At 39.8% G+C, this 72,089-nt stretch overlaps 1 protein-coding gene and 1 long non-coding RNA gene across 4 annotated transcripts; one reads left to right on the top strand and one right to left on the bottom strand.

The window, feature by feature from the left end:
- Positions 1–15,648: 15,648 nt before the first annotated feature.
- On the bottom strand, positions 15,649–29,910 carry LOC142382759 (uncharacterized). 2 transcript variants are annotated; one of them, XR_012769955.1, is made up of 3 exons: positions 29,565–29,910; positions 29,322–29,410; positions 15,649–18,185 (listed from the first exon to the last, which is right to left on the bottom strand). It is a non-coding gene; the product is annotated as an uncharacterized LOC142382759 (long non-coding RNA). The 2 variants fall into 2 exon arrangements; XR_012769956.1 differs by having other exon boundaries at positions 29,328–29,410.
- Positions 29,044–69,287, top strand: tshz3b (teashirt zinc finger homeobox 3b). Of its 2 annotated transcripts, XM_075468741.1 has the most exons (3): positions 29,044–30,334; positions 30,756–31,232; positions 63,995–69,287. In XM_075468741.1, exons 2-3 carry the CDS (start codon positions 31,193–31,195, stop codon positions 67,648–67,650), a joined length of 3,696 nt encoding a protein of 1,231 aa, XP_075324856.1. In that variant the 5' UTR covers positions 29,044–30,334; positions 30,756–31,192; the 3' UTR covers positions 67,651–69,287. The 2 variants fall into 2 exon arrangements, with proteins under 2 accessions (XP_075324856.1, XP_075324931.1); XM_075468816.1 differs by lacking the exon at positions 29,044–30,334 and having other exon boundaries at positions 30,664–31,232.
- Positions 69,288–72,089: the final 2,802 nt, after the last annotated feature.

Here is a 72,089-nt window from a genome sequence, read left to right as displayed (position 1 = left end):
ACAAAGGAGAGCAGAGCCTGGAACCGGTCCTGTGTGCTAGGTACCCCAAGCAGAAGGATTCCGAAAATGGTAACGGTACGGTATGGATCGGTACGCTTTCGTGGTAATGGAAACACTGAAATAAGCGAACTGTTCCGACCCGATCCGTACCGGACGGCATAGTGGAAACACGCCATAAAGGATGCAGTGGGGTGTGATGGACAATATCAAAGGTAAAACTCCTAAAAGAAATAAAAACCGAGCGGTCTCCTCTGTCTGTACTCAGCTGTAGGTCATAGGTCACCTTAACAAGAGCTGCCTCTGTTCATAAAAAACTCTAAAACCAGACTGAATGATGTTAAAAAAAACGTAAAAATCAATTGTTTGCAGATTACTTATAAACAAAAGACTGGTCTGAAGTACATTTAAAGATAAGGGATGAGCCTGTGAATGAACAACAGTATGTTTAAAACTGTATGGAAAAGAACCAGAACCCAACAACATTAAGCGTTTTCATGTTTACACGGCTGACTGTGGGGAATACTTCTTAAAGTAACCTGGTGTGAACCATATCTACAATGTATTCTTTGGTTTCGAGAATGTGGTGGCAAAGTAAATAACCATTTGATATGAACATGATACAGTGAAAAAATTGGTGTATTTGCTTTGATTTTTTTAATTATTTTTTAGTTGAAGTGCTATTCCTCTTCTTATCAGCAGTTAGTTTAGTTCACTAATCCCTAATAAGTACCTCTAGAAAGTAGCCAGTTTTTTCTGCTCATTTAGGTTTCACAAGAGTTAGCATAGAATTCAGTGCATATTGACCAAGAGAAATTAATTGTAGTGGTGCGTAGTGTGTTCATGAGTGTCAGTGAGGGACAAAGAGACCATCTGAGAGAGAAAGAGAGTGTGATAGATTAAAGCCTGATTCTTACTCGGCGCAAACGCGCAACTGTTCTGGCTCGAGAACCATTAATGACGTCATCGAAAGCGCCAGCCCCTTCACAGTTCCTTCAGCTCATAAGCGCAGTTTGCGCCGAGTATGCGTCACATTTGCAGTTCTCTCCAGACCAGCGGGCGTCACTGTTGAGGAAACAAGCTGAAAAGCATACGAAGAAAGCATACACAATGCCACCTGTGGTGTCACGTCAGCAGAGGCTGGCACATCTGATGCGGAATGAATTTACTCTGGGTGTAGAACTGTATATGTATCTCAGAGCTAAGCGGCTGTGGCAAAAACAGAAGAGAAGGTGGAATGTTCGTCCTTTGCAACAAGACGAACTTTGTCAAACGTTGTCCCAGTGTAACTTCATAGACGTGTCGTACAGATGTTTGTAGAGGCGCACCCGCTCGGTCACCGCGGTCTCTGCAGTGTTCATTTTTTCTTTTTCTTGGTCAGCTGTTTCCGGTTGAGCGCGCGCGAAGTCAGAAAAAAAGTTGTGTGCGCGCCCTTGCGACGCGCGAAGATTTTTTAGCTTGCGACGGGGGGCGTGGCGGAATTTTGGGTCACGTGACCGTTTGCGCCATTTGCGACCAGCTAGTAAGAGCGAGGTTGCGCCGAGTAAGAATCAGCCTTAAGGGTAAAAAGTGAAGGAAAGTAACAATAAACGTAATCATTTAGATTACTCCTAAAAGGAAAGGTTTAGAGAACTAAAATACACACACTTTAAAGTAGTACTACATAATCTACCAGAAAAACTGAGTGGGACTTCAAAAATTAATTGAGCGATCTGAGAAATAAGTTGATTAAAAAAAAAAGACAAAATCTGAACCTAATGCTACACTATTCTCCCCTTTAAAATGAAAATCAAATTAAATCAACTTTAATCAGGGAGACCTATAGTTTGAATATGGTGACCCATGTTTTGTTCTTCACTTGCTTTCCTTTGTATACAAGATATATACAAGATCAATGACTCTATGGACAACACAGATACAACTGATCTAATTTTTTCTTTGAACATTTTTCGATTAAAAAAGGCAACAATGTGGCACAAAGTTTTGCTAGAAAAAGCAAATAAGAATCTGTTTTTTACTTTGTGGTTTATGCTGCACTTACAGCTTGTATTAAAGTGTTGACTCTGACCAACAGTGATACTGCATGTATAAGAGAACTTTTGCATAGCTACATAACTCACTTATAATGGCTGCTTGAATAGCTGGTCACTTTATGCTGGTGAGGCTGTAGTCTAGTTATATAGCTTTGGTAACACTGGCCCCGCAGAGTGCTGCAGCACTAGCAGCTGATTTGTAGCTCAGGGAGACTAATGAAGTGGTCGCTCTGCCATCCTGCTTCTTTTGCAAGATCAATTCAGCGTCAGAGTGCGTACGGCGACCGTGCTTTATGAATGATGGAAATCTCCTTAGGCCATCCATATACCTGAATTCCCTGCATCACTATGCACCCCCTTACCTCCCCCCTCAGCCCCAATGCTCCAGGAGGCAGGGATTCAGCAATCTTTCTTGTTTGGAGAAAAATACATTACCATCAGCTTCCTCAGCTCTCCAGTGTTTGCCAAGCACACAGGCACACATATAATGTGGTTGCACTCTTATGGTTTGACTTTGTGGCTGTTAAAAAAAACAAAGGTTAACAGCAGTATATGCAATGTTTGCAGATGTTCACACACACATCCCCCCTTTTTTTGTGTGTCTCACCTTTTTACTAGATCCTGTGCCAGAGCTGTCATCCTTAGTGCAGATGATTTGATCGAATTGATGCGAGGCTTTCTGCTATGCTTCGGCCACGATGACATTATTTTTTTTACAGAAAAGGTGTTTAAGAGGTTGGGGAAAAAAAGAAGCTTTTAAATTGTTAATGCATAATGCGATAGATGTTTTAGTCAGCGGATGATAATGAAAATGAGCTAAAGCGGTGAGCAAGGGAGCCAGTCGTTCTCTCCCTCACTGGCCTTTGATCCCATCCAGTCTGGCTTTTAAAGCATCTGCTTCCGTAATGAGAAAGAGTTTACCATAGCGGATGCAGATTCAGGAAATGAATTCAAAAGTTAATGGCGTATTTGTCTCGATGATTAAGAGCTGTGCTCCGTTCTTTATGACATTGCTGATCCTCGCCATAAAACAGGGTGGAAAAAAAGTATTTATCATAAGTTACAACAATTATCCTAAAATAACCATGGATAATTATTCCTTTTTTAGGTTCAGATATATTCACTCTAGGTGCTTTCAGTGCGGCAGTGAAGAAAAATCTGTCAAAGTAATGTTCACATTCCACGATTAAAGTGCAGAGCATCTGTGGCATTTTGAGAACAGTTTGTCATCAATAAAGACATCATTTGCCGAGGCCTCCAGCTGAGAAGATGAAGAACAGGTGACAATGAACACCTGCCAGAATTTCCTGAAAGATATGGAATTTCAAGGCTTCTTCTTTCATTTTCCTTCTCACTTTGATTAGAAAATTAAGATAAAAAGGCAGAGATACAAGGAAGAAAACTAGACACCGTAGTAAGAGTAGTCCTTTGATGCATGTCCAGCGTGTACTCTGCCTCTCGCCCAGTGAAACCGGGAATAGGTTTCAGCCCCCCGCAATCCTGAGTTGGATTAAGCGGGTATAGAAAATGGGTGCATGGATAGTAAGAGTAAAACTCAAAGGAAGCAGGAACAAGTCTGTCAAGGAAAAGTGAGAAGCAGCTTGACGTCTTTAATGTTAATCAGAACTTTCGAGATTGATTAGTTCAAGTTCCCTGTAAATCAGCATCTATGTGGCCATTGTTCTCTTTTATAATGATGTTGGTGTCAGAGGTAAAAGAGGAAGAACAAAATTGGTTGCAGTGAAGGAAGGCAGAGTATAGTAATCCAATTGAATGTGATAGCCCCACACCCATCTTCTATGGGCATCTTTCAACTCCCCTACATTCTTCTTATCCTGGCTGAGAGGAGAAGATGAGCAGGAAGAGTGTTTAATGATTCTTCTGATGCTACAACAGAATGAAGTGGGCCCCCAGGAGGTGTATTAAAAAATGAGCTATACACAGATGACACTGCAGTCCTATACAGGAGCAAAATCTTTTGTTGGGGAAAAAAAAAATCAAAGGTACTTCTATACATGTGAAAAGCACACATAGAACTATTTTCTTTCAAATCTGATGAAAGATTAACTTTGTATTTAGTGTCACAACTAACAAATATTTACATTATCGATTATTTTGGCTATTTTTCTAATTACTGGGAATCCATTTTGTCTTCATTTTTATCTATTTACAGAAGAATTATGAATGTGGGAGAATTATTTGTGGCATAATAGTGGCTGACACAATCTTAAATGGTTTTGGCATACATGGTATATGTGTGTGGAGCGAGATGTATCTTCTTTAAGTCCATGGGAGAGAGCAGTAGGCTTTGCAGCATTTTGTTGGGGCAGCAATATCATAGCCAGGGACTCAAAGAAATTAAACAACTGATCAGAAAGGCTGGCCCTTTGCTGGAGACTTCCATGGAGCCCTTGGAGGTGATTGTGCACAGAAGTATGTTGCAAAAGCTGCTCAAAATAATGAACAACACTGCAAACCCTCTACATAATATAGTGTTCACACAAAGTCATAGGTTTCTTCTGCTCAGCTGCAACAAAGAATGATCTTTGAGGTCATTCCTGCACACAACAATTATAGGTGATGATATTTTTAAAAAAAATCTAATGATTAACAGCTTTTTTGATTGAAGTTTTATTCAGTTCAATTCAGGGGGTGGATGGTGCCGTTATGAGCAAAACTTTTAACCACTCCTTCATGTAGATCAGGGATGAGACCAACAAACAACTGTTCTTTCACTTCTGAATTATGTTATGTATGTTATGGCAATTCAGTTTGTTCCAAGAGGGGGAGAAAGTTAAAAAGACAATAAGGAGGCAAGGCAGCTTAGAGGATGCTTGTGATTGGGAGATGCAGGTAGATATAAGCTTGTTGTTCCCCACGAAATAGCATCTACAAATCTAAGGCATGATATAGTCAGGCGTGGAGTTGGGGGCAGAAGCAGAGCAGCGAGGATGGAAAGTTAGGATATGTCCAGTGGAAGACAGAGTGTGAGGAAAATAGTGAAGGAAGTTTAAGATGAGGCAGTAAAGTCCAGTAAGTGGATTTGGATTAGAAGAAGCAATAGTAGCTGGGGGCCCAGCAGGGGGAGTACTTAAGGAAAACACTCTTGGAAGAGATGAGGAAGAAATCCAGGATATTCAAATGAAGGGTGTGGCCCATGTGAGCCTTTTGAAACCAGACGGCCATTTTTAGTGATTGTGGGACTGTTTCAAATCAAATCAAATTAAACTTTATTTATATAGCACTTTTCATACTAAAAATCAGCACAAAGTGCTTTACATTATAAAATCAATAATCAAATCAATTCACACACAACATCACACTGCACACATACTCCCCCTACATGAGCAACATCAATATCAGCAACAATCAACATTAACATCTGGCTTGACGCTGAAGTGAGGAAACGATATCTTGGGGATCTGTCCACACCGAGAGCCAGCCCACCAATGACCACAGAGGCCGCCACCACGGGGAACCACTTAGATCAGGGCAGGCTGGCATCCACACCACAGCCAGAGCTGCAGTGCAGGATCCCCCAGCCACCCCAAACCAGGGCGATCCCCACGGCAATGACCCCACAGACTGAGTAGGCATAGTCCCTGGTGTGGAAGATCCCCATGAAGAAAAACACTCGATAAATAAGAAGTATATAATAAAATAATTAAAAGATAAATATTTAAAATAATGGATGAATAGATAAATGTAAACTAAACCAAAACAAACAAACAGAAATGTATATAATAAATTAATTAAATAAAATTCAGCTGTAAGCTAAACTAAAAAGATAGGTCTTGAGCCTCTTTTTAAAAACATCAACATTCTCTGCAGCCCTGAGGTTCTCTGGCAGGCTGTACCACAAATGAGGTCCATAATAGTGGAACGACGTCTCACCATAAGTTTTTGTTCCAACTTTAGGAACAACTAAAAGGCCGGTACTAGAGGACCTCAGGGTCCGCGAGGGCTCATAATTTAAAAGCAGATCAGATGAATAAGAAAGCCCAAGACCATTAACACATTTATAAACAACTAAAAGAACCTTAAATACAATCCTGAAATATACGGGGAGCCACTGCAACGATTTTAAAACTGGTGTAATGTGTTCCCGCTCTCTGGCCTTTGTCAGCACACGTGCAGCTGAATTCTGTAATAATTGCAGGTAAGAAATACTTTTTTTGGAAAGACCAGAGAGCAGGGCATTACAATAATCTATTCTACTAGAAATAAAATCATGCATCGGCACCTCCGTGCTGGCAAGAGAGAGAAATGGGCGGACTCTGGCAATATTTTTAAAATGATAAAATCCTGTCTTTGTTACATTTCTAATATGTGGGATAAAATCCAGCTCAGAGTCAAAAAGAACACCCAGATTTTTCACATGTTGAGAAGATTTAAAGTTTTGTAGTTTTGGTAAAATGATCTCTCTCCTGTCTTCAGGAACGATAATTAAAACTTCAGTCTTGCCCTGGTTGAGCTGTAAGAAATTCTCTTCTATCCATGACTTTATATAAAAAAATACAGTTTAAAAGAACGTTAACTGGTTCTAGGTCATCAGGAGACACGGCGATGTAAAGCTGTGTATCATCAGCATAGCAGTGAAAACCAATGCCATGTCTCCTAATGACATCCCCAAGTGGCAATATGTACAGATTAAAAAGCAATGGGACTAAAATTGATCCCTGGGGATCCCCACACTTGATTTTATGAATTCTCGAGGAGCATGTATCCATACTTATGAAAAACTCTCTGTGAGATAGAAGTAAAACCATTTAAGAACAGTGCCGAGACTCCCACCAGGCTTTTACGTCTGTTTAATAAAATTTACTGTATCAAAAGCTGCACTAAAGCCTCGTTTCCACTATGCAGTCCGGTACGGGTCGGTTCGGAACGTTTCGCTTATTTCAGTGTTTCCATTACCACGAAAGCGTACCGGTCCCATGGAACCCGTTACCATTTTTGTAACCCTTCTGCTTGGGGTACCTAGCACACAGGACCGGTTCCAGGCTCTGCTCTCCTTTGTTGGTGAGGAGGCTGTGCAGCGGGAGCTCGATGGTGCTGTGCGAAATGAAAAAGTTTTCCAGCTGATTGCCGCATAAATGGCAGAGAGTGGTTTCAACCGGACCGCGAACCAGTGTCGCATTAAGCTGAAGAAGCTTGGTGGTGGTTCGAAATTATGGATGTTATTTGTTATTTGCTGTTATTTGCTATTTACGCTTCGGCACGCACTCCGCCCACCCCTGAGGGTCCCCTTTGTACAGTGGGAACGCAAGCTGACCCCAAAGCGACCCGACCCGTACCGTTCCAAACCAACCGGACTGTATAGTGGAAACGAGGCTTAAGATCCAGCAACACCAGGACTGAAAGCTTCTGTGAGTACATGTTTAGGTGAGTTTGTCTGCTGAATCTGCTTGTTTGTCTTGTCATGCCTCCACCTCTGGCACCCTCTATGCTTTCATTACCCCCCACCTGAACCAGGGTTTCAATCCCATTCCTACTTATCTTTACCTCTTCTATTTCTACCCCCTAACCGAACCAGGGTTTGTATCCCCATCCCACTATGACTGATTTGCAGTTGGTGACAGGCTGGGATAGCTTGTGGTTGTGGAAAAAAAAAAGATGGTTGTTGTGGTGTGAGGAGCAGTGTTGGCTGGCATTAGGGGAGTGACTCTGGGACGCCAGTGATCACTGTCTAGCCTCCTGGAGGTGTCGTGGGCCCAACTCGAAGAAACACTGATGAAAGGAGGTTCCCATCTGATGACTCCAATGACATGTTGGTCAGCACTGCTCACTGATCTATATAGGGATTATAGGGAATTATTCACTGAGTCTGGTCCATTTTTTTCTTTAGCACACCTTTGTCAGTTCCTGGTTGAGTTTAGAGAATAACATTACTTGGGAAGGGTAAGGAAAAGCTCATGGTTAAGGCATGTTCTCTTACAACTTGAGCTTCATGGGCACTCTTTTGCTGCTTATCTTGGTTGAATATGAATACATATTACGATGAAACATTTTACACTTTTTGCTTGGTTTTACTGAATATAATCACTTCGTTTGGGTCAGAATGATCATGGTTAAAAAATGCTGTTTTACTTGCATGCCACTTCACAATGCAGTTTCTCTAAAGACCACTAGAGGTTGCATATTCTACGAACGTAATTAATTCAAGGTTGTATTTGCCTGTATTGACATGCATCACATGGGCACATTTTGGGGAGGTTGTCCTGAGTGATGGATCACTGAACAAGTCCTTCCACAAATTTAATAACAATGCGTAGACATATATGATGTTTTTCACCATTTTTTCTAAGGGTATATTCAAGCATCTGTCGTTTAAGTTTTCTTTGTGAGGCTCATCATATTCTATTCAGAAAAAATATGAGAAACATTACCAAACAACAGTGACTATACACAAGGTTGACTTGATATCTTCAATGATATCCACACAAATAACAAATTGCTGTTTTTCATTGGCAATTTGAATTTTCAAATTCATTTAATTTGATGCACAAGTCAATTAAGGGATTTTTTGCAAATTACTCAGAGAGGAGAAAGACCAGAAAGGCTCTTGTCTTTATCGTAGACTCCAGTGGCTATTGTAGCCTGTAGACAACACATAAAAGAATATAAGAGTAGGCAGTGGAACTTCATTTCTTGAAGTTCTTTGAGACATTTAACCTCTCATCCAAAAGGCTTCTTCAGAACTTCTTCTAGGGTTATCATGACATGGAATACTGAGAATTTACCCCAACACAACACATGACAGCTGTTTTGGGTCATGTAAGGTGTCAAAATCTATGGAGGCTGTCTTCATTGTAAGTTTGGGGTCCTGAAGAGGTATTACCTCCAAACTGGAGATATTGAATGCAATACACAAAATGTTAGACACAATTTAAGATTAATTTTAACTAATGCAACAGTAATCAGAATTTAATGATGAGACAATATTTTTTAGAATTAATATTTCACTGGTTTATTTGCAGTTTGGCAATTTAAATAAACTTTTTTGTTGAGTTAACATGGTTTGTTGTATCACAAGGACACTTTTCCAGAGAGTCACATCAGTTTTCCAATTTTCTCTTTTTTTCTAAGCAATTTTTGCACTTTACGACTGATGATATTTTACAATGCTCAGCATCGATTGTATCTTAAAATGAATTGCATCAACTGAATCACAAGAGTCTGGGCCTGGGCTCACAGATCATCACATATTAAGCTTTTAATGACCAAGCTCCATTGTAACCTAAATACCTTTAAGACGCTTGTGGTTCCTAGAGTTTCCAGGAGTAAGAATGGGAGACAAAGCCTTCAGTTATTAGAAGGTTCCTCCCAAAATGTGCCTTTCCTTACACGTTTTCCTTACAGCCTGAGGTGCTGTACTTGATGAATACTAAAACAGTGAGGCTAAAAACAGTAAAACACTAATAATTGTTACACTTACATAAAAACAAAAACAATGTGCTTGAAGACAAAAAAAATTGATAACAGCAAAACTAGAGTTGGGTTTGTTCCAGACACTGTTTACAATGTACACGGTTAAGTATTTTAATCTATAAATTACTAAACCTTAAGTTTTTATTTGCCTTGCTTGCATATTGTAGTTAACTATTTTGGCATAAAAAAAATATGTATGACAAATTCACACCATTTAAAACAAAAGTTGTCTTATTTTTCCTTATATTTGCATTTTTTCCAATTATCATTTGCTTTAAAGTTTGCATTTGCAGTCGGCAAGTTTTCAAAATTAAGAGTCTAAAGTCGGAAAATTCGAACTGACACAACTTTCAGGTCCCTCCCCCAACCTCTAACAAGCTCCGAATCGCCCCCCAAACCCCTCCCCCTCTGTGGACGAGGTTGTTCACGTGAGTTCACACCAGTGTGAGCACACACAAGCTGGGCCTGACTCACGCTCAGCAGCGTGTGCACAAGCTGTGATTGACAGGTAGGATTCCTCCACCCTAACTTGATTGGTTAAAAACAGCCGGGAGCGCTCGGTTTTTGTAAGCATGATTACAGGCTTCAGAGGGAGCTACAGATTTCGTTATTTTTCCTTAAAGCTGCAGTCTGCAACTCTTTTTCAAGCATAATGCCTGGAACTGTCCGGGGATTCTGAAAGTAGTACATTAAATACCCCAATACAAAAAAAAATGAGTTCTCTAGGTCCCCTATATGTCCCGCTAGGTCCCTCCAAAGCCAGCAGGTTTGTTTACAAAATTGCAGACCGGACCGGTAAAAGGTAACCAATCAGGTTTACGAGCTGGGCTCTGTTGCCTGTCAATCACCGATTGTGCACGCGCGATACAAGGTAGGCTCGTCCCCACGCTTATTTATCTGGACTATTGAACTTCATTACGGGCTAGTCTACTTACTGTGTCTTCCATGATCGCAAATGACAGGTGAGTTGATGAATGAGGAGTCGTGTAGGCGCATCTGGCGTGCACGTCTACGTGCACGAGTTCTCATGTGTTTTGATGGGGCGGGACAGGAAGTTGAATAACTTTTTATTTTTCGGTTAAAAAATAAGCATTTCTTGCATTTTGCGACTACGGAGGTCACCGTTTTCAACTTCAAGCGTTCTGATAGATCATGTAAACTCTTAAAATGCCAAAAATTAGGACTTTACGTATGACAACAACAAATCTTGCAGACTGCAGCTTTAACAGCCTATTTAATATTCTACTTCCAGAATCCCATGACAGTTCAAGCTAATATGACTAAAAAAAAAGTTGCAGACTGCCGCTTTAATGATAAAGATAAAGAAAACAATGTTAAAATGAATTATTTATCCATTTTTGTCCAGTGAATCCAAATCTCCAATCCATTCTTATTTTAGTGACACACCCTATTTATGTATGGCAGTGGTTTTAGTCTTTAGTCAAAATTTTACACAAATACACCAATTCTACAATATTATACACACACACACACACATATATTGCATTAGGAAAACTGAGCAATACTGTAATGAGTCAACCACATAAATCTTTACTTCCTTTTGCTAAGACAGAAACACATGGCAATACAAACATAGAACAACTCAAAATGTATTGTACAACCAATATAAAATACCTGTACATGTTCCTCCAGAGTAATTAGAATAAGATTGACTGAGAGATACAGTATCTCTGCAGAAGTTGCAGCTGCGGAAACGGCACCGAAGTGCTCTCCTTGTTTCCCCTGAGTGTTCTACATTTATTTTTTCTCTATACATTATTCAAGTTCAAGTAATTAATTCAGGATATCAAATCAAGATGTAGGAAATCAATCAAGAGCCTTTTTCAATCTGTGTTTCATTACACAGAACCCCCGGTCCTGGCTGAGCCTGTAGCAGAGCTGGCCTGGAGTTCTATAAAGACAGACTGAAACACTTACGTGGCATCCCGTCTGCTGGAGAAGATGACTGCTTTGCTTTGCATGGCCATGTTGAAGTACTTAGGCTGCATCCGATTGGGTGGTTGGAATTATTTTTGTTTAGCGCTGATATAAAAATGAACCACATGGCAGGATCTAACAGTTCAGTCTTATAATGACAATACTCACCACTTCTACATTCTTCTTTTTCTTTTTTTAGGGTTTTTACATCTGAGTGTCAGTCAAAATCTGCTACAACAGATGATTAAGTGTGACAAGTATTAATGGACGATCCTTCATTGGATGCCATCTACCTTTGATTTCACTCAAAACTTTATTACACAGCCAGGGAAAAAATAAATCCAGGACATCCAGCCCATCCAGCCCATCCTCTTCTTATACACTAACCAAAGATTATTTGAAGCATTTGTGCAACTTGGAGGAGGTCATCGTCTGTGCAGAGATTAAGAAAGAACATGTTTGATTGGAAATTTGAATGTATTATTGTTGCCCTTTCCTCTTCCTCTGTCTGTGGCCGCTGACTTCTACCCTCTTACCGCTCAACTCTGAGAATCAAGCACTCTGCTCAAATGATTCAAAGATCATTCAAGATCAGGGCTAGATTTCGTCTCATCCCCTTTTAAGCAGATGCTCCACATCTTTAGGCAGACGCAATAATGTTGTGGTAAAAATGCCAGTCAAAGAGCCGTGAATGTGACAGAGAGGACGGCAGTGGACAGGTAATGAGCTGAGTGTGGAGGGCACATATGTGTGTGTATGTGGTTGGTGGTTGGAGGGGGTAATTTATTGAAGGAAATGTATCTATATTCTCATAGAGCCAGTGCGAAGCCGAGATCTCCATCGCGGTGATAATTTGCGGTTGTTAAAGTGACACACTGTTGGTAGGCTGTTCGAGGCGAGGAATGTAAGGGCCAGACCTGACAATTAGAGCTCTGTATATCACACTGACTCTCAAAGGAGGGGTGGCAGAGAGAGGGCCAGTAGAGGTCAGGACATGCACAGGCACATATACACACTCAGCAACACACACTTACAAAGGCAGGCATGCAAGGTGGTGGACATACTGTAAATACAATTCTTTATCGTATGAGGTCAGACCATACTGTGCTGCACTTAGAAACAAAACAGACACCAATCAGATAACATGTGGCTCTCCTCTTAAGAAACAGGGAAAAACAGAGCAGCAAATACTTCACAGGTAAGCACAAATTTGGATTTAATTTGATTTCCTCCCTGGGATAGCCTTAAAGTTGTGGCAAAATGTGACTGACAGCAAAGAGGCTTGAGGTGCACATTTGTGCCAGGATGGTGTGCACAACATTTTACATCAATAACCATCACTTTCTCAGGTTCATAGGGATAAGATGTAATTGGACAACAGAGGGACAAATGCATTGTGCAGTACACAATAAATGGCAAAAAATTCCATTGTAGCTAAAAATGTTTTTATATTCCCTGTGATATCACTAAAAAACACACATACAAAATGCACTTGCTTTATTTTCCTTTTGAGCTTTTTAAGCGCTTCATCGGACAACTCATATAGACGCCAAAAGGAAAAACAAAAAGGGTCGACATGTGTCTGTGATATGGAGTTGAATAATTGTTGTAATTAATGACCTGTGGGTATTAACTAGAATCATCTGGTGGACCTCTGAGGCTAATTTTGCCACTGAGTCTATCTGCTACTGAAACCATCCTTCACATTCTCAAAACATCACATTAAAAGATCCTGTAGTTTCCGTTGCCGCAGTTTTAATGCACAATATGTATCTATGTGTGTATCCACTCACGCCTGGCCCCTGCTCCTCTGTGAAACACACACCAGCCTGTCCAATGAGTCTGGACTTATACCGTGTAAGATAGCTGAAGCCATTAGCTTCATGTGACCTTTACCACTTTTTCTCTGCGATCATATTCAAATTCTGCACTGTGTGAGTGTGCGTATGTGTGAAAATGGGTGTGAAATTGTGTGTTTGACTGTAAAGAAGAAGAAAAAATTCAAATCCTTGCACAAACTAGTCCTTGTGCCTGAAACACAACCGCTACTACACGATGATGCATGTAGGTATCTGTTTTTATGTGAAAAGGTGGTTAAACACAAACACACATGCAGGTATGCATATACAATTAGTTTTCATTTTCTCTTATTTGCCATAATTGGAAAATAATTCAGGAAATGTCAGGAAGAATCAATAAAGAATGAATGAAAAGAGAGGAGTCATTAAAGGCAATAAAAAAATGAGAGGTTATGATGAAGATGGCATCATGGAGAGACACAAAGGAGACATGCACTGCTGCTACTGAAAGAGAAAAAGAGAGCGCATAGGTAGAATATGCCAGAATATCTGGCAGTATTTTAGTGTGTTGCTGTAAAAAGTTATATAACCTAATTGAAACAATGAAACAAATTGCCAATGTTCTTTCCTAAAAATTCTGCGACAAAGTGTTTGTAAAGCGCAGAAAAGAACTACAGGAATTACAATTTTGATTTGAATATTTTTTAAAGTTTGACTTGACAGTAGGATATTAGCCTCTGTAATTTCCAATTTTCACATGATTTCTGCATCTTTATATCAATAAAATTTACATAAGAAAGTATCATATTTTTTTAAATAAAAGACCATCCTACTACAGTAAGAACAATATGGTCAGTGTCACTGTCAATCATTTATCAGGATAATTCTGTCACAACACTAAGCTAAAATACCTACAGTCCATTAATAGGATCTAAGCTATCAAGATCCAACCTTTAAGCTTCTTCCCAGCCCTACCACTCATCTGAGTGCCATAAAGCTGCCAGAGGAAACAATACTGCCTCTCGCCTCACCGCTGAGGTTAATGGCAAATGGGGCTGTGGCTGCCGGTGATATTGTTGGATAAATGATTATTGATTAGCTAAAGGTTGAGCTAATCATTAGGCTTCATCCATTTTACGGTCTCACTCTGTGACCTTTCTGTATGGCCCTGTTGGATCACCAGGATTTCTCCATAGGATGATTTGATCGCAGATGAGCACAGGGGAGGAGAGAAAAAAAAGTGGGGGTGGTGAAGGCGAAAGAAATGAAAAGAAAAGACAGCGGTAAGAAGGGAGCTGTGAGGGCAGTGGAGGAGATGAGGACATGAGTGTTCTAAACATGCACATGTGCTGTTATGAGGCTGATATGGATGAGGTCAGGCTTAAATACTCCACCCTCCACCAAGTGTACTGCATTTTTACATTTTCAGATTAGATACATATTGTTTTCATTTACAACACAGAGACTTCTTCTCTCCATTTTAATTTGAGAGAGGTTGTTTGGGAGCCGAGATGAAAAAAAAGTTTGAAATCAGAAACATACATGAAAACAAATCTCTGTATTTCAGTTATATTTCTTTACATTACTTAACATGTGAAAATCACCTTTCAAAAACCCTGACCATTCAAACTTACTAATACAGAGTTTGCTAAGACAAAATCTTTATTGGTCCCAGAGCGGGGGAAAATCACGAAGCACTAACTAGACCAACGGAGGAGTGAAAACACTACATGTGAAATATCTGCTCTGAAACCTTGACATGGTGACAAGGAAATGCCTTGCTCCTAACAGCTCTATTTATTGAATTGTAGCAAATATTCCTGGCAGCGGGACTTTAACCAAACCCAGACTGGAGCTCACATCTGCACACAATCATTGGAGAAAATCCCTCTGTTCCTTCTCCATTTCATTTATTCACAAAGCCGAGCAGTGGGAAACAGAATGTTTATTTGAAGTAATACTTTTCTCTGAACTACTGGATGGCAATTCAAGCATTTTTATGGCTGCATGCTCAATCTGTTTTGGAGAATAATGAAGACCACGTTCCCACATCTTTCTTTCTCTACCTTTACTAAAATAACCAGACTGTTGATATGCTTGTAAAACATACATATATATACTGCCTCTTTTTTTTTTATCTAACTCCCTTTTTTATGAACTCCCTATCAAACCTGCCAGGCCCTGATTAATTTATTCTTTTATTTTTAGTGTGAAATGCAAGCAGGTCCAACATATTTGTTCAATTTTTGCCCTTTATTTCAGTCAAATTTCATCAATTTGGAATTATTTTAGAGTAAAAATGGGATTTCCTGAAACAATCTTTCTGCACATAACAGAATAAAGTATGTTGTATAGCAATTAATTTTCCATACCCGCTTTATCCTATTCAGGGTTTGCAGGGTATGTTATACAATAGCGTATAAATTACAAACAACATCAGACACTTCATATGAAATCCTAATTTTTATTGACTTTTTGCTCTTCAAATAATAGAAGGCACAGTAAAGTTTTACTGTTATGATGTGTCTTCTTTTTCACATATATTACTGAGGTTACTGTTCAAGCTTACAAATACCTCCACTTGTTTATCTGATAGGCCTGATATCTTTGTAATAAAAGAAAAGTGCAAATCAAAAACACATATAATGATATGCAGTGCAATTGTGTACATACAGAAAAGATGTGAAGGCTTACATACACAGTGGTATACACACCCAGATGCACACACACCTGAAATACACAAGTGCAGCTTGCTAAAATAATTATTTGCGTTCACACAGCAAATGTAAACAGTTTGATTAAGTACACACATTATAGACACATGCGAACTGCAGTCTTATTGTATCTTTTGTCTTGCGTAAAATATGATAGTCTCTGACTCTCTGATTTCTCTCTGTTTATCAGAGTTCTCAAGAAAATGCTCTTTTTTACAGTATGTTCCTATATATGGTAATATGAAAATTAATAATTGATAAAATAGGTTGAGGATGAAAAAATGTTCTCCCCTGATTCTAAATTTTGTCTCTTTTATGGTCATGACTGTGCAAGCTTAAAACATTGTAGGATCATCGTAGTATTGGTATCATATTCAGCACATTTCCAGCTAGAAAGTCATCTTTAGTCTTTTTTAAATTCCTCTATACTGCAACAAAAGTTGGCTTTTAATTCAATCTAATTTACAAGTGAAAACATTAATTGTTGGCAACAACGTTTGCAAGAGATTCCACAGTTTTTCTATGTGCTCCATTTCTTGATTGTTTTTAGCTACTTTAATTTACTGAGCAGTGAGGCATCAATGTCTGCACAAGAAAGACTCCGCTGACTTCCATGAACACTTATATCTTAACTATCTAATAATAAGACTCACTTGCACATAATTGTAAAACTTGTCTTATTAAATCATAAAACTTCTTTTAAGAAAACAACATTACCAGATCACAATATTCATAACAGATGAGGAAGAGTCCTAATGACCGCGCTAATTTTGAGCCTCCGAAAGGACTATCTTAATGTTTGTCTTTAGCTTATCAAGTAAGATATTTCAACTTCTACATGGATAGTCATAAAACTTTTGCAGACCTCCATGGCTCCAAATCAGTAGCTAAAAAATATAATAATTGTCCTTTTTCATTAGTGTTGGTGATGCTTTGTGGTCCTTGTTGAAATAATGCCAACAAATTATAAATGGATTACCACACAATTTGATACAGATATTTGTGTTTCCTCCAGAATTAGTTGTAATTACAAACGATATTCTGACTTTTCCTCTTTCTTCTTCCTTCTTCTTTCTTTTCTTCTTTCAGCATTCCTTTTGTCCAAAAACCTCTGATCCAACTAAACCAACCTCAATGCTATAAAGTGTTAGTGTGCAGGCATATTTGAAAATTATTTTCAAGATAGGTAGTACTGATGCTTAAAAAACCTCACTTAGCATGTTGCTGTGTAAGCACTTGCATCAAATGTACAATGTCACAAAATCATTGTTTTTGTACGTTTGATATAGTCATGCTTTGGATTCTTTGAACTGGCATAAAATGCAATGTGATGTCATTCTGCACTGCAGTATATTGGTGTACAGGTTATCTCCTCAGGCTACATGAAGGTGAAATCCAGTTCATCTGCATTTTTTGTCATCTAACCCACTTTAAGCAAAGAAGCGATTCTTTACTTTCTGCTCATCGTCTGAATGTCATGTCCCCCTTTCCTTTTTTCACCTCTTATACCCTGCCATATTTAATTTAAATATTTCATCTGGTTGTCTTGCAGCTTTTGCAGCTTGCTAAGTGTCATATATATCCCAGGGCCTGACGTTTAAATGGAGTATGGAAGTCATTTTCAAAAGCTTGTGTGTTGGAAAGTGAGACATAGAATAAGAAGAGGGCAGCAGGGTTGGGATGAGAAGGAGAAGGAGCTCGTCCAGGGTCTGAAACGTCTGTTGATAATAAGAAGTGAAAAGGTGGAGAAGACAGAGGAGTGATAACTAATGTATTTCCTGTGTACTTCCTCTTCTACCCTGTCAACCCATCCCACTGCCAACAAGCCCCTCTCTCCTTCAGCTTAAAACATATAACTGATGTATGATGACTTCTGTGTGTGCGAAAGTGTGTGAATTTGGGGTAATCTGATGTGAGATCTAAGACTGTTGGTCTCTGCATGGATGTGAAGATGTACATTTCAGTGTCTGTCAGACAAAGTGATGGCTGATGTGGAGTGAAGGGTGTGTGTGGATGTGTGTGTGTTTGTTTGTGCAACTTACTGAAGGGAGATGTGAAAACTGGAGCAGCAAGTGATGACATGAACGGATGAGTGAAACATCTACTTAACGTGAAGTAACGAGTCTGCCCCAATCAAAAGGTGTGTGCGTTTGTTCCCTTATGTATGCGTGTTTGTGTGTACAGTTATAGTGCGTCCCATACCCTGGCACAGTGTTGGCTCTGGTTGCTCAGGTATGCTGGGTCAGTGGATGATTTCGCAAATCTGCATCAACCTGCAAAACGAGGAAGAAGGAGAGAAAGGAAGATTGTGACCACAAAGTACCAATCCGAGTCCTCAGAGAAACACCAACTATTGTCATAGATTAGACTTTAATGGTGAAAACATGACGACAAACACGATTTGGCTTTTAACACATTTACTCCTAAGCTGTCAGGTTTTTCAGCTCCTCTGACATGCATTGCTTCCTGTTACAACACCATAAATCATGGTATAATACATTTGTGATAGTAAAATCAAATCAACGGTAAATCTCTATTTTTGTGCAGAGAGAGTGGCTTCATTGCAGGTGTAAATCAAGTCATGCCTCTGTTGCTGCTGCATAGCTTGATGGGGCAAGCTTTATGTGTTTTATAGATAGAGAGAACACAGATATATGAAAGGAGAAAGAGAGGTGTTTAAAAGAATTATTATAAGCATGATTATAAAACCCCTGCCCTAGCTAATAGAGTTAATATTAAAATAACCAGCATTTGTCATGTAAGCTTGTGTGAATTGCACATTTTTTTTCTTCAGTTTTAGTCTGTGATACAGAGCTACAACCTTTTTCTGGTACAAAAAAAGGACATCGTCATCTGTTGTCAAACATGTAGCCGATACACAAGTCCCTTAAGGTGCAATACTTCTAATGGCTGGCAGGTGCTAGACTCCTATGTCCACTTCCAATGAAAAACAAAATGGCAATCCAAATTTCTCTCTACAGCTCCACCTTTTTGGCCAAGTAATCTAATAGAAATGTAATATTAATGTTTCACTAGCATGTTCATTACATCATCATATCACATTTGTGCAGTTATGATTCAGTGTATTTGGTGTATTTGCCGGTGCCTCTTCTCCCCTATTATCCCATTTATACATAACATTCTTATGAGTACTGTTTACCCCAGATGTGTCATTGTCTTATTCTTGTACTTTTTTGTTTTTTTTCTTTATTCCTGGATCTACTGACCCCAGCCCTCCTTATTGTGGGACAGATTTGAGTTACTGCAGCGCATTTGGTATCAGTTTGGGTAAAATAATTTTGCAAAACAATAATCAGTCTAATTATATTATTATGATAACTTACAGTCTGAACAACCTAAAAGCATGGCTTAGCCCTGTGGGGAAAAAATCAAAGATTCAAGAGATGTATGAAAGAGTTAAAGAAGAAAAGATTTATTAAAACCTAGCCAGTTACACTTTCCTTGCCCTTTTTCTGAACATTGAAACAATGATCTAAGCAAAGGGGAAACAAGTTGTGTGATTATTGTGCTTACAGTAGTACAGATCTCAGTCCTGGTGACACGTTGCATGTGTAGATCAAAACACAGAACAATAAAATAAAACTAAAAGTTACGATACCCATATATTGTATGACTGCTTATAGCAACACTTATCTAGGTAATAGTTCAATAGACGTCCTTAACTTTAGCAGTGTTATGAATTGGCATAATAATAATACAATTATACTGAACTATACTGGACTGGATTATAATGAATTGGATTTAATTGGATTGAAATAATTGGATTGAAATGGATCATAACTGGATTTAACTGGACTGTATGTAATTGGCCTTGTATTGAACTTATTAAATTTCTCTTTAAAGTTCCCTGAAATTACTTCCACTCTTAATTAGGACTAAATAAACAATAGAAACTGAACTGAATTGAATTGAATTAATACAATACACAGAGAGACACACACATACAGTTGGCCAGTACAAATACTATAATTCTGTTTGAATGTTTAACCTCATTCAAGTATGTTTTCATTTGCTCTCTCTCTATCTCTCTCACACACACACACACACACACACACACACACACACACACACACACACATAACATAACGGACCCATGTGTTTCTGTGCGCATGAGGTTTCTGTTCTGCTTGCCAGGCTGCTCACTGACCCCCCACATGTGTATTTGACCTTTCAACTTTGCACCTCTCTCTCAAAGAAAAGGTCATGCACCTTTGGACATCCCAACACACAAACACACACTGATTCAGCCTTTGAGTGTGTGGATTTAGCTCTGCAGGGTAACACCAGTCAGGCTTGTGGTCAGCCACAGTAACTGATAAAAGGATATATCACTTCCTCAATCCCTAAAACCGCATGTATGGGTTGTTGGACACACACTGATAAATACGCACACACATACACACTTAACACTGAGCTTCTGAGTCCCCAGCTTAGCACTTGATCCTCTCTCTGGGAGGTTGACACTTCAGAAGGAAAGCCTTTACTAACTCCTTTGTACTGCGCACACACACATGCACAAATACAACACACAGCTGATCCCTATGAGATTCCAAAACCTTGGAGGCCTGATCGTGGTGATGCGCTGGTCAGCATCTGTTTACTGTCAAGCAAACCACTTCCTCTTTTCTTTCCCATCAGTCATCTCAAGCGCGCATGAAAATCCATGTCATTATTTGAGTAGCAGGACACATTGAAAAAATCATGCCAACAAACAATCATATGTGTCCTAAAGCTACAACTACTCACTCTCTGCACAAGTGGAAAATCATTTGAGTATATTGACCTCTCGTCTCGCCTTCTTCGAGGTAGGACATATTGTTGGTTGTTGCATCCCCGGCAGCATGGCGCTAATTCAGAGCGGCATGGAGCAGACAAGGTTCCAACATGAATGTCAACTCAGCTCGTGTCTTTTCAAGGCTAACGGGCATGTAACTGCCAGTTTGTACGGGAGAAACTATGGCCAGTGTTCCCCGGGCTGTTTGCATTTAACACAGTATCGTATCCATTTTGTGTACAGAGGCATTGACAAGTGTATGTATATGGATATTATTGCGATATGCGGTCAGTATGAGTTTATGTTGGGGGTGGGGGTAAAAGTAGAATTATGCAAACACCAAAAAACACAGTTCAGGTCATGAAAGATGCTTCCACAATAGCTCTATTGTATGTGGAACAGAAAATTTTTTATTTCATCTCATACTGAGTCATTTTCTCTAAATGAGTTAAAAAATATTAATTTTTTGCAAACTGATATATGAGAGCAAATTTAAATTCGGTATTAATGTGTGTCATATGGAGAGGAAATCGAACATTAAGCGTCATAGAGAAGTGTTGTACCATCTGAGCCCTTAGCTTTAGACACTTTAGACACCTTTAGAAGTCTAAAATGAAAAGCAATGAAAAGAGAGACAACTTAACAGCATATCATCTAAAAGATCCTGTTGTCACTTTTGCTTTGTCACATGATGCTTTGTACGAAACGTTAAGATTTTTTAAAGTTATGGTCAAACCGTGATATTCTTCTGAACACAATCAAGCCGTAACCCTAAAGAGTTTTACTGCTAAATCAAAACCAAAAGGTGAGAATCAATGTAAACAAGCAAAAGATGACCAGATAAATATAGAACAGTCACACAGGCAGTCAGAGGAGGCTGGTGGTGTGATGTCCAAAGCGAAACTGAGAAAAAAACAATGTGTTCATTCTAAAGTTAGACCCTGGGCTCCCAGAAAAGGTCTGTTGATTATTCCCCTCTACTCCTCCATCTTTTAAGTGTTTCCTTGAATGAAGCATGCTCATGCAGATTGTTTTAGTGTTTGATGAGGAATGTTAAAATTGGACACACAAAAGAAGAGAAGCCACTGACAAAAGAATACAGGCTGAAAACACACATGAATAGTTTGTTACACTGACTGATAAACATACATTTGTAGAATTACTGTGTCAAATAAGGGACTCTTTCACGTGTGATTTTCCCTCCTCGCTCTCATTCTCTCACATTCTCATTAATCTATTGAACATTAAAAAAAAGCATCTGTCTTTATTTCCATTTAGTAGATACTGTTATAAACTTTCAGGGTGTCAGGAGAAAAATGTAGGTGGAGGAATGCGGCTTCAGTGCAATACGTTAAACTCCAGGTGCAGCTAGAAAATCAGCACTGCAGCTCTCAGTGGAGTCATTTCCACACACTCACTCAACATCCTGAAACAAACAGGATTTGACTTGTTTTTGTGTAACTGAAAGTACAATGTTTGTGTATAGCCGGTAATTTTATAATATGTCATATCAGAGAAACAATTCTACTGTAAAGAGCCACTGTGGCATTGAAAAAAGAATCCACCTTTCAGCACAGTGACTTAACATCACAGGGGTCAAGATCAAACTGTGCGAAGCTTGTATGGTAAATTCAATCTATTGATTCATTTCTCTTTTCTCCTTCATGCCTCTAACATTAGTTTCCTTAGCTAGGCAATTTTTTATGAATTGGCATTATAGTATGAATAAAACTAGATTGAATTAGATTCTAAGTAAATGGACTGAATTATACTGTAATTGGATTCCAATTGATTAGATTGTAATTTGACTAAACTGGATTGAATTTATTTGGAATGAACTTGAACTTGTTTACTTCCTTTTTCAAAGTACTTACACATTTTGTTGTGATTTGGTGTTATATCAATGAAGTGAATTTAAACTAAAAACTGAACTGATAGGTGGATGGGATCCAAAAAAATGAACTATGAATTGTTTTATTATAACCCTAACCCTGTTGCAAGAAAAGATTTTGTAAAATTGAGAGTTTTATTTTTCCCATGTGTCTGTGTCAACAGTTTTGTAATGTTGGATCCAATCAGTTCTGTTTCAGAGATCCCTGTTTTTTTTTCTGGCAAGATAAGATAATGCTTCCAAAAATCAGGTCTTTTTCTATTCAAATCAAAGAACTATGTGGGTCTTTGGAAGGAGTTCTGGTGTTCCCTGAACTTTGATTTTGAGAAACCAGCACTTTTGAGAAGTGTAACAAATGAAGTACAGTAATGGAGTGTAGTGGCCTGAAGTGCAGCTATGAAGTCTTCCCTAATGATTCCAGCACATGTGTATCTGGCTTTCAGCTCCCTCTTTAACGTCACTGGACACTGTATACTTTTTGGCTCTCTCTCTGTGTGTGTGTGTGTGTGTGTGTGTGTGTGTGTGTGTGTGTGTGTGTGTTAGACAGAGAGGGAGAAAAAGAGAGACGCTGCTGTTTGCCAGTACAGCAGGGCTTAGAGTGCTCCGGTGATCTCATCTCCTCTGAAGAGTGCTCACCCCTGTGGCTGTGGATGAGTCTGTGTTTACACACCCACCGACAGGACCTATGCGTACTACATGTAGAACCCACAGGATGTCTTTCATCCTCCAACAACTGGAAAGGATGTGATCTGTTTCGCCTCCTTTTTATGGAAGCTTCTGTTTTCCTCACTTTTCACGAAGGAGTAAATGTTCAGTAAATGTTTGTTTCATTTTTGCTTCGGACACAGATGTTGCCGCACTCGTTTAAGAATACGCGAGACCTGCGTGTTTGTGTGTCAGTGTGTGTGAGTGCACTAAACAGGGTGGTTTGCTCTGTGGAAGAAGGAATTTCCCCCAGCAGTCCCCATCAGTAATAGTGCCTGTAATGAGCTGCAGCTGTCAGCATGGTTTCCGCACACACATTCACATTAAACACACACACACACACGTTCACAATAAGGAGGAAGCAGTGACTCACTCAGCAGTGCGTCGTCATACTGTATGCTGATAAACAGTGGAACTCATCAGACTTTTCATTAGACATGAGACGCAAACATTAACTCAGAAATACCCAATGCTTCTAAAAATATCCGGGTCTGTGAATTTACTTTACATTTTACGTTTGTTTTTTGTTTTTTTTTAGTTTGGGTTGTGAGAAGCTACTGGAACAATAGCGGTTCGTAGTCATGTAAAGTCATCGAGAAAAACTTTATCCCACAATTATGTATGATTGCATTCTGATTTTCTCAATTCCTCCTCGCCTTTCACCACCTCATCCAACACGTGAAGGAACCTTAATTCTGAATATCAATTCTCTGTGATCTTTCAGAAACTCTGAACAAAGAGTTCAATCAGCTTAAAAAAAGAAAAGGAAACCGTACCCAACGTTTGCTGATGGCTTTAGCTTATTTCAAATTGTTTAGAAACTTGGTTTGAACTGATTATATGTTTCAGAATGTCTGAAAGACATCTCTGTTTGGGTCTCAGGCACTGAGCTGTAAAATCTGGTTAAATTGAAGACTCATTCATGTGCTCTGTGTATGGGATTGGTGTTGAGTACTCCCTTTCACATGACTTACCCTCCTGAATTACAAATAAAACATGGGTGACCCATGAGACATCAAACATTTTCTCTGTAATAATGAAAACCAAAAAAAGCACAGTTTACTTTAGTATTTCAGGGTCTCTCGGGTCAGAAGATAAGAAATAAAAAAGCTCAGTTAAGGGTTTTTGTTTATCAACCACACACAGCAGTGGAGGCAGAGGATTAACTAATGATCCGAATGTAGAGCCATGTCCACATTCAAATAAAAACTAAATTACAGTTTGTTTCAAGACAATTAAAATTGCCTTTTACTGAGATTTCATTTTTGTGACGATCTGTTTCGGATGCTAATCAATTCAAAGACAATTTTGTCTTGTTTTGTCTTGACTTATTGTTTTCATTTTTATCATAATTCTCAATTTAAACTATTAATGGGCTGCTGGGTGTCTCTTCTTCTTCAGTTTTTTCATAAACACTATACAATATTATAATGTCTATGTGGGAAATTGATCATCTCATCTAAAGTACCTGTTGGCATTGAGTCTTACCGTTTCCTCTTATCCAAATTGTGCTAATGAAGCATCAGTAATGACTACAGATCAGCCCTTCCAGTGTACTGGCACCAACCCCAAAAAAACTCCTCAAAGATAATCTCCTTATTTTTAGTTAAATAAAAAGTGCAACCATCAATGGAGAAAATAAAGAAGAAAATTAGAACAAAATGAGCTCCTTCCCCTCACCAGCTGAGCTGTAGATCGTGCTTTGACTTGCCCGGCCCTCTGTGACCTCTGCCAATTTTTATTTCATTTTAGTCCAACTTTGTAGATCAGACTTTAATTTTGAGGCACGAACCACAGGACAGTGATGAATAGGCTACATCAAGGAGGGCTTAAATTACCCCTCTCCCTGGTGGCAACACTGACCACAAGGAGAGGTGCGGGTGTGTGTGTGTGTGTGTGTGGTGACCTAGTAAGAGCAGACAGAGAAAGAAAGAGGGCTGGTCAGCACTTGCCCTCTCAACCCTGCCTGCTCCGCAGCACATCCAACGAGGGAGGAGAAGGGGGGAGAACAAGGGGGAGGGGGGAGAGAAAGAGGGAACAAGAGGGAGAGAGAACGCGCATCTACTCTCCTTTTCGGCTTCTCTTGCTAAAGCGTCGTGTTGTTTTGGGGGGGAGTTTGTAACTTTTAAGGTTATCTGAGGAGAGCCAAACCCTGCCCTCCCTTTTCGTCGTAGACTTTTTCAATCCAAATGGATATCCGTCCTTCTTTTGGTCAACAACACTACCGTATGACTGTGCTCGGGATGGGGAAGGCAAGTTAGAGGTCGTCCGGGTATCAGTGGAACCTTAGCTCTACATAATAAGACCATTTGTCTGAGGCTGGGAGGAGAAAGGCAGGAGAGGTTGTCTCCCACAGCTACTGGCGACGCCTGAAGCTGAAATGAATCAAATCGAAATCAAGATGACAAAAAAAAGCAGATTTCAGGGAAGGAAAAAAAATCGTCTTTTGAATCCACATTACGAGGCTCATTTCAGCTTTTCCCATCCCGGTTCTGGTTGAGAATCCACCCTCCAACAATTGGCTCATGAATCTGATTTGCATGAACATTTACGTTTCAAGTGTTCGGTGTATTTCCGAAGATAATTTGTCGCAAAATATTTTCAAAGATGCCAAACGATGAGGAAAACACGTTTTCTCGCTTAGTGTCACAATCAGCTGTTTTGTTTAACAGTGTTTATAAGCAGGCTTTCGGTGGCAGCCTGCAGGACCAGCACATTTCTTTTTTCAAAGTTGATCTGTTTAACAGCCGCTGGTTTCCTTTTTGTCCTAACTGAGCGGACATTAAAGTCCAAACTCACTGTTTCGTCTTTCATTTTTTTGTTTATTTGTTTGTTCGTTTGGTTAAAAGCACACTGTTGATTCTCCACAGCTCTTTCGGACTCCGTGCCGTAAAAGTGGTTCACAACGTCACCTCCGAGCTAAAAATGAGCAAAAAAAAAAATAATAATCACCGTCGTAATCAGCCAACTCCAATAATGAAAAAATAAGTTTAAGAAAAAAATAAGAAATACCAAAGTTTGCCATTCAGCGGCTGTGGTACTGGGAAGCCTGTGCCTCATCTCAGTGTGTGCACGTGCACGTGTTTAGATGAAGTGTAAGTCATTTTCGGATGTATCTTGTCCACTCGAGTTTGCTACCAACGCCTTCATTCCGAATGCCAAAATTGCGCCAAGTTTGCGCGTCGGTGGAGAGAAATCGGCAACTAAGCTGGTCCGTAAGACAGCAGTGAGAGGAAGACGATGAGAGGTTCCTATTCCATCACCGGAGCCACACGCGCGCGCAGTGCAAAGCATTCAGGAGCGTGGACTTTAGGCACGAGCTCATTCTAACGCTGATGTACTTAAGCTTCGCGTCTCTCCACAGCTGTTTGCGGAATCAATGTTACGACAGTTCATAATGAACTTCGCCACTTTTTCCACACTTCTCCCCACAATCTTAAGTACAGTTTAGACTCAAACACACAAATGTATTTGAATCAGACTTAGCCTACCATAAGCTTTGACAACCCTGATTGCCATCCCAATCTCATTTCGCGGTACGAAGCTTACTAAAGTGACATAAAAGTAAACCTGTTCACACATCAGGGCGACTTGAATAACAGAATTACAAGCAACAAAAGGCGGGAGCGCCACATTAAATTGCTTATATCATGAGATGGAAAACATAAACATTAAGTTTAGGAACAGAAAGGTCCCGTGATGTTAAACACACAGGCCTCCTGGTAAACGATTATCAATATCTGAATTTGATTCATCGTTAATTTCGCAGTGTAGGTTTATTGTATGGTACAAGCAGACACCGGTTTATCAGAAATAACACTGTAAAAAAAGAAAAGAAAAACGCTTATTTTATTGTTTCCTAAAACAAAGATTTTATCTCTTCAACAGTCACAGCACTTACAGAGAGAGAGAGAAAAAAGAATTCATTGGAGTTAACGGGTGGAATGAAATACACGTTAAGAGTTCCAAAGTTCCCAAAAGTTCCACATTTTGAATCCAGTTAGATGCGTGAAGGACAGTTTGTCTCAACTTTAAAACGTTCACAGCTTTTCCTACGGAACACATTGCATCACCTTTAGTGACGCACAGCAACGTTTTTCTTTGCTTTTGAAAGTTTTGCTCAAACGATTTGATTTTGTTAAAAAGGGATGGATGTATATCTCTACTTCTCTAACCCTCTCCTCCTCTCTCTCTCTCTAACACACGCTCACACTGACTTCATAATACAGTTCTGAAAGACTGACTCAAACGGAAAAGAAAATGTTCAGTTTTAAACGAATGTCTTTTTTTTTTTATTTCGAGCATGACCAAATTTGAAAGCGCAACATGACAGAGGGTTGATAAGAATAATTGACAGAAAGTATCCCGATGCATCTGCGTTGGGTTTCACATTAACGCCGCTAACTGAGCACCAGTCCCAACAGCACTTTGGCGCTGTGATTTTATGTCACATGAAGGAAAAACAGGTTACACACTAAAAGTGCAGCTGTCATGGTTTAATGTGTATCATCGCGTTCGAAGTCACGTTTTTGCACACTGGGTTCAAACAAATCTGCCACAGAACAAAGTGTTTCTCCCCGTTCCCGACACACCGGTGTGGATCCATAAAGATGACTATGCTTTTCACTGCATGTGTGATTATGCAATTTGAAAGAAAATGTGAGAAAAAACAAAACAAAAACAAGAGAGGAAAAAAAACTACTCGTGTCAGTGTACCTTGTACTCGTCGTTTGGGTGCGTCCACATTTCCTCCTCCAACTTTCTCCCTCAGGTCCGGTCCACATCCTCAGTGAAGGAAGCAGTGAGTGCATGCAGCTTAGGCGCTTTCAAGCTAAATTTGTGAACCACTGATGGAGTCTCATTTTCCGAAAAGAGATAAGATAATGTAACGTCTCTCAAGGTGTGAAGCAAAAATAAATATAATAAATAATAAATAAAAAGACAGCAAGAAAAGGAAAGTTGCACTTCCAAAAATATATGTATGTAAAAAATAAAATAAAAACAGTTATAGACACTTTTTGATTTTGGTTCAATTTATGTAGCCTAGTTTTAGACACTTGAAATTTATATCTTAGACTTGGTTTTCTTTGAAATTACTGATCAGCATTTTGAAAGCGATCTCCTTCGGTTAAACGGGGAAATTCTAAGAAAATTGTTGGTGACCAAAATGTGCGCTTTCTATCTACCTGGATACCTGTCCAGCGAGACACTAATTGTTGTCATGCAACAATCGTATCCATCTTTTTCTTACGAAGAGATTCAGAATTCAATTAAAGAATTGAATGTTTACATCGGGGTGCTGTTGAAGTTTTCCTGTAATATTCAAGTATTTCCGCGCCTGAACATTCAGCAACCTGACACAAGTAGTTTGATCTCCTTTTGCTGTGTTTGCGACGCAACTTGGAAAACCATCCGAATTGCGTTGTAAAAGTGTGGAAGATAAAATGCAAGACGTGCTTTTTTTTTCTCCATAAAAGTAAACTGTCAGGCGGAGAGGATGACGATGAAGATGAGCGCCGTCCGTCGCCTGCGAGCGCGTGCGAGTGGTGTGTGCTGTGCGTGAGCGACACAATTGAGTGTACATCGTGGGAGGGGTGTTGTGGTATGGCAAGGATTGTGCGCACGGCAGTTGTGTGCGTGTGTGTTTGTGTGTGTGACACTGATGGATGCACCAATGGAAAGACGGACAGATGCTTGGGCGGATCTAACGGCGGGCGGTGGCGGAGCGGTGCGCACAGTCTCGGCGAGATTAGGGCGAAAACATCCTCGATCTGCGGGAAAGACACCAAGTAGCATTCCCTCCAACGAGCCCGGCGAACGGAAGAGAAACGGGCACTCTTTTACTCAGTCCGCGGCATTATACGAGCAGAGAGTGGATTTAATTCATCCGGTTGATCGCACGGAAAGAACTGTTTCTGTGGTTATTGACCAGTGCGAGAAGCGAGGCGCAACAGCAACACATCTGGCTCAGAGGAAGACAGGAGGTGGGAGAGAGAGAGACAGCCTTTGGCAACTCACCCTTACCTCCCTTGTTCTTCTGTTCTCCTCTCAAGAACCCTTGATCCATTTGTTCGCTACCGTGAAGCACGCGTTCCACTGAGGATTGCCTGAAAAGTACGAGATTTCTTTTTGTTTTTATCCACATCACAAAGTCAGTTTAATCCAAAAACTTTTCTCCCTCACTAAGGTGAAACAGGAGCTCATGCACTTCCAGAAAATATTTCAATAACTTAACCTGAACTGAAGAAGACTTGAGCTTACCTGTAAAGAAAATAATAATAACTTTCTTGCATTCCATTTAGTGGGAAAAAGATTTTGCGCCTCTCCGGTAACTTAAGGCGCAGTGAGGAGAGCGCAGCGCAGCGTTGGGAGACACGTCTGAGTCGCTGCTTGGCTGATTTAAATGGCTTCTATCTGGCCACGCAAAGAAGGGGAAAAAACGGAGAAAATACCATCAGCGGCCAAGACAGTGTTTGGCAGTGGGTGCTAGAGCTCGGCTGATCCGTGCGCTCCAGCCTGTCTGCCTGCATGGGAGCAGCCAGATCCCGTCACCTCCTCCTCCTCCTCCTCATGTACATTATTACAACAAGGGAGACCCAATCAAGCGCGTATCTCATCGATTCACGCACACACAGACACACACTGTTGTATCAACACGCTGTCTCGCGCGTGCACACAGACACGTGCGTACGCAACATGCTGACTGAATGAGTTGCCCTCAGTGGATTTTTCAGAGCCTCTTGGACAAAATAACGTCGCCGAGTCAGGGAGGGCAGCGTGTGGGCGACCAGCCTGGACCATCATCTCCTCCTCCTCCTCTTTTTCTTCCACTGTCGGTCCAAAAAAATTAACAAACTGAAAAAGCTGCACGTGGCTCTGTTTTTTTGTACACTGACTTGCCAGAGGCGAATGGATCTTTCTGAGATGGTTTTCGGCATGTTTCAGCTGCTTCACCGCCCGGCTTTGAATTGTGCGCGTTCACCAAGAGGCGAAATGCCCATGGAAAGCGAGACAGAAGATCAGCCCGAAAAGTAAGTATGTCTGTCCGCTATCCTTGTTTCAGCCAGTGTGTTTTTTTGGATGTCATTGTGTTTTTGTCAGACTACTTAATGTGTCTGCATGTCTGTCCATCTCTTCCCCGCAACGTGCCTGATATTGCACACATTTCCAACCGTGTCCAGAAGCTTTTGATGAGTCTGCTCGTTTGAAATAAACGGGGCTAGAATAAGACAGTGGATGTCAGAAAGAGAGTGAGAGGGGTACTAAAGACAGCTAGGGGGAGAGATAGAGGGAGTGAGAGAGAGAGAGACACGGAGCTACGTGACGCCTATCAGCGGCGGAGAGGTTGAACCGTAGAGGAGGCGCAGGGTTTCAGTTGTGTCAGCCCTTGATGTGTGTCCCCTTGTTTGCGGACTTTTGACTGACGCAACCATTTGGTTTTATCCCTTCAAGCTTGCCTGTTGCAGCCTCCGACACCAAGTAGCCTAGAGGATCACAAGAAGACACAAAGCGCTTTTCTGCGCTCTTTATTTTTTTTGCTGCGGAGCTTGCTGTTCCAGCTCCCGAGCTCCCGTTACGTTAAGTCGGAGCAAGCGAGAGAGAGCGATCGAGCCGCCGACAGAAAGATCCAGCCAGACACGGGAACCACGCTGGTTTCTCCTGCGCTTATCTTCGCTTCTCCTGGCTCGTTCTACACTGATTTCTTCCCCTTTTTTTGTTCGAAAACTGCATACCCTCCATCGCTTACACACTCCCACCTCGATCTATGTGGGAGCCCTGAGAGCGCACTCAGGGGGGGGAAAGTGTGTATCAAAGCTCCGCGGATCCCCCAAGCAGCCTCGGATCACCGTGGCCAGAGAAGAACTCCCTGCCGGGCCCCCAAAGCCAACATGCCGCGGAGGAAGCAGGAGGCGCCCCGGCGCGCTGCAGGTACGCTCTGCTTCAGTTTGCATGCCTTTTACACCTCTCTCTCTCCTCTCTGTTTGCGACCATCCGCACTTCAGTTACTTTTCAATTATATTTCTCTCACCCACATTGAAACAAAGTGACGGGGGCAAAAATGCAGCGCTGCATCTCCCAGTCCCAACGTCCTCCTCTTAACGGACACATCTCTTTATTTCTGTCTTAATTATTCCTTTTATGATCCGCTGATGCGTCTTATCAAGCCACACATCTCTGACAGAACAGCTCAGTGTTGATTTCCGATTACGCTGGAAATCTTTATCCCCTAAGAACATGTAACAGACTGAAAGCTACAAAGTTAACTCATTTTTATGTTTTTATCGACTACAATGCAGGAAAAAAACGATACGGAACTACTTTAAAAAAAAAAGAAGACAACTTTGCTTAGCAAGCAAAGATATTAAAAATACTCAGTTGCAAGCCAGTGCATATTTTCTTTCCTTTTTAAATTTTTATTAATCTGTTTCTTTGTTTGTTTGCTTGTTTTTACTTCTCTGATGGTTTTGACCTGCTAGTTGGACAAAAGAAGACATCTCAATACGTTACCTCAGGGTTTAGGAAACTGATGAACATTTTCTTAAATTTTCTGACGTTTAATTGACAAAATTATCAACAAAGAAATCATTGTTCATGTTGAATGATCCGTGAAGAGAGTGTGTAGATGAAGGTTATTTTTCATATATGCACGACTGGAAAATATTGGGTGTTCACGTAAGTGTTTTGGCATTTAGGGAGACAAGTCCCACTGTTTGTCAAAAAAGGTCACAGGTCAGCAGCGAGAATGTGTCTTTAAATAGGTCTGTGTGAGGGTTTTTTTCTTCCGCTTTCTTTTTCTCTTCTCCCACAGAGATTCAGAATATTTCATAGGTGTGAGTCGATTAATTTTTCTACCCCTTTATGGGTCCTCATTCTCCTCCCCTGCTTGTAGATATTGACTGAAGGATTAAGGATCTATAATGGAGAGGTTTGCTGAATCCCCAGGGTCAGCTCACAGTCACAGACACCTTTGATGTTAAGTTATTTCTTTTGGTAAAGCATTTTTCAAAGGTTTTAGGGTCAGTAATGTTGTGTAATTCCATTGTGCTGTTTTAGCTGCAAGATAATATTTCAGGACTGTGTGTTTTTCTTTTTTTTCTTTGAGTGATGTCATTAAAGTTCCCAAATATTTAATCAACAACATCTTTATTCCCTTTAAATTCTAAAAAAATTGTAGTGATGTAGCATCTTTGGTTTTTATCAGCGTTTGTTCTTTTTTACTGTTCATCCTCAACCTCGGTTTCTAGGAAAGACTTTTCTTCTAAAGATTATTTCACAGCCCAAGGTGTGAGTGTATACTGGAAGAGAGCTTTAATGGACAATTGCCATCTTTGATTTGACGCCTGATTGATCACCCGTCATTCTGCTGAGCCTTTGATCTGTTCATTCCCAATAAGTGTCAATAAATCAACCCTCCCTTCTTCCCTTCAGTAGGAAAGCAGGGCCTGCTGAAGTCATGTCTAGCCTCGCAAACATCCAGCCATTAACATCACCATTTTATTGGATCTTCGTATCATTTTTGTGTCTATTTTTTTCAACTTTTATTAGCTTTCCCCCACCCCACCACAACCCACACCTCAAGGATTTTATAGCTGAAGAATGCAATACTCTTTGTGCACACACCAGCACCCACTGGTATTAAAAATGTAACTATTAGCTTCATTGAGAGGCAGACGACTGGTTTGCTCCACTGGTGAGACCGTCAGAGAGACTTTGTTTTATGTTTGATTTAATTGTCTGCCCTCTGACAGCCACATTCATCAGTGACCCTAATGGTCAATCAGAGGTTGGCACAGAGAAACACACTGAGAAAGTCTTATGTATTCTCAACCCAGAGCCTTACTTGATCAAAATGTTTTAGCTCTAATGGACACAGTGGGTGGGAGTGAAGGGATGGAAGGATAGATGGATGGATGGATGGATGGATAGTGGGACGGCTGAAAGCCTTTTCATTCAGCTGGAATGAGGGAGTGAGTCTGGCGGCAGTAAGAAAATGAGGTATTTATTTCTTTGATGAGCGGATGAGAACAAACACAAGGCAAGGGGGGGGTTTCATTTTAAACTATTGGCAACTGCATTTTTCTATCCTTCACTTCTTCTCCTCCCCTATCCGTCCCTCCCTCCTTCCATCCAGCTGCAAGTTGTAAGGTTTAGGAGAACTGTGTGGCACACAGAGGAGTGATGACAAACTGATTGCGCTGTAGTATAGGCAAGAGTTCTGTGAGGATTGCAAATGATAGGTCTTGATAATGAATTTGGTAGGTTGGAGAGGGTGAGTTAAATGGAAGATTACCCCCAAACTTTTTTTTAATGGCGAAATCCCCTCCTATTTTTTCTCTTTTAAGTTATAGAGTTTGTCTCTGAACAAAGAAAGGTTTTTTTTACCAACCATTTCATATAAAGATCCACTTGAACATGGCATCACTTCAATCTTTTAATAATTTGCATCCTAGATTTTATACAAATCTTTGTCTGTTGGTGTCTTTTCCAGGACCCCTTGCATTCTTTCTCTCTCTTTTCTAGAAAAGCCTCCCCCACACCACGAGCACCACACACACTTCCCGCCCTGATGTCGGAGCGCACTCAACCAACTAAAAAGAAGAGTTGTTTTGCCAGCTTCATCAGCGTTCACCTAATTAGCTGAACATCTGATGGATCTCTGACAGGCCTAATGATTGGAGATGACAAGCTCCGCACACTGTCACGCTCGCCAATTAGGTCTGCCGCATAGCTGGATGTAATCAACTTGATCTTACATCATCCTCATTTGGCCCTTGCTCTCGCTCCCTCCTCCCCTTTCCCCTCCGCCACCCACAGGTGAAGCTTTAGACCATATGATACAGCTATGGATGGTGTCACTCCTGTGGGAAGGACATTTGTGCTGGTTGGTGCTTGTTAAGGTGATGACCCAGTCTGTAAAAGCTTTTTCTGTGCGAGTTACTCTGGCTCGTACTTGAACACATGTTTACTCCATGTGCCTCCGCAGAGAAGAAGTATTTATTATTTCTGTGGTCCTGACAGAAAAAGACCAGTCAACTGCTGGGCTTTTGTCCCAGGGCTTCAAAGCCAGGCTAGACCAAACAGATTATTGTTCCTGCAGAGGAAGCGTGGACATCAAACCTTTTAGTAAATTTTTTTTACCTAAACATTTTACATGACTTATATACTTACATGCAAATGTACAAATCCATTATTTCAAAGCGGTGTAGATTTTTTAATTGAAAGATGTTTTGTAATAATTAGAAACCTCATGGTGTGAAAGTGTATCGTCCGTCCACCACAGATTGATAGCGTTGACACGGGTCATTATTAGCTACTCAATGACACTTTCCCCAAGTGAGAGGATTTTTCACCCACGATGATTTTTCAGAAACACCTATCATCAGCATGGTGTCCAAAAAGGCTAAGCATGATTTATGTAAATATTAACATCAAGACAGATCTGTTTCTGTCCAACAAGAGATAGATGGCAGCTGAAGGGGAAAAGCAGCTGATTTCTGTGATTTCTCTGCCTCGGAGTGCGTGTGTGAGTGTGTGTGCCTACATTTGCAAGTGTGTGTGATTGATTGTAGATGAGAGTGGGAGATTAATCATGCTTGATGTGTGTTAACGTTGCACTCGCGGTGGATCTAAGTCGAGATGCAGTGGCCCATTTAAATATACTCACTCACACAGATTCACAGGGGGGAGTGGGTGCACTCGCAGACACTCAAATAGGCGCATTTTCACCTTGTACGGCTCTTCATAGGACACATTCCTAACAGAGATCTAGTAAAGGAATGGTTTTGTGAAAAAAATGATCATATATGAGTAACATTGTATAAGATTTTGGTATTCTGTATCAAAGCCTGTATTCCCATACAATAGATTGCAATTTAACCTAACGAAACATGTAAGTAAGGTTAAGCTAATAACTCTTTTTCAAAGGGTTGATAATTCAGAAATGCCTTTTTTTAATGCTCTAATGCTTTAATGCTCTTGTGCCAAGTATGCGCAATAATTCTTCAGTAAATATTACCTTAGGTTGAGGATAACATTGGTTTGTCATGCTTAAATTATGCTGTCTTTTGTGTTGCTAGAAAGAATCATTCAGTCACTGTGACTTTTAAATAAAATGTGCAGTCTTATTCAGGACCCGATTTTAAGTCCAAGAATGTTTACCACCTTTGATTTGTGTCTTTTGTGCTATGCTAGCGCTCCACAACATTTTAAAGCTTGTCACCCGGAAACGACCTTTAAGTCATGGCAGAGGAAGTCTTTCATAGAGGAATGAAATTCAAAGGTTACTCATCCTTGAAGTAAAAGTCATGTTCTCCAGTTTCTAATGAAGTGGATACATTTGAAGAGCCTCAAAAGGCAAAGTTAGGTCACTGCCTTGAACTTGTGGTAAACACTTCCGTTTATTACCTCTAGGGTAATTGTCTATTTATAATATATATGCTCAGAAATGTTTCTTTAAAATATCAGTTGTGACCCCAAAATCTTGACCCTTTTGTTTTTATTTTCAATATGAAGTGGACTTTTTACAGTAGTTGCCAATTAAATTAGATTGAGATCTCCTTGAAGACAAGTCACCAGACAAATTAAATTATATCAATTAACAAAGCCATTCCACATTAGAATAGTTTTTTATAGAATTGCATATACCTATATGACCTGTGGTGAGTGAGTTAAAAGAAAGAATCTGCCGCCTTATATTTGCTCTCCAGCTGAGACGGTTGGGAAACATGATTCTATCACATTCAGTATGGCCAGTTAAACAGAGTTTTAACTCAGCCAATATGATAACTTCTGCTTGTAAATCCAATAAATGTACACTAAATCCAAAATTGCCCCTCACAAGCTGGTCTCTGCCCAAAGCTTACCACATTTAATAAAACTTTTGCATATATGCTGAGCTAAAAACTCTTTCTGTTCCCTTCAGCCTCTGAGTGCCAGTATCTGTCGTTCTCCCTGCATCAATTTGTGCAGAGTGAGTTTTTCCCAGGCAGCTAACTGACATTGTGATTTGTTATGGCCTTCTTCTGCTTTTTTTCAGTGCCTCAGCCCAACTATGCCACAATGAACCAAGAAAGGGAGAGAGAAGATATAAAGTGGGAGAAGTCTAGCATTGTTAAATATTCTATCATAGGGAAAGACAGAAGGGGAATGAGATTGTAGAAAAGATTATGTGCCTGGGCAAGAGAAAGTAGGAGTGAATGAAAACGCAAGCAAGTAGACAAACGACAATCATTGAGAGACACAGCACGAGGGAGGGATGGAGGGGGAGAGGCTCTAGAGCTCCCTCATATCTCCCCCCTCCCCTCCATTCCTTGAGGATAAGTGGCTGATGGTTTATAAACAGTGTTTCTTCCCCTCCCTCTCCCAGAATCTTCCGTCATGGCTCCCATTAGGTTGACAGCTGTCAATTAGAGCCCCCTTGGTCTGGCGCACTGCACTTTATTGCAGGCAGTTGATGCTGTCATTTCGCTCCCAGTTTCGCCTTGAGCGTTATCACGAGCGCTCAAACAGTCAATAGCTGATGCATCAGCAGTTATTTCTTAAATTGGCTCACAAGGCTGCATCTTTTTTTTCTCAGCACCCCCCACCCCTCCATCTCCAATTCCACCATCTCCAATTCCTCTCACTCTCTCCTCTGTCAATCTCGTCCCTATTCTCCTTTTCCTCCCCAACGATTATTTTATGGGTTGTGTCTGTAGAGGATGACTGCAAGAGCTCTTTGGTGTTGTGCTCAGAAGAGCAAGTAAACATCAGATAGAGCCATACTTTGGTGGAAGTGACAAATTAAGGCGATCAAGTATGATTAAATTCCAAAATATGTCATTATTCTGGAAACATTTGAAGATTTAATATTTTTTTGAAGTGAGAAGCCAGTTTCAGCTTTCATTTGCATGGTACTGTAATTTAAGAACACTGGTTTTCTGTATGAACTGAAAAGGTGCTTAAATGACTTTAGAAGCAAACTAAAGAAAGATTATGACTAGCAAGTTTCCATTCTCATTATTAGCCGACATATGAAAACTGTGTCCATACAATTTGAAACAAACATGAAACATCAAATAAAATTAGTGGCTGGAATGCACCAATTGAACCAAATGTTGCTATTTTGGTTTCTTAGCCATCTCCATTTCTGTGGTGCATAGGCTATAGAAAAACCCACATTTGTGTCCAGTTACTGCTATGTAGAAGTCATACAACATGATGAAGTCTCAGGATGTGGGGAGGACCAGCCTGTGGTTCCTTATCAGTGGCTCAGAAAGGGATGTCACAAGCAGTGTGTGACGAAGTGGGAGTCAGGCAAGAGGGCCTTGCTGTGGCTGAAGTCAAACCCTAACAGGCTTGCAGGTCTCCCCATCATCCTGCTCTCTAATGGTCATGTGCCAAGATCCTCTACTAGAAATTGTCTACCTTTTTTTAAAAGCGTGTCATCACCTTTCGTCTCTCAGATATGGTGAGGATGTCCTTCCCATCCTCTTAACAGACTCAGTATACCATTATCCTTCATACTCATCACTGATAAAATAGAATAAACCAGATCGTGAAGTTGTAAGAATACGTACATTCCCAATAATATTAAAGCTGCCATCGGCAGGTTTTCAAAATTCCGAGTCTTGGGCTCTGTTTACATTAATTCATTTCACCATTTCTTCGTGTCAGCGTCTTGCAAACTATTTACATTTACACTGAAACGGGGATCGGCTGATTCGCTAGTCACATGACTAATCAGCCATCACATCACATGATCGCCCTTGCATCTGGAGCATTTGCAACTGCTTTATATTAACAGATTTATCAGGGCTGCTCTGGACATTCGAAAGTTCTCGCGCCATTCTTCGGCGACAACAACTTGGTCCACGAAATTGTCCCACCATGCGCTGCTTCTTCCCGGTCTAACCCAAAAGCGGCGCTCCATGTACGTTTTGCGTTGCTGCAGTGGCTGGGTTCTCATTATAGAAGCCGAGTAGCTAGAGCTCAGCACTGCGGATCCTCGTTTTTCACCGTTTACAACTGCTAAAATCAGCATCGTATGCAAATGCTTACGTGGGCTCCGGCGTCTTTGAATCCTTCCACCTATGAAGTCGTATTCCAGTATTTTAATGTAAATGGACAGTGCATCCGCGATAGAAACGATATAAAAACAGATTAGTGTAAATGGCACCTAAAGTCGGAATATTCGAACTGATACAACTTTCAGGTCCCTCCCCCAACCTCTAACAAGCTCCAAACCGCTCCCCAAACCCCTCCCCCTCTGTGCACGAGGTTGTGCACGTGAGTTCACACCAGTGTGCGCGCACACAAGCTGGGGCAGACTCACGCTCAGCAGCGTGTGCACAAGCTGTGATTGACAGGTAGGATTCCTCCACCCTAACTTGATTGGTTAAAAACAGCCGGGAGCGCTCGGTTTTTGCAAGCATGATTACAGGCTTCAGAGGGAGCTACAGATTTCGGGATTTTTCCTAAACAGCCTATTTAATATTCTACTTCCAGAATCCCATGACAGTTCAAGCTAATGTGACTAAAAAAAAGTTGCAGACGGCAGCTTTAAGTTGTCATTGTGTGGAAAGTTTAGTCTTCAAAGAAAACATCATTGTTTCCTAATGCTATTCAAATGGTATTAATGCCTAAACAGGCAAAAAAAAAATTAGACCAAGTTAAAAAAAAAAAAGAAACAAGCTTGTAATAGGAAAAGCATAATGCCAGCTCAAAAATAACAGGAAGTTAAAGTATAAAGCTAACAAAGATTGTTCTTGCTTAAACCTTGACACAAATCGCCTGAAAACTCAGTGAAAACAGTAGATCCAAGACCACAATTTAATGCACTGATAACATTTAATCCAGTGGCTCTTTTTGAGAGAAAAGATAAGACTCAAAAACTGGATGAAGGACCAGCAGGGATTCTTCTTCTCATCTCATTATGGACCTGAGGGTAGAGTTGACATGAAAGTAGTCCCCAACTAAGGTTTAAGGATGGTGTAAGGTCTGTAGGATAAGACGGAACAGGGCCACTAACTTTAGTAATTGTCTCTTTCACATAGTACATCAGCATCTTTAACAAAACATCAAACTGGTATCTCTTCAAACACTGTTGATAATCTCAGTTATAACATTTTAAACCAAAAGTATCATTAACAGCACCTTTAAAGTTATTATTCCTATATTCAATGCAAAAAGGTCTGCTTGAATTTTTCAAAGCCTTATTTAAGATGTTAGTGTCCAGCAACAAATATCAAATAGAATTATGATAAAGTCAAAAGTCAGACAAAGAGCTCTAAGGGGAAATGACAAATATCTCCGAACAACAGTGTTACATATACTGCAATGCCCAGAAGCATAATGATCTAAAGTGTAGGTTTGCTGTGCAATTATTCTGTGCATAAAAATGCACATCTGTAAGGCAAACCTTTACATTGGCAGTGGTGGAATACAATTTACTCTCAATGTACTCTCTCTCTCTCACACTCACACACACACACACACACGCACACACACACACACACACGCACACACACACACACACACACACACACACACACACACACACACACACACACACACACACACACACAGGCACAAAGACTTTGTGTGACTTTGCAGATATACATTTATTCACTGCCAGCCTTCCATCGTAGGCCGCGACCTCACTATACTGAAAACTTGAAATGAAAATCTCTTAAAATGAAACAGATCACAGTCATCATCCAATATGGACTAAATCATGATTTCAATCATTTTTCAGAAACTGAGAAATCTTTTTGTGGTCTGCCTAGCAGCCAACACTGTTTCCAACAAGACTAATGGCTTCTGTTTATGTTTAGCTATATTTTTATAGCATATCTGGCCTGTTTCACATACTTCCTGTCATGTTTAGGAGAGGGGGATAAAATGTGTGTCTATGTGCAGAAGGGGCTCATAGCGACTAAGAAACTACAGGCCCACTGGGAGGATGAGTTTGTGTCAAGTGTTTGTGTGGGTGCGCATGTGTGTGCACATCTTTTGAGTGTCATTTGGGCTTGGCTCCAGGTCTGGGTTTCTTCTTACCCTCAGTGGGGGTTGTCTTTATGTCTGTAAAATGGGCATATGTGTGTGTTTGTGCACACACTCAGTGTGTTTCAGACAATCAGAACCCCTTTCTTCCTTTTCCCACGGAGGCTTTGGCTCAAACCAAGACAAGACTGGCAGCCATCAGTCTTGTGTGTGTGCATGCATGTGTATGCGTAACAGTGGCTGTGATGAAAGGCAGGGGAGCCAGTGAGAACCCGTCAGAGGCCCTGGTAATCAGGGCCAGCCTGAGCTGACATCCTTCTCAGGCTGACAGCGCCTTCCTCTTCTCCACGGTGTACATACACACACACTGAAAAACAAAAACATATATATGTAAACTTGGCAAAAAAAGTCACCACTCAGTCACTTCCAAAGGACACTGACAACTTTCTGCCCTCCTGTTCCTCTTTCACATTTTATTTTCTGATCAGTTTCATATTTTGGAATAATTCTCACCCTGTACAACACTGCGTGTGTGTGCTTAAGGTTTATGAGTCAGGCAGGGTTTGATATGGTTTGGCCTTACAAGGGTGTGGTAGGAAATGTGTGTTTAAGCTGGCATACTTCTGCATGTGTGTTTCTGTCTAGTTTGTGTTCTCAAAGAGGGTTATGAGCAAGGAGGCAGGTGATAGAGAGAGAGAGAGACAGTGTGAGAGAGTCGACCATGCTGAAAAGAGAAAAATGTGTGAGAGATGAGAGTAGTGGGGAAGAAGGCTGTTTTATTTTATACTGTGAGGGCCTGTTGCTAATTAATGTTTCTTGGTCGGTTTCTGTCTGAGCTGAGTAATGTTTTTGATCTTTATGCCTGATAACTGCATACCTAATGAGATTTCAAAGCTGGTGGAGATGGGAGTTGCTGCTCCCTGCAATTATTGACAGATGCCTTTTCTCCGCCACTGGCTGCCGCGCCATAAATCCTTCCTCAGTAATGAGCTTGAGAAGTGCCACCCTGCCAGTGAGCTAATGAAACCGAGCAAGGGGGGCCGTGTGTGTGTGTGTGTGTGTGTGTGTGTGAATGTGCGCAAAAGAGTGCATCACACTCCTCTGACACATTTTTTTCCTGTAAATGCACTCTGCAGATGTCAGCCACCTCGCCTGGTAGCGACAAAGAGAGAAAAAGAGGCAAGAGAAAGATAGTCAGTGAGGAAAAGAGAGAAAAAAAGAAATACAAAGCCGAAGCCGTGGTCTGTTTCTCCACTTTATAAGAAGTTTCAGGGTGGTGTCGGAGGGGAGGGAGGAGGTGTGCTCATGTTACAGCCCCTTGCTAGGGCTATTTGTCTAGGTTTGGCTGTTTTATTTGAAATACTAGTATCCCTGTTGCCAAACGGGACTGTGATTGATATCTCTGTGTCCCCCTCACCGATTGCCTGCCCACATCCCGCTCTTCACTCTCTTTTCTTCTCTTTTTGTTTTTCCTCAATGAACTCCTCATCTGTGTAACTCGGCCAGGGAACGCATAGGTCGTGAAATAAAAGAAAGAGGCCTGCGAAGGTGGAGATAGCAGAAAGAAAGAGGAGAAAGAGAAAAAATTAGGGCACACTTGCTTCAGAAAATTTCCCCCGAAATCCACACTGGATTTACGCGCATTTATTCATGCTCTTGCAGACTGTTCACCAAAGTGGTGTGTTACATGCCTTTGTAGGTGCCTGTATGTTGTTGCACGTATTCAGAGTTTTCCATGAACCGGAGGAGGAGAGTAGCTCGCAGACGAGCCCCGTCTCACTGCCAAACAGTCGATTTCCCCCTCTCATCGTCCGCACCATACATCATAGACCCACCCTTCTCTTCTGACACAATGATGTGTGTCATTTATCAAACAGGGCCTTGCCAGGGCCTCACATGTGTGTGTGGGAGTGCATGGTGGTGTGTGTGCATGCAAACACATATGTGTGCTTCAGTGTATAGGTCAGTCTTTCCTTCGGTTTTTGAGGCCCTGCAGGGGAGGAGGGAGGGAGTGAGGGATGAAAAGTGGGGAAGACAGAAGGAAACAAAGAGGAAGAGGGTGATTATTGGTTGAATGCATGAATGAGATCATGAGAAGTTTGGGGGGGGGGGGGTGTTAAGGAAGGAACTGGCTGCACTACTTTCACTCTTTTAGTCCAGCTAATTCCCCTTTTCCCTTTGTGGAGGAGGCAGGGAATTGCACGTATATTTAATTTTGTTAGTGTCCGATATTGATATTGCAAATTTAGATAGCATTTTACACACAATTACTCAGGTCACCTAATAAGTAAGTATAGATTGTAAACTATAACTCCGATAATCTCCTTGATTGGTGTGAAGGCATGCATTTGTGTTTTTGTGTCAATAATCTGCATACACCTCTCTTCCATGCTCATATATCTTGGGGGTTGCTTGCAGGCGTGTATCAGTCATGATGTCTTATCTAACACAGACACAAAGTCACAACTGCTCGGAAGTCTCTCCCCTGGGTTTGGGTAGTGCAGTCTCTCACTCTCTCTTCACTTTTCCCAGATTCAAAGGGAGGCCTTATAGAAGATGGATGCTCCTTAAAAAAAGAGCCTGTTGATGGATATGAATCTGGCCCCGCCATTCATCACTGCTATATTATTTAGACTGGATAGCTACAGAGCTGTAACCTGAGCTACCGCAATGAGCGTGTGTTTGTGTGAGGACATGGTAGGTGACTGGGGGAGGAGATGTAGCAGGATGGACAGTTGAGGTCTCAAAAGATGAAAAGAAGAATTAAAGGAAAACAAAGAAGAAGAGGCAAAAAATTAATAACATAAAAGGCATATAAGGCCTATAAACACCACAATCTTTTAGATAATTATGGACATATTTCTCTTTCACCTGCTCTTCGCACTTATGAATGCAACAACTTTTGGATTACTTGAGGGAATCAAGTGAGAAATATTATACATGGAACAAAGTGAAATCAATTCTATAATTAAGTATTTTTGCTTTTAGAAGTATTGTGGGAATCTCCAACAAGGTCATTTTGCAAGTTGAGGGAAGTGCTACTGCATATGTGAGAATAGTTGTATAAGCTTTTTTTGTGTGAATTCTTCAGGTTGTGGCACTTAAGTCAGCATTTGTTGGAGTTGTTGATTACAACACTGAAAGAGACAATAAAGTGAGGGACAACTTGTTCTTCCAAACCTCTGTAACCCTGCTCAACTTTAGAGAGGCTATATTAGGTGTTACTTACATAACACACTAGGGGTGGGCGGAAAAATCGATTCATGTACATATCGCAAATTGTAATGGGATGATTTTAAAAATCGATTTTTCTCCCCTGAATCGATTATATTACGTCATATCCGTGTCCAGAAAAACTTAATCAATTCATTACATTAAGTTATGTTAAAACTAGCCCAAATTTGTGCTGTGTGGACATTTTAACTTATTTTGTAATTGTAAACTTTAAAAATGCTGTACATGTTAAGCACCTCTTTTTGTCTCAGTTGAAATAAATGTCAGCTGCTGGACTGACTGATACAGACTGATGTGCATCGTTTATGGGAACGACATTCATTCTAGAAGTGTATGATTCAACTTGTTTGTTTTTTAAGAAGGAAGAAAATTGCAATTACTGGCTATATGGCGAATCGCAATACTTGTAGAATCGCAATTATCAAGAATCGTGATACAATTGAATCGTGACCAAAGCATATCGTCCCACCCCTATAACACACACAAATATCCAGCTGAATTGTAAGAGCTCATGAGACTGAGTGAAGTATGAGTGAGACAGAAGATTAGTTTGGACAAGGGACAAGAAAGCAGGATGACGCCTGTTGTGATGCTCTTGCCTTAATCTACATTTTGTTTTCGTTCTATCATTTTCTCAGAAATTGTATTTGTCTATAAGTCTGTTTATGTTGACAATGCGTATTATTTTAACAAGCTACATACATACATAGTTCAACTTTTATCATGTATTACAGTGCAATTTGGAGTGCAGTCTATTTGGCCAGTCAGTGTCACAGGTGCACTAACTCTAACATGTATTTCTTTGACTGTGTCAAAAGCATTCAAATTGAAAGGGTTTAAGATTAAAATCATTTCCAGAGTTTACTTCGCTAATCATTACTCTGTATTGTACATTCTCTATGTCTAACTTGTGTGTGTGTTTAAAATACACTATATTACAAAGGACATAGTAACTACCAGTTAGATTTATTAAAAGAAAAGAAAAGAATTAATTTCAATTCGAAGTTACTAAAATCAAAGTACAACCATTTACTTTAGATTAAACAAAGTTTATGTTGCGGCGTACGGCAAAAGTGACATCCCAGCACTCTGTGCGCTGAGGTCTTTGATGTCTTTTCAGCCCTCCTGATTTTTGTAACCTTTCACGCCCGTGCAAGTATTGCATTTCAAAAACAGGAAGAGCAACATGGAAGAATGTGATGGCCAGTTTGTCTCTACAAGCATTTGTATGGCCCATTAAAAAACATCAAATGCTTCTGAAGAATAAAGCAGATAGGTTAAATCATTCTAGTTACATTATTTTTCAAACGATCTACTACTTTACAGCTTTGTGTAGTGGTCATTAGTGACGCTTACTGTATCGAATGAAGACCACGGTGAGTCCAAAATGCTTTAAGCACCAGTATGAATAGTTGTTGTAGTTGCATATGAATATGCTGTTGTGATGATGTCACATTCACTTTCTCAGTAACTAAGGCATAACTGAGGCTTAAGACTTGGCATGTGTGTGTACAATCTTGAACTGAAAAGTTGGTGGTTCACTGTCGGTAATAAATATTTTGTGGATTATTCACTGTAAGTTAGCTTTATAGTTTTGTGAATACCCCAAAATAGTTAACTATGCATGATAACTATTTGCATATGTTGCCGTCATGTGGGAGAGAATAGTCAATTTGACTTATTTTTGATATGGAACTTATTGTGTTCATCGTTACTTTGAGCTATTCTCAACAAGACCTTCAGTCATTTACAATTTTAATTAGACTTTTCTAAGAACACCTTATTGATGATCACAGAATGCTTTTGAGACATTTTTTGATAAATTAGTTCATGCCAGAATAAGGGGAAGATGACGCCTGATTAGCACAAGAAACTATATGGCCTCCTGTCAAAACTTCTTCCACCTCAATATGTACAATACAAACATTTTGGGGTTTGCGTCCATCTTCCCCTCCTTTTCTCCCTCCCACACTTTGCTCCCTCACTCTTCCCAGATTTCTATAGCACCAAGGCAGACATGGTGATTTATTGTGGCCATCCATCTCTTCCACTCATCCATCACTGGCCGGTTGCTAGGCAATCATGGCAGCAGCTGTTTGCTTTTGAGTTCGACAGAGGGGCCGTCAGTCAGCGGCGGCAGGTGAAAAGCATTACCAACACGCCATTGTCACGGAGAATAATTAATCAAAGGTGGGAAAGATAATTAAAAAGATATGACCCTTCCTGATACTTGGTCTTGGTTTTGCCTGCAAAAAGAGAGGGAGGATGAGAGGGTGTGTGTGTGTGTGTGGGGGGGGGGGGGGGGGGGGTTGTGTATGAAAACTAGAGAAGGTGAGAGGGAAAGGCCTGTTTCTTCATCACTGTATCTGCACAGTATTATCAACTCAAATTTGATCTAATGTCTAAATGACTTTGCCTTGTTTCTAGAAATCTTGTATTTGACCCCTTCTTTTTCACCCTCAAACACTTAGAGAAATGTGAAGAAGTGGAATGAATGAGTGCTGATAAAACCAGCTCTCCTGTTAATCAGTGGCAGTGTTCTAATTGATTACAAGGAGATGGGGTGGGAAAAAAAAAAACGTAAAGATTTTTTCAAAAATCTGACAAAGGGAATGAAAGAGTTTCTCAAACTGATCCATCATCCCCAGTTGCACTTATGCACCTATATACAGACTATGCAGACCGAGTGAAAACCACCTCCTGTCTTATTTTTGGTTATGTTCAGTGATCTTTGGCAGGTTAAACATGTAGGAGAAAAATTAAAGGGAAAATGAGAGGACACAGGATCACCTGAAATAATTTAAATATTTGTCTCAGCCCTTTAAAGCATTAAGGCATTAGTATGCATTATCAGAGCTGCTTGTCGAACCCAACTTTTAGATGATTTAGACATAGTGGGTAGGATTTGAGATTCACTCTCAAGTTACCTTTTTTATTTTTGACCCTGCAACTTCTGTCACTATTTGGACAAGTTAAAACACTCTTTGAAGAATGACTGTCCGTGTTCCCTAAAATTAATCATGTCTAACCCCTCCTCTTGATGGCTTTGCAACTTTGCAAACCTACTATTTTGTTTTGAATAAAGTTACCTCTTATCTACATATGCACAAAGCCATTAGAAAAATATATCCTGTCAAAATATTCCTCTTACAAAGGGAGTCAGTCTGATGTCTAATATAATTTATCAGTGAGACATGGAGGGTAAATCAAAGTTCGGATTTCACATTAAGTGAGTCAAGGTAATGTGCTCCCCAATATAATAATCAATCCTCTCAGGTAACTTACTGTATATTACCTGCAACACCTGTTGTTTGAATGTGGACCGCTCGTAGTATTAAAAACTTTTCTGACTTGGTGGTAGTTTAAGGATGTAGGGAGTTAATTAAGAGAAAAAAACATGATCATACCAACAAAGCAGTTATTTAGAGAGATAAAAATGTGTTTTCTAAAAATTCACAGCCGTTACGTTTTGAAGCACAAATAAACCTTTACACAATCCTGTGGAAAGATGCCTCAGAGGTAGTTTTTTTTCTGTGTCCATTGAGTTGTTACATTCAAGGTCAAGAAGAACTGTATACATAACCCTTCTATGTTTTAAATAAAGAAATATATTTAAAAGCTGAAGATTTTTACAATAAATAATCACTCTTCCAGGAGATTTTTGTGTGTGTGTGTCGTGCGTGTTTTGCATCAGTTTGACTTGCCCACACTTCACTTTCACACTCGTGCATTGAACTTACATGCATTGCATTGTAAGTTTTCATATGTGGAGAAGAATCAGACAGGATATCTACTGCTCTCTGTGTCACATCTTTGATCTCCAAAGCTAGATTCCAGCATGTTTTCACATCCCTAATTTTCTCACCACCATTTGTTATCTGAAGTTTATATACAGCCAGCACAGTAGTGGGACTAAACGTTCTGTACCCACAACCAGTTACTCTTTGAGACATAACTGTATGGGTGAGAAATAGATGGAGAGGAAACTGACCAACAACCAGGGATTAATTTGTACCTAATGCATCAAGCTCATTTCAGGTTATCAGAAATAGTCTTGTAGTTAGGGTTTTGTTTACCGTTTTTGAATGGTCAAATTTTTAATGTTTTAGTTTTCCTTTAAAACACAAGATTTTGTTTATCTTAGGAAAACCTCTTAAAAGTCTTTTGTAAATCAAACAATATTTGACATAACAGAATGAAACATCTGCATTCCAAAGACATGCCTGTAAGATGAATTAGTGATTATAGTTTGGCTGTAGGTGTGCAATATTCTTTTTGGATTAGTTACTCAATATGTTACAATGAACAGCTGGTAAAGGATGGTGTTGGATTGTATCCACACTCCTTTTCTTGGAGTCAGTTGCAGTCTTCTTATATTTAAATAGAAGAGTTTTGTTGTCACAGCAACAGATTTTTCTCTTTGAATGACTGAGGTTTGTGTGGTACATTTTGTATTTGTATATAAGTTGTTTAGGGCGCTTTGACAGGGCTATGGTGAGCATGCAATTGACACTGCAGTCACTGCCTGGCAACACTGGCTTGCTCAATTTTGAGTGGGTTGTAGCCGGGTGTCACAACACCACCATGGCTGCCAGCTTTCTGTGATACTACCAATCAGTACATATGCTGCTGCGATCCCATATCTACCAATTATGATTCATGCTGTTTAATCAGTCAGTTATAGGTTAAAACATGGGAATATGGCCACTGTGGAACGTGTTGCTAACTAGTATCGTCATTACTGTCGCAGACTGGATAGATCAAAACTGAATCTAAAGCTTTCGGTATTGCTCGTGTATACTGTGTATATACAATATACACAAGTGTTATACACCCCCCCCCCACACACACACAAATGTCATTGCATCCATACTGACTCAACTGGTACATTTTGTTCACTGGAAATAATAAAAAATATTCTGATTTAAGATTATTAGCCAGATTTATGTAATACAAAATGGCATTCTAATGTATTCCTGTATCGATAAAGACTGGAAGTCAGATATTTATATATATAAATATATATATATGGGCAGATTTGAAGGTTTAACAGATGACTGACAGATATTTTCTCATGAAGTTAAGAGAAAGTGAACAGGCCTAACTATAGAGATACTCAGAGCAGGAAAAGAGAAAGGGAGTAGCAGAGCACTGGGGATGGATGCAGCAGACACAGCATCAGTCAACATTTAACACTTTGCTTTTTACATTTTCTGTCACTCCTCCAGGAATGATTTAGCCTCAAGCCCTGCCTCGGGTTATATTCAGTCTTACTGAACGACTTTCACCACTCATCTCTCACACACACACACACACTGACATGCATACGCACATACCGTATTGTATCCATCAAACAATCATAGACATGAAAGGCTATTTAAAAGCGTGCATGATCATGATCAATCCACAGATTAGGGGCAGACACTGAAAACTGGAGGTGGTTAGGGTTATGTGTGTGAGTGGCTTTCATTAGCACTTATTACCTAGTCAATAAGCTCTTGATAGGTTAACATGTACCTATTGAATCATTGACCATTATTAGCAGAGTGTCTCCTCATACACAGTTACAGCTAACACTGTATTAGCAGAATTTGTTTTCAAATATCTAACACTCATAACAAAAGGCATGGAAATATAGAAAACATTTACTGCAATGTTTTTCTTTTTATTCTAACCTTTTTCTGGTTATTCTGCCAGGGAGGTCAAACCCTAAATTAAATATCATCTGGCTTTACTAAGACCAAGCTCTTGAAATCAAAATAAATGGGTGTTTCTGGGAAGTCCATCATTATTGAGCATTCCAAAACTCTTATCAGTCATGATTTAAAAAATGAAAAATCAATAATGTGTGTTAAATAACTCCCCTATGTCATGCGGACTTCATTTCACTTGGCTGCACTGCATGAATTGTCACCACATGGCCTAAACCAAAGCAACCATTACATATCTCAGTCAAGAATGTCAGCCATTACAAACTGATTGATTCATCCACTCTGACTTCCATCAAGGGAAACTCAAGCTGCGTCACTCTGGAATGAAAACCAAATGAGATATTCTTCATGTGGAAAACAAACAACCAAATAAATGAAAAACAAGACTGCTGAACAGAAAGTAAAAATTGCTGTAAAATGTTTTTAAGATTATGGAGCAGCTCAAGGCTTGGTCACTTCATTGCAGAGATAAATATTTGTATTTAAAAGTTAATGAGCATTGGTTATGGGGTGGCTTTGTTTGATTGTGCACAAAGCATAAAATTGAAAACACTTCCTGGAGTCTCTAAAAGATCGAGGCTATGTCAGCACTTCTCCTCTCCTCATTGCTAAGTTTAGTTCTGCTTTTAAAATGAGATGTTTCCTTCATCAGCATCCAAAACATCAGAAGCAAACATACGGTGTAAAACAAATGTTGTGATTGTTAAATATCTTTTTACATTGAACTTATTCACACACCCCAAACAGTGATAAAGGATATATCCTCAGTCACATATGTACTCACATACTCACGTATGTGACGTACTTACAGCAGGTATTTTTAGCTTAGTAATTTTCTGTGTCATTTAAACACAAATTGTCTATTTCTTAATAATTTCCTTTGCTATTTCTATCAACAGACTTGTTGAGCAGTATCAGAATAAAAGTGTGTGTGTGAGTGTGATAGACAGAGACAGAGAGAAAGCTTGTGTCTTACTGTCAGAGAGAAAACGTTAGACATAATCCTGACAAGAGCCAGTGTATATGGATTCCACAGACCTGATACAAATGAAGTTCAGCACAGACACATGCACACATGCGTGCAAACACACACTGACTGCGAATGAAAATGTCTGTATATATGTCTGTGTACTTTGTGTGTGTGCACGTGCATTTGTGTGTGGTAGTTATGTTGTAAATCGTACTAATCAATTGTGGTTTGTGTCATGGCATGCCAGACATGGAGAACGGTCTGTTTTACATTGGGAGGGATGTGTGTATAAGTTTGTGCATATGTGCACAGCTGTCACATGATGTCCTGCACACAGCTGTCAGAAATCACAGTTATGCGTCTCCAACACCATGGATACTGTATGTATCATGTTAGTGTGTGTGTATGGGTGTTAAATAGCAAATACATCATTTGTTTTTCTTATTTTTGTTAGTCATATTTGTTAGTTATTTGGGTTCATGTTTGTCACAGTTTGTTATACATTGCAATTGTTTATCTCCTTGTTGTTTTCTGCAGGAATTGAAAATACAAAAATGTGCCTTTTCAGAATCAGAATAATATAAATATAATATATATATATATAATAAATATATATATATTGAATATTTATATATATTTTTTTTCAAATTATTCATTATTCAGCTGCTGCATCCTGCACATTAAACAAAAGTTACTGCCATGTTTAAAGAGATGTGTCATTTCAGCTATTTGAAATAGAATATTTGTAGTTGCATCTTTTTTATTGTTTTCAAATAATCATTGTAAACAACAGTGATGAGTTACAAGGTTTTTAGAGTTTAAAAAAAATTACCAATTCATCTTGAGATTTTTGCACTTATAGCCAATGTATATTTGTTTGCATGCGTTTGTATATATTCCCTTAACGTTTGGTAACCATATCAGCTGAGTATATCAGAATCAGAATTAGAATCAGAATCAGAATCGCTTTTTATTGCCAGGTATGTGGACACACACGAGGAATTTGACTCCGGTTACACCTCACTCTCTTTAGTGCAACAATTACAAAAAAAAAATAGACAAAAAAATAGACATAGAACAAGATTAAATCAGAAGTGCAAATTGGCGCATGGTGCAAGGATGAAACACTGAAGTCCGGTTTTAGCTGTTTAACACAGAGGGAAGAAACTGTTCCTGTGTCTTGTTGTTTTGGCGTACAGAGTTCTGTAGCGCCTTGCAGAAGGGAGGAGTTTAAACAGTTTGTGTCCAGGGTGTGATGGGTCTGCAGAGATGTTACCTGCCCGTTTCCTGACTCTGGACAGGTACAGATCCTGGATGGAGGGCAGGCTGACACCAATAATCTTCTCTTGAGTGTATCCGCTGTTTGTATTATTGCTCTACCTGTAGCCTGGGTGACACGTCTTTTGGGTTTTCTATTCACAGAGTTTGTGTGATTTTATTTATTTTGAAAAAACACACCTGTACCCACAAATCACTACTATCGTTTTGACATCATATGTATGATGTAAACAAAGTTTCAATGTACTTTTGTTAGTTCTGAGGCCTGTTCATTGTTTCAAATTGGAGCTCCTCTTCCTGACGTAATTTATAACTATGTCGGAGTGTGCATTTCCAGCAGGATGGTAAATATACAAAGTAGCAGACACACAGATCCAATAGTTTGAAACTGAATACCCATCATAGTTGCATATTCAGACCCACACAGCACGCTATCGCATCCCTGCAGTCACACAAACATTTTAACAACACATCAAGCTAAGAAACAACCTTGTTGTTGGATCAGGTTGGTTTTTTAATTTCACATTACTACACAGATGATGTTAAAGTGTTGAGAAAATTAAAAATTAAAAAGAAAGAGTAGAGGGTCCCGAAACAGAAAATCTTGTTGTTTAACCAAAAGGCTTGATTTAAAACTGTGAAACAGCCTCAGAGATAAGTTCTAATAACTTTGTGTAGCCATCATTCCAACTTTGGTTTTAACCCTGTATGGTTATAGAGAGGCAAACTGTCTCGTCTTAGGGCTGTTTAATTATTCCCACCCTCCTCTTCTTCTGAGCACATTATTCCTGTCACTGCAATCGTCCAAATAGCTAACTTCATACAACTCATATTTCAAAATCTTAGCATGAATGACATCAATATGTAAATTCTTTAAAAAAAGATGGACCCAGTGCTTGGGTGTGTGTGTGTCTGTGAGTGTGTGTGGTTACATTAATGCAAAAAACATGTATGGCTTAGACTATAAGCCTTAGTAAATGAGCCTCATACATGGCTTGGTGCTGTAAACATGCTAATATTTCTTAATGGCACTCTCCTATTTTGATATGCCTGTGAACTCTAGACCGTTAACCTCCACCCCCCCACCCCACCCCACCCTGCTGCTCATCAATTTAGAGCTACATACACATTCACGCACTGGCGCCAACATTACGGGGCCCTCTGGCTCTCTGTTTTTCCATTACTATCAAGTGATTGAGTGTAACACTAGCTGATAAAGCTGAGACTAAGATGACATATATGCCAAAGATGGAGGAATTAAAGCCTAATATAATCACTCAGTCTTGCATAAGGAAGAAACAATTACTCTGGTCGACATTTTGATTTCCGATGTTTCTTGCACAGCAAGAGAGCAAGCAGGACAGATGGAGACTAATTTCTCTTTTAAGTAAAGAGATACAGCTTAAATGATTTTTTAAAGGGTTTAAACACATACTTTAGCCCTTTAAAGAAAACACATGCTTCAAAATAGACACGGATTCATAGACAAAGTATTGATCTCATTCCTCTTAGGAAGGAGGTGTGGAGGTTTGTCTTTGGGGTAAGTGTGTCTTTAAGCTCTTCGTCCAGCTGGTTATTTTCAGAGCAAGTGGAGAGTACATCAGTTTTTATTAGCTTAATAAATCACCTTTGTTGTCAATCAAGCAGCAGAGAATAATTGGATATGGTTGAAGCCTTGCGTGATGGATTATAAATCATTCAAGATTAAATTAAAAGATAATGCACAAACTTAATGGTTTGTGTTTTGCAGTCTAAATTGCCTCGGAGCAGTGCTGTTTTCCAGCTTTATTGCAAGCCGTTTTTCTTTCCTCCAAAACCTCTTACATTTAACACCTTTTATTGCTCAGATGGATTTTTGCAACTGCTCTTTTAGATCTTTTACACTTTTCTTTTTTTTGTAGTTTTGGGCTTTCTTTTTAGTTCTTTACAGAGGAGATATTCTCTTTGTTTAGATGCTTAAGGTATGCATTTGTGTAAAACTGTGTCTGGAAGATAAGTTGGTGCGCATGCATGCTCTAGTTTATCTACAGATGTAAAGTGCCTTCAGTTAATTTATCCTCATGAAGTCAGAAAAAAAAAATCAAACTGTTTTGTAAAAGTGGACTTTTAAAATACATGTAAAACATGTTAGTGCAACTTAAATTATACTCAATTTTTTTCAAACTAAGCACATCGATAATGTGTTTGGAGTTGAATAGGTCTTGCATTTATGTTCAATTGGACTCAAGCTGGCCTTCTATTGCCGTAGAATAAAAGAGACAAACACACTTCATTCACTAAATTGACACTCCTCCTATGGTTGTTTGCTGATTCAAGGAAAGTCGTCCAATTAAATGGTCTCGTCCAGTCCAAAGTGTGGTCCGCGACGGTACTGCAGGTGGTCCATGGAAAAGCAAAATAGAATATAAAGTAATTATTTTTTTTAGCATTAAAACAGGGGTTTAATGGGATGAAAGTAAGCCGGTACGGTCCGGTACTGCGTACCACTATTAAATTCAGTGGCGGTACGCAGTACCAGGAAGATGGGCTGCCTACTATATAGCCTTCATTCAGAACCAGTCACTGCTGCACTCTGGGTCAGAAAATAGATCCGCTAGCAATATGCAGTCTTGAAAACTACTTTGTCTGTTTTAAAATTCCTTTTAACTCATTTCGAATTGTTTCTGAACTGCCTGTGCTTTGTTTTAAATTTAGTCCATGCTGGACGGAGCCTTGGCCGGGCATCTCCCTCTCTTCCTCAATACTCTTGCCCTGCTTCTCTCCCCCTCCCCTCGGTCTCCTCTGCGCCTTGCCTTTGAAACGTGTACCACACATTTAATGTCTTTACGTTCGTGGCAAAATGTCCCTATTCAAATCAGTAGGAGAGTAAGCAGTTGTGTTTCGTGTTATTTTGTTCAATTTTTGCATCACAGAACAGCTCGGAAAAGAAACTGCTTATGAGCTAACGACCGGATATTTCACGCAGTAGTACGTGAGTGCGCATGCGAGTCTACTTCCGAAACACAGCGGTTGCCATGGGAATCGGTGCGTTTGATTAATTGTAATAGTACCAGCATGAATTTAAAACTACTTTCACCCCTGCTAGTAGGGGTCCGCTAGTTATGGTGGTCCGTGAAAATTCTTGATTACAAATAGTGGTCCACACACACACAAAGTTTGAAAACCCCCGGTCTAGTCAATCTATAACCATAGCTCTACTTAACTGTCTCTCTGAAGTTCTACCTCAGGCTTCTAGCAAAAAACAAAAGACAAAAAAAAAAAAAAAAAAAAATCAAAATAGTTGGCGAGGAAAATAAAGCATAGAAAATTGAGGCAGAGAGGCAGGCGGCAGGAAACACAGGAAAAAGAGCTATATCATGTATATTATCCTCCGGCCAGTAAATTTATGGGTGTCCGTTTGCGTTGGAAGAGGCCAGGCGTTATCATAATCGCCTGCTGCCTACTTGACAGGACCTTAAAGTGATTCTGTCATTTTATTTACACCCAGGCCACAGTGTGATTTACTCTGAAACACATGCACACACATACACAAACACTCCCCATTTTAACTTCCCTAGTGAGCCTGGTTGGAAAGGTTGGATGACATCTTTTGATCAGAGCTGTCCAAAGAGATCAGAGCAGACTGGCAGGTAATAGATACCCAGTAACTAACTGCAAAGAGTATGTGAGTGTGTGTATTTCTGGTGGTGTGCACATGTGCTAGTGTGTGTGCAAGCAGAAAATAGAATTTTTTTACCTTCAGTTTTTCATGTATTCTGTGTTATGGCATATTCTTTTTATTGTATGTGCACAACAATGACCTCCCATTTGTGTGCTCTTCCTGTTTCTTTTGGCAAGTCACATCTTTTCTCTGGTGGACTGATGAGAACCTGTGACAAAGATCAAGGCATTAAAGAAAAAGAAAGAGAATCTGCCAAGTGAAAGAAGAGCAAGCCTATGTGAGTGAAGCAGATTTGAGACGATGAAGGCAGAAGCAGAGTGAATTAGAGAGAAAGAGGCATAAAAGAGGCAGAACATGGCTGTAGCAGAAGAAGAAACAAATGGGAGACAGTGAAAATGATGGATCTTGCTCGGCCTTGCTTGGCTAACTGCACAACCCACTGGTCTTCTTCTCTCTGTACATACACAAACACACACATAGACAGTCATACATTTATACGTCCCCTTGAATGGGTGCTCATGACCCTGGGTTGCCCTCTTGGTTTTGAGAGTCGACCGCTCCAAACTATTGGAATAACAAACGAAAGCCAGAGGATAATTTACTGAGAGAGACCCACTGATAATATTTTTGTAGTGTTAGCAATATCTATTGACTATATATTGACTTTTGGTCAATTCTAGTTAACAGTTGAGAACTAATGTCAGATGCCTTTTGGCCAAATTCAAAACCTACCTTGCACTGGCCTACCAGATGTCCATTCTGTGCATGCATTGAAATATGTGCAGTGTTTGTCTTATCTCCGGCCTCTATAACTGGAAATTTTAAGTGGGACAAGCCAATCCATACAGTGCTATTCCAGCCAACTGGCAACAGGGGGCGTGTTTCCATTTGCACAGAACAAAGAGATGGGAAAATGTGTTAGTCACTGCCCAATCTGAGAAGGGTAACATAGAAAACTTGGGTTCAGCTGTCAGTCCCCAGTTAGGGTGAATGTCTCCTGTTTCTAAATTACTTTTGAGTCAGAGGTAAAACTGAATATACTTTGTTAACTTATTCATGACCTTTATCTACAAATTTTACTGCCAGCACAGTCCATACTATAGAAAAATCAGACTATACTCAAATCAGGCAACAACCACACACCCTTTTAGTGACAATCATCTAAGTTTTCTATGTCTATACAAGGCAAGGGATGGGAGAGGACTGGTGCACCACAGTACCTGCACAGCTCACGTTCTGAGCATGCTCCCCTCATGTAGTGACTCCCAGGAGTTAATGACAGGGCAACAGGAGGTAGAGGAACTGCAACGTTGCCACGTGCTAACATGCTTAACTACCCAGCATAATTCCAAGGCCAAGAAGGAGAGATCGCCATGATACAGCCAAAGTGTAGAAGGTCAGAGGAGAACTGTAACAGAAAGAGTGAAAAGGCACTGAAAAGCATGTAGAGGGATTTGAGGATTTGAGTTACTCTTTCTGCTTGGTATGGGGGTTTAGTTTAAACTTTAGTTTTGATGTTTTAAAAACTCAAGATGAGGACTGCCTGGTCTGTGTGACAAAACCAGCATGATTTCTCATGCCACTCAAACCAGCACAAGATCATATATAACTCAAAATAGGTGTCTGTTAATGAGAGGTGGGCGCTGTGCAGCGGATGGTATTGAATCTGTCTCGTGTCATATGCGTGTCATGAATAATTTCGAACATTGTTTTTCTATATACATGTGCATATTACTCATTCAAAGTAGCTGAATTCCAGAGGAAAATGACAGATCTGGCAACACATTATCTGTGTTGTGAGAACTGCCGTCTGAAGCTGTCTCTTTCTTCAGCTATTTAGAAGTGACAACCATGTTGGCTAGTCCAGTTGTTAGCACTATAGCATTGGCCATGTATTTTGAGGGTGTAGCCTCTAACAGTTTTTCTGTTGAATGGTACAGTACGGTATGGTACGGTCAGTTCAACTCAGCATGTTTCCTACTTCATCTTCACTACAGACAGCCTCCCCTCAATGTCGGCTGGATCAGGTGAATATCATTCCAGTGTGTGTGTGAAGCTGTAGCATCACAAAGAGGAGACACACAACTGAAGTGTGTGTGTGTGTGTTTACTACATTACACTGATTTAGCAGAGACTTTTGTCCAAAACAACTTACAAGTGAGTAGTATAGAGTGGTTACTGCAGTGAATGAGTTTGTGGTGTTTTTACTTCAGATATGTTTGAATGTTGAATAGGTTAGAATAAACATACTAGGCAAATAAAAAACATGTTTATCAATGAATTATTCCTTCACACAATATGTAATATGTGCACACAAATGAATAGTGATTTATGTTGAAAATCATTTCATCTTTCAAATGACAATTGAATCGAAAGGTGTGTTGTTAACGGTCACAGGTGTGAATTCTAAATAACAGGATCAATTAATATCAGTTATGGTACTACAATGACAAACCAAAAGACCATAAGTAGATAAATAAATAAAGAAAAAACAGCAAGCTATACTGACCCATACTGTCTAAAAAAAACTGGCATCGTGGCACATACATGGTAGTTTGCTAACACTTAAAAATCGGGCTGTGCAGGTGTAAAACTGAGTTAAACAACAAAGAAGACTTGACTAGGTAACATGCAGCATTTCCACTTCAGTTGCCTTTTTCTTTGGAGCAACACGCATTTGTATAAAACGTACCTCTGCTAAATAGATATTTCACCAAAAGTCAACAATGTAAATATGTGAATACATATACATGCATCAGTGTGTATGTTACTGGATCCCCAATCCAGACATACACTCTCGTGTTGACAATGTACAGGCAGCATGTGCATACGCTGTCAGGAGCTCCCTAGCTGAGTGGCATGGGGAGATGATTAGCCAGGTTAACACAATTCTCACATACATGAACACACACAAACATATCTGAGCATACACAAGAATGCTGCAACAGCTTCTGTGTTTCACAGTTGTGATGTTACTCTTGTCAGGGACAGAGACAATAACTGTTGCCACTCCAAATCTAAGTTCCTCCCCTCGTGCCAATACGACTGTCTCTGTGTGTTTCAGGGTTTTTTTTGTTTGTTTTTTTCAACAGTCCCAATATTCCAAATGTTTATCTATTAAAACAAAAATACAATATTGAGGTATCTAAAATACAGTTGTGTAAAAATAGTTCAAATAAAAATTGAACAGAAGGCGAAAAAATTTCTCTTGAAAGAACTTATTATCTAAGAGAGAGTTTAAAGTAATTTATCTAAAGGATGTGGTTTATACTTTCTCATTTGGTTTTAATTCATATAGAAAGTGACAAATTCATAGAAGAAGAATAATGTCTGATTCTACTGTTACTATGAACAGAAAAGTAGATCACCACTGTACATACATAGGAATTATATGAATTAAATAGAAATGTGCCATCCTGAAAGTTAGCAAAGAACTTTAACTTTGCTTTATAGAATTATCACAGATTAATATTACCAGTGGAACATTTGGATACGCCTACTTAATTGAATTACTGGGACGATGTGTTCATGGTTTTTCTACAGCATTATAATAATAATTTCTGGATAACAATACAGTATGTGGGTGACGCTTCTTTCAACATGGCTAAATAATAGACAAGGAATTAGGGAGCCATATTCCAGGGATACTGTAGCTATGTCACTGTTCCAGTGGAAATGCAGCCAGTTGAAGATACAGCCCCATTCATCAGGCTTCTGGGTCGATCAAACACCTCTTGAAATCAATGGCACGCCTCGCCTGTTCCACGGCACTCTCTGCGGACAGCCATGCCACACGCACAGAAGTCATCTAACCAATTTGTCTGTGCATGTCAAATCACAATAATTAAACATTATCGATCTCAGATTCAATTAACTTCATTAAAGTGGGTTGCACTGGTGATTGGAGACAGAAAGAAATGAGGGAAGGAGGTGAGAGTGGGGATTAAAGGATCTCATCAAGTAGGAAAGGGGAGAATATTGGATGCATGTAACTATAAACATGTGGAACCACACTCGCACAAAGAGATGATGTGAAAAAATAAATAAATGGGTGGTGGTTGCTTTCATCTCAGACCTCCAGGCATGCTTTCAGCTTTGTCTATGGAAAAAAGGTTCCCCGCATGTGACTGACGCAGATGGAGAGTCTCTCTTTATCTGTCCCATCACATACACATAGAGAAAAACTGCACTATCTAAGCTGAAGTGTAAACAGACTGCGCTGACGTGCCTGTGTGTCTGATAGGGCTGTTAAGTGGTTATATAAGCATGATAAACTGTTTTTGCAACATCATAACATCTGCAGTTTGCAGAAGGATTTCCTCACTTTCTGCACAGACATGAATCCAAAGATGTTGTTCAGCTTCATTACCTTTCTATGAATTTTTGATTTGACTGAAATTCTTAATTTTCCACTTTGTTTGGGCAGATATTATAGAATTACCAGGATTATTGATTTTGTTCAGATGTGAAGACTATCTTCAAACCCTTCAACTCTGAAAAAAACGTTTCTTTTTTGCTTCCGTTTCAAAATCTGCAGTCTCAGTCTCACCTAGCCTGATCCTCCGGAGCATGAGATCAAACCTCCTCTTTCCCCCTGCTGACAATTCATCTGGAACTCTCACCATCTTTCTCTCTACTAATTAAAGGAGCACCTGCATACCTGGGGTGTTTGGCCCAGGTTCTCCCCTCCAGCAGTTTTTTTGTGTGTCTGTGCGTGGATGTGTTTTTTTTTCCACATTCATCCAAATATTTTGGGTCATAGTGTTGAGATCCTTTCAGTCTGGGCCTAAGCCAGTGGCCTTGGGGACCATCTCAGCATGTCTGTGTATGTGTGCGAGTAAATGTGTGTGTCCCCATTCTTGACTCTTTTCCAAGACCTGATTCTCTCGTCCTCCTCTTGATTCTCCTTCGTCATTGTCCTCTCCCTGTATCACATTTATCCATGTGCCCTTTCTCTTTCTTCCCTTGGTTTACGCTATAAATTTTGTTGCAAATTTATATGACTGCAGTTACAGCAACAATAAACACAATATTGGAAAATAGATGGAGTGACCCTTACCCATATTGCGTTGCTCATAAACACTTTAAACATAGTTAAAGAATCTTTCATGAAAAAAAGTTTTCAGCTAAAAAGAAAATCGAAAGGCAGATAATAAACAACAACTCTGTTTTCAAACCAATATAAATATTACAGTGACTTTTTATAATGGCAAAAGGCATAATTTGGTAAAAAGTATGATGTGCATCAATGAAATAAAGATTAAATACACATACAACTATATAATTTACGTATACAATAATAACATTAATAATAATACTTATTATGTTTGTTATTATTATTTATCAATTTCTTCAATTTATCAATTACATACTGCATCTCTGTGTGGTTATCCAGCTGCACCATGGCACACAAAAAGCACTACAGAGGGTTTTTAACACCGCCCAGAAGATCATTGGCTATCCTTTCCCCTCCCTCAAAGACCTCTACAACACCCGCTGTCTCAGGAGGGCACCCAGCATTCTGAGAGACAGCACACATCCAGGACACCGGGTGTGTCAGCTGCTGCCCTCTGGCAGATGTTTCAGGGTGCTTAAAACACGAACAAATAGACTGAGGGACAGTTTTTGCAACAGGACCATAGCCCTGTTAAATGCAAATTTGTGACACTATCATGTGTCATTTCAGCCACGGGCCAGGTGCAATGAATATATGTGCAATATTTTTCTCATTTCTAATTTCTCACATGTATATATGTGCAGTGCTCACATTTATAATATGCCACACGTCTCTGTTTATAGCCCTGTCTGTTGTCCCTTTTGTATATAGTGTCTCTTTTTTTGATAAGTGCATGCCTGATTTAGTTATTTTATTATTTATTACATGTTTGCACCGGGAGGACAACTGTGCCCCAATTTCGTTGTGCTTGTGTACACTGTTCAACTATGTAATGACAATAAGTCTCTTAATCTTAATCTTCTTCTGGACAACACTTTGCTTGACATTGGTTCTTTCAAAAGATATATATATATATATATTTTTTTTTTTTCAAATTTACACATCTTTGCATGTATGTATAGGGTTATAAATAGGGATTTGTGTGAGGCAGACTTTGTTGAATCTTCAAAGAGACAAAATGTAACCTTCCCCTATCACAGTGCCTCTTGCACAGTATCATTTGTATGCTATAGTTAAAAGGGATTTGAAAAATAGGAAGTCGTGATGATGCAGAATTGCTTAAACTCATCTAATCTGCCTGAGGGACAAATAATTTGTAAGTGGATGGCAACTAAAAACAAGAATCTAAGTTAAAGAAAAACATTTTGAAGCCATATTTGAGTAGAGACGATAGTATGGCATGGTAGAAATTCATGATTTGATTTAATCATTTGATCAATGTCTGTAACTGTGTTTAAACTAAGCCTTTCAATGAAGCCTTTGACAGGGATTGTATGGATTTGTTGTAACATTTTGTTTATTTCAAGTTACTCCTAATTTCAGCCATTTTTGGCTTCAAATAAGTCTAGAAATCGTCAATGTGCTTTATGCCATACACTGGTAAAAGTAGTCAACAGACTATTCAGCACACAAAGGTATACTGGCAAATGCTACTTTTAATTTCCTCTTATATTATATATAATATTATATTATATTATATATATATTGTGTGATCAAACACACTGCAATGATATGATAAATATATATATATATATATATATATATATATATATATATATATATATATATATATAAAGATATATATATAAATATGTTCAGATCTCACACACTTCCACACCAATGGAAATATGTATGCAAACAAATACACACTTTGTTCTTCTCATACAAATGCAGCTAATTTGAAGTGTATGTTGTATTTCAAAAGGTGATTTCACAAAGATGTTTTGCCGTGATGAGAGCAGCGGGCTGCTGTGTTCGACTGTTTGCTCAGACAGAGCATTGTTCTCTTAAACAGCTGTCGTTTTGGCTGATGCAGAACAGATGGCATGTACATGCCCGTCTCCTTGGCTGCACGTATGTGCAGGCGGTAGATGTGTCTCTGAGACAGAAGGGGAGAGAGAGCTGGAGGGAGAAGACAGGGAGAGATGAGAAAACTCTGAGAGAGGGTACATGGCTATGTATTAGTCTGTGTATGTATTATTTCCACCAATGCAATTTACAATAAAAGTAAAATTACATTAATGTATGCAGTGTTGGTGAATGTCAGTTAACCCTACAGTTTTTAAGTTGCACATAACAGCATGTTTGAGGGATTTCAGATGGATCTTAAATGCTACAATGAGTGCTGGAACAGAGAAACCCAAGAGTTTGCCGGAAAGCAAAGAAATGTTACACTACAACACTTATCGTACAATAATGTGTGTGTGTGTGTGTGTGTGTGTGTGTGTGTGTGTGTGTGTGTGATGTGTAAGAGACAGGGATATCTGTGCCTCTTTGCATCTGTTTATCCCATAGCAGTGTTGTATCATCACCGATGGCAACGAAGGGTCTCTGACAATGACAAAGACTCCTCTCTGTTTTGCTCACATACATACAACTTGCAGTGCTCAGTGAGAGATTAGAGTTGGCAACAGCTGAAGTGTGTGGTGTGATAGAGTTGGCATGTCGCACAGGTATTACTTGTTGATGGACAATTTTACAATATTTTCATAAAATTCAAAACTATATCTGGAGGTTGATTTTCAACCATATTACCAAATGCATTTTGTCTTTCTGTTTGGCAGACATCAGACAATTATTCCTCTTGTTATTGCACGTGCTTCCACACCCATTCCACTGACCAGCTCATGTGTTTACATACCAGGTTATATGAGTGATGGCTTGTAACAGAAAGGAATGCTCAGCACAAGGCCACTAACATCTACACATGCTCATCTTGCCAGTGGAGTTGCTAAAACATGCAGAAGTTTTTGTATACATATGTTTTAGCTGCGGTTGCTATTCAAAAACCCAGCTTTTTCACAAAATGAGTATAAATCATTTCTCGTCTGACGTAGTTTTATCCCTTTTATAGACTTATTAACAAAAGAAACATTCAGAGATTTGCAACGAGGAGAGATTGTGATTTGTCTTAATACATCTTTTCTCTGTATGATTTCCATTGTATTTTTCTTAAACTAGAAGGATTTGAATATAAATTGAAAGCTGCAAGCCCTCTCCCTGAAGCTAAACTGTAAATAATAACTCTAAACTTTTTTCTAATCTTTGGTAATTGAAGCAAATGGGTTTTGCGGGAGAGATTTGTCGCAGGCAAACATACATACATTTTTTTTATTTACGAGGAGGCGAGGGCTGAGCAGTGTAATGAGTGAAAATGCATGCTTAATTTAAATGGCGAGTGTGTCTGTTAGGGAATGCATTAGAGTCTGCAGAAGAAGCGTAAGACATATTAATTGACAGACAGGAACCGCTGTCTCCGAGGTTGATACAAGTAATTTATTACTTCAGAAACGAATGCCACCGCCAGAATGTGCTTCATTAATTTCAAATTTAGTTTTAATTTCAAGCTGTTGCCCCTTGAGAAGAATAAGGTGGCAAGTTCTGTTTGTGGACACATTTTTCCCTCTCTCTCACTTCATCTTTCTGTTTCTCTCCCTGCCTCTCCCTTTCTGTTGACTTTGATTTTCTGCAGTACAGAACAAAGACCTGGGGGTGGAAATGGAAAAAGTTTGGGGGGGGTTACTTGATACAAGTAGTAAAAAGTCAGTGTATAAGAGAAAGGTTAGAATAGAACAACTGTTTATGATACTACATACTTTGTGAATGTCATTAGATATGTTGTCAGTTGATTCTAACAAATCTCTTGCTCTGTGTTTTTTGCCCTGTCAATCTGAGCAGCATATGTCCCCGAGGATGAGAAGGAAGCAGCCCTTTTGGATGAGGATCTGGATGGAGAAGACTCAGCTCAGGAAGGGGAGGGGCCTGCTGCCAAGCTCATATGTCAGGACAAGGATTTCCTTCTCAAGGACAGACCAGAATCCACTTTCATCCGTGACTCCCCCAATGCTGCTGACTTTTCTGGTCAGGAGCTGGACAGTGAGTCTCACCTAAGTGAATCCAGTGACAGACTGTCAGATTTTGAGAGCTCCTCACTTAAAAATGAGGATGATGTCCTACTTTCTAAAGACCCCTCCAATGCATTGTCCCCATCTTCTTCCTCAGCCATAATTGCTGCAGCCAATGCCACTGCGTCAGTAATTGGAGATGAGGCCATATTAGCGGCAACGGGTTCAGTGGCTGATAGCCTTGAGAAAATGAAGGCCATTTACAACTCCTTCCTTACCAATTCCTATTGGTCTACACTGAATTTGAACATGAGTCAACCCCCAGCAGAAAAAAACCCTCGCAGTCATAGCAGTAGCAGCAGTAGCAGCAGTAGCAGTAGCTGTGGAAGTGGAGGTTATGACTGGCATCAGACAGCTATGGCTAAAACTCTTCAGCAGGCCTCACAGAACCATCACAATAGATTGAGCCTGGTTCAGCATCCCACAGTGGCTGTATCCACAGCTTCTATAGAGCCCAACCTCTTCAGTACTGTCCAGCTTTACCGGCAGAGCTCCAAGCTGTATGGCTCTATATTCACTGGTGCCAGTAAATTCCGTTGCAAGGATTGCAGTGCCGCATATGACACTCTTGTGGAGCTCACAGTGCATATGAATGAGACAGGCCATTACCGTGATGATAACCACGAAATAGATGGTGAGGGTGCTAAACGCTGGTCAAAACCCAGAAAACGTTCCTTACTAGAAATGGAAGGGAAGGAAGATGCACAAAAGGTTCTTAAATGCATGTACTGTGGACACTCATTTGAATCCCTTCAGGACCTAAGTGTCCACATGATCAAGACAAAACATTACCAAAAAGTGCCTCTGAAAGAACCTGTTACACCAGTGGCAGCTAAGATTATTTCCTCAGCTCGAAAAAGAGCCCCGATTGACCTTGACATACCAAGCTCACCTGACTCCACTGGAGGCACCACACCAAAGCCTCCCTCCTTCAATAACACCAATGAAATACTCCAAAAAGTTACCAACCCCTACATCACACCTAATAACCGCTATGGACACCAAAATGGTGCAAGCTACGCCTGGCAATTTGAATCCAGGAAGTCACAGATCCTCAAATGCATGGAGTGTGGCAGCTCTCATGACACACTGCAAGAGCTGACTGCTCACATGATGGTAACAGGACACTTTATTAAAGTTACCAACTCTGCCATTAAGAAAGGCAAACCAATTATAGAGTCATCCACCCAAACTCCAATGTCCAATTCAGCAGCTGAAGAGAAGGTGCAGTCTGTTCCCCTGGCAGCCACAACCTTCTCCCCTCCACCTGCCCCAGTGCCTCCTCCAAACAGCAACTCACCCACTGCAATGGTTTTAGAAATAAAAAAGGAGGAAAAGGAAGAGGAATGCACTAAAGAGTCCATGATCAACAATGCCAACAATCTTATCAAAGATAAGAAAGCAGTAGGGGAGGATGAGGTTGAGGAGAAGTTTGATATTTCTTCAAAATACAGTTATCTGACTGAGGAGGATCTGGATGAAAGTCCAAAGGGGGGTCTTGATATCCTCAAGTCCTTGGAGAACACAGTGACCTCAGCCATCAACAAAGCTCAGAATGGAGCTCCAAGCTGGGGTGGCTATCCCAGTATCCATGCTGCCTACCAGCTTCCAAACATAATGAAGCTCTCTCTTGGTAACTCTGGAAAGAGCTCCCCCCTAAAATATATGTTCCCTGGAGGTGGGATTCTCTCACCCGTTGGTAAGGATCAACCGCTGATCTCGCCTCCAAGCCACCGAACCTCTCCGCTGCCTAAAAACAACTTTCATGCAATGGAAGAGCTAGTAAAAAAAGTGACAGAGAAAGTTGCCAAGGTTGAGGAGAAAATGAGAGAGCCCAGTGCTGTCATGAGAGAGTCTCCTTTGAGACGAGCCACACCCTCACCTTGCAACAGTGAGGCAGAGGACTTAGCCCCGGGAGAGTCACCTAAAGGAAATAAAGTTAGAGAAAATAGAGACTGTAAAACTCCTGAGGATGCGAGTAAAAGGGAAAAAGCAGTCAGAGATGGAATTGGAACCACTCACAGAGATTCAAATGGTAATATTTCCATTAAGGAGTCTGTGGAGAATGGAGTGGAGCCAACCGGTGTTACATCACCCCTTCCTGCCTCTCTGTGTGGCAGCACAGCCATCATCACAGACCATCCACCTCCAGAACAGCCTTTTGTCAACCCTCTGAGTGCACTGCAGTCAGTAATGAACGTTCACTTGGGAAAGGCTGCCAAACCTGCCCTGCCCTCCCTTGACCCCATGAGCATGCTGTTCAAGATGAGCAACAGCCTGGCAGAGAAAGCAGCAGTGGCTTCTTCCACCCCACCAGCACACACCAAAAAGACCAGTAATGACCCTTTGGACCGCTACTTCTACCACCAACATCAAAACAATGACCAGCCTATAGATCTCACCAAAGGAAAAAATGCTGACAAAACAAGTAATTGTGGTTCTTTGGGTTCAGCGGCTCTCTCTTCCACCACCTCCACGCCATCAATTTCTCCTTCCTCTGCTGTCACTATGACAAAAGCCTCAGCTGCAGTAGCTTCATTTATGTCCACCTCCCCTTTGAGAGAAAATGCCCTCTCAGATATTTCTGACATGCTAAGGAACCTGACAGAGAGTCAGGCTGTGTCGAAATCCTCCACACCTACCAGCCAGTCTGAGCGTTCTGACATTGAAGGTGCCACACAAGAGGAGACAGAAGATGTTTCACCAGCACAGAAACGTAAAGGCCGTCAGTCCAACTGGAACCCTCAACATCTCCTCATACTACAAGCCCAATTTGCTTCCAGTTTAAGACAGACAAATGATGGCAAATACATGATGTCTGATCTTAGCCCACAGGAGAGAATGCACATCTCCCGTTTCACTGGTCTTTCAATGACTACAATATCCCACTGGTTGGCTAATGTCAAGTACCAGTTGAGAAGAACCGGTGGCACAAAATTCTTGAAAAACTTGGATTCAGGTCACCCTGTGTTCTTCTGCAGTGACTGCGCCTCTCAGATTCGCTCACCATCCACTTATGTCAGCCACCTGGAATCCCACTTGGGCTTTCGTCTACGAGACCTGGCTAAGCTTTCTGGGGAGCAGCTGCTCAGCCAGATATCACAGCATCATCAACAACGTCAAACCAAAGGACTGTCTGAAAAACTCTTCTCTAATCTTCATCTATCCAGCCACCCTTTACCCTCCTCTCTACCAACATCTCTACCCTCCTCCTTACCAATCTCCCTGTCCTCGTCCTTAACCACATCTTTGCCCTTGGCTGAATCCCCTAACTCTCCTGATGACGATGACAGTGGGTCCGTCTACCAGTGCAAGCTCTGCAATCGGACTTTTGCAAGTAAGCATGCAGTTAAGCTTCACCTGAGCAAAACTCATGGGAAATCCCCTGAGGATCATCTCATGTATGTGTGTGAGCAAGAGAAACAATAGCACTGGTCAGGGACAATGCAGTACTTTTTCATTATGGCCCACTCTTTCTCCCTCTGTCTTTCTTTAGCCTTTCGTGGACATTAAAAAAGAAAGGATTATAAAAAGTGATGGAACTGCACAAAGATGCCATAAAACTACTGCTATGAGTGTCGGCACATGGTTTTTTATTCTGTGTTGTAGGAGGTTTTTTTTTTCTTCTTTTTTTTATTTGCCCAACACACTTGGTTTTACTGATCTCCTTTGACTGAAATAACTTTTTTCTAAAGGGACAAACTAAGGCTGTTGTCATTGAGAGGAATTAATATAAAAGTTGTAAAAGATATTCTAAATAAAGTGGTGAGTACTTTTGTGTTAAAGAAATTAGGTAATTTTATATTTTGGCATTGCTGAGATGTGATAATCTGCATGCAAAAATAGAAACAGTTTAGCTAAACATTTTAAAACTAAATCTGGTGCACTTTCCATGGTTTCTATTTCTTTTCTCTTAATTGCTATTTTTTTTCCTCCTACATTTTGATGCTGGGGTCAACATATACAATTTAACCCTCTGAGTACGTCTAAGCATTTATACTCTTGGGATCCAAACATCACTGACTGAAGATTTAAGAGTGTGAATTCTTAAAGCAAGCTACTGCGAGAATTAGATGTGGATTTTGTCCACAATTCTTGTTTGACAGACATTCAGTGTGTCCAGTCTAATTCTGAAAATAAAAGCATTTTTAAAGTGCAGTGCAAGACTTTCATCTCGAGCTTCACATTTGTCTGGGGATATGCTCATAGGACTTGACATGAGCACTGTATGTGTAAAAAATGATTTAAAAAAAGAGAGATGCTTTACTTTGGTTGATCAGGGACCTATATTAATTCAGGTCAGTGTAAAATATGTATAGAAAAAAAATGGATCAATTCCTGTCTAAATTATGCATCATTTCTATATTTTTAATTTAAAAGGACTATGACTATTTGCTGGTTCACAGTATATGAAGACAGACACTTGTTTTTGCACAATACTTTTGTAAATGTGTTATGTTCAAAAGATATGACAAAAAAGGGAGGTAACAAATGAGTGACAACAGGTGAATATTTTTATTCCCAACTCGTGCTCAAAGGGTTAAAGACTCTTTCTTTCTTTTTTTTAACAGAAGCTACTCTACATGTGCCCCTGTATAAACTCTTAAAATATATTAAAGGTTGTACAAAAAGATATTACTTTATGAAGATATTTCAAGTGTAAATTGTTATTTATAAGCACTATTAGTTGTTTCATATTGTTGAATGCCTTTTTGATTGATCCTACTTTTGTTTTTCTGTATAATTACTCCACCATGATTCTGCACTGCAGTTTTATTTTTTTCGATATGAAAGGTAACCATGGTTACACTAACCTCTTGATTGACAAGTTCTGCTACATTTTTGGCAGTTAATTTACTGAAGTAACTGACATCTGCCAGTGTAGAGAAATAATAATAGAAGAACAATCTTTACTTGTAAAATAGCATGTAAACAGCACAGATACTGTTATGCATTCTGTGCTGCTGGTCTTTTTTCATTTGGTTCTTTGGTTTTCTGTTGTTGTTGTTCTTGACAATGATCCCCATTATATGACTTCATATAAACTTGTTTTCTACTGCAGCATTAAAAAGGAAACTGTTTTTTTTTTTTGCAATAATGTGTGTGTGTACATTCTGTGTGTCATGGCTATCAATTATGTGTGTGCTGTGCAGTCCCTAATGAGCACATTAGACTGGGAGTGTGTCAGCGTCTGTCTGTGACGAGCTGCAGACTAGTTTACAGTGAGTGGCAGCAGCAGGGCCGTGTGGGAACACACACACATGCACGCACTCATTTTCAGACATGCAAACAGACACCATTGTTGAGCTTCCCTGTATCCTCCTCTGTTGTGTTGGTGCCTTACAACTAAGGCATATACTGCATATTGAAGACTAAGCTGGCAGCATTCAGTCTCATAAACAGTAAGAAAAAGTTTGTTCTAACTTTGTAACGGCACAGGTATTGATCTAGGTAAAAGCTGCTGCTTATCAGTTCAATGCATTTTCAAAAAAATCTCATTTTCACTGCTGATTTTATGAGACTATCATGCAAACAAAATTTGAATGCACAGATGTACACTGGAGTTTCACTATCTACAGTCCATTTCACCCAGTCAGTACAATTAAAAACTAGACTGTATACTGAGTTATGAACTTACTATCATTCTCCAGCTGGGATTTATAATGACCCACACACACTAACTAAGTTTCCCAACAATGTCTCCCACTCTATAATCACCTTGGACGTACATTTTGTAACTACTCTTCACAAGGTAAGAAACCTGGTAGATATATTTATTTAAGATTCCTGAAAGATCACAATGCTGACAGGATGAACGGGGCCTTTTAAGTGTTTATTTAATCTTTTTTTTTTTTTTTGGCTGCAACTGTGATTAAAAGGGAATTGTATCACAATAAATTTGATGATGTGTATTACACAAAAGTATAATATAGTCAATGCAGATGGAGTAAGTAAATTAAGGTAACAGGAGAAAAAGAAATGTTTTACCCTACCGATCCACTTTAGAGTAGGAACATAAACAATACATAAAAGAAGTAGAATGTAAAGGTAGGTATAAGCTGGAGGTATAATTGCACACAAAATATTTTAAGAAATGTCGGTTTCCATGTGTGCTTTTTCTAAACTGTCTCCTATTTTTCTGCTCTGTTTTGTTCTGCAATCTGATATAACATATTGAAAGAAAAACATGAATGGGAAAGTACATACACATTACATACAACACAAACCACGCAGAATTCTACAGCTCTTCATTTTTCCTTTCTCTTCCTCACACATATACATAAGATGCAAAGAAGTCACACACTCACACACCCTTCTCAACAGCCAGGTAGAGGGACTTCATCCACAGTGACAAGGTGCCACTGTGTGTGAAAATGTCAGCCTTCAGCAGTGCAGACTGATGTCTGGCACCGTATTTAAGGCTCTCATTAGCCTTAAAGGAAATATGCATGAAAATGAAAGGTAAAAAAAAACAGTTTCTCTCCTGTCCTTACACCAAGAAAGCAGAGGCATGGGCTTATTAAGGTTTCAAACCTTCATCCAAAAGACAATGGGCTATGCTTGCACACAAGCACACATGCACACAATGATTCTATATATATATATATATATATATATATATATATATATATATATAAGTATGTTTATATATACATTCATACAAACATACATATACACACACATACATATATACCAAGATAATGGAGCTGTAATACAAATCAGTCAAGGCTAAAAGGCTTTATTGAAAGGCTGTGAGGTAGTACATTAAAAACTGACAGTTTCTTTCTAAATCCATAAATGCAAATTAAATCCTAACATTCAAATAAACAAGCTCCACACCACACCACTGCTTTCTCTGTTCCCAGACTCATCTAAGATGGATTTAGGCATAATGGAAAAACTATTTTGTAATCTTAAGAATGAAAAGTTGAAATTATTTTGAAAATTATGGACACTGCATCCTCTGGGATGAACAGTAGAGGGACTATCCAGTTCACCAATAGGCCACAGGTCAAAAGTCAGCATCCTTGAAGAAATGGACATATGGCTCAATACCATTTGTGAAGGCTCCATTAGTGACATATGTCACTATCCAACCAGTATATTTTTAGGGCAAATACTCACTCACTTTAACAAGACAGAGCCAAAGAACAACAGCATGGCTTGGTAGCAAAAGGTGCCAAATTTTCCAACCAGCAGTCAAGACCTAAAAAATTGGAGAATTAAAAACTGAAAAATATGACAAAGGACATTTCAACCGCTAAATGATACCAAAAAAGAAATTAACCAAGAAAGAACATTTTGCTTTCAACTTGCCCAGTTGTCCGTAAAAAAAATGTCTTTTTCTATTTCTAGAAACAACAAATTGCTGTATACATTGCCCATTTACCCATTTTCCTGTCTAATAAACACCTGTTTGTTGGTCCATATAGTTGCTGATTACACAAGTAATAAGCCAGCCATGCAGGTGTCCAAAAGGATTTTCTTGAACAAAGTCAAAACAGTTACATAAATCATGTAGACATTCTGCATATGAAGAAAATAAATAAATAAAACAGCTATATAAGAAATGCAAACAGAATTACCATTTCCCTGAAATGTTGACAATTTTCACCAAAGAAGAGGTGATGCAACACAGTTGGAAAGGTCAAACTGTCCCAATTGTTCAGACATGAGCAATGTCAAAACTAGCATACCACAAAAAAAGTTTGTTCTTTGTTTGCTTTTTCGATTAAATAAAAGATTAAAATCACTTTGAAATTGGTTATGGTTTTTGGAAACTTAGTTGTCCAAAATAGATGGCAATTGTTGCGAATTGTCCCATTGTGTGGATTTTCAAATTGAAGGTTGGCTTCCGGAGATGCAAG

This window comes from Odontesthes bonariensis, chromosome 1, assembly GCF_027942865.1.
Source record: "Odontesthes bonariensis isolate fOdoBon6 chromosome 1, fOdoBon6.hap1, whole genome shotgun sequence".
Classification (NCBI taxonomy): domain Eukaryota; kingdom Metazoa; phylum Chordata; class Actinopteri; order Atheriniformes; family Atherinopsidae; genus Odontesthes; species Odontesthes bonariensis.
Note: the sequence above shows the minus strand (reverse complement) of the source record. Positions and strands in the feature narration are given on the sequence as shown.

Bases quoted from the DNA above. Each gene is read 5' to 3' on its own strand.
- tshz3b (XM_075468741.1), top strand. From the start codon at position 31,193: ATGCCGCGGAGGAAGCAGGAGGCGCCCCGGCGCGCTGCAG. The intron at 31,233-63,994 runs GTACGCTCTGCT...CAATCTGAGCAG, and splicing joins GGCGCCCCGGCGCGCTGCAG to CATATGTCCCCGAGGATGAG.